This window comes from Capra hircus, chromosome 5, assembly GCF_001704415.2.
Source record: "Capra hircus breed San Clemente chromosome 5, ASM170441v1, whole genome shotgun sequence".
In the NCBI taxonomy this organism is placed as follows: Eukaryota; Metazoa; Chordata; class Mammalia; order Artiodactyla; family Bovidae; genus Capra; species Capra hircus.
Window position 1 is genome coordinate 99,542,396 of NC_030812.1, and position 72,089 is coordinate 99,614,484.

Here is a 72,089-nt window from a genome sequence, read left to right on the forward strand (position 1 = left end):
CAGGTGGTCTGGTATTCCCATCTCTTTCATAATTTTCCAGTTTATTGTGATCCACACAATCAAAGGCTTTGGCATAGTCAATAAAGCAGAAATAGATGTTTTTCTGGAACTCTCTTGCTTTTTCGATGAACCAGCGAATGTTGGCAATTTGATCTCTGGTTCCTCTGCCTTTTCTAAAACCAGCTTGAACATCAGGAAGTTCACGGTTCACGTATTGCTGAAGCCTAGCTTGGAGAATTTTAAGCAATCCTTTACTAGCATTTGAGATGAGTGCAATTGTGCTGTAGTTTGAGCATTCTTTAGCACTGCCTTTCTTTGGGATTGGAATGAAAACTGACCTTTTCCAGTCCTGTGGCCACAGCTGAGTTTTCCAAATTTGCTGGCATATTGAGTGCAGCACTTTCACAGCATCATATTCCAGGATTTGAAACAGCTCAACTGGAATTCCATCACCTCCACTAGCTTTGTTCGTAGTGATGCTTTCTAAGGCCCACTTGACTTCACATTCCAAGATGTCTGGCTCTAGGTGAGTGATCACACCATCGTGATTATCCGGGTCGTCTTCAAGGATATTCTGTATGGTTCTTCTGTGTATTCTTGCCATCTCTTCTTAATATCTTCTGCTTCTGTTAGGTCCATGCTATTTCTGTCCTTTATTGAGCCCATCTTTGCATGAAATGTTCCCTTGGTATCTCTAATTTTCTTGAAGAGATCTCTAGTCTTTCCCATTCTGTTATTTTCCTCTTTATCTTTGCATTGATCGCTGAAGAAGGCTTTCTTATCTCTCCTTGTTATTCTTTGGAACTCTGCATTCAGATGCTTATGATCTAATTCTCATGTTTAACTGGTTTTATTGCTCACCATCCCTTTAATATTTCTTTTAGATTCTTACAATTTTTTCCTTCATTTTAAGGCAGTAGGATATGCATAATACAAAGTTTGCCATTTTAATGACTTTTAAGTGTGCAACTCGGTGGCATTAAGAATATTTGTAGTGTTAGTTTAACCATCACCACTATCTGTTTCAAGAAATTTTTTTAAATCATTGCAAACAATAAAGTCTACTCCTTAAGGAATGACTCACCAGCGCCCCCTGTCTCAGTTCCTTGTAATTTCTGTTCTACTTTCTGTGTCAATTTGCCTAGTCTAAATGGATGAATTTAACTGAGATGACCATTATATCTACTACTGTGGGCAGGAATCCCTTAGAAGAAATGGAGTAGCCATCATAGTCAACAAAAGAGTCCAAAATGCAGTACTTGGATGCAATCTCAAAAACTACAGAAGGATCTTCATTCATTTCCAAGGCAAACCATTCAATATCATGGTAATCCAAGTCTATGCCAGACCAGTAATCCTGAAGAAGCTGAAGTCGAACAGTTCTATGAAAACCTACAAGACCTTCTAGCAGTAACACCCAAAAAAGATGTTCTTTTCATCATAGGGGACTGGAATGCAAAAGTAGGATGTCAAGAAACACCTGAAGTAACAGGCAAATTTGGCCTTGGAGTACAGAATGAAACAGGGCAAAGGCTAATAGAGTTCTGCCAAGAGAACTCACTGATCATAGTAAACACCCTCTTCCAACACAAGAGAAGACTCTACACATGGACAGCGCCAGATGGTCGACACCAAAATAACTGATTATATTCTTTGCAACCAAAGATGGAGAAGCTCTATAGAGTCAGTAAAAACAAGACTGAGAGCTCACTGTGGCTCAGATCATGAATTCCTTATTGCCAAACTCAGACTGAAATTGAAGAAAGTGGAGAAAACTACTAGATCATTTAGGTATGACCTAAATCAAATCCCTTATACTATACAGTGGAAGTGAGAAATAGATTTAATGGACTAGATCTCATAGACAGAGTGCCTGATAAATTATGGATGTAGGTTCGTGACATTGTACAAGAGACAAGAATCAAGACCATCCCCAAGAAAAAGAAATGAAAAAAAGTGAAATGGCTGTCTGAGGAGGCCTTACAAATAGCTGTGAAAAGAAGGGAAGTTTAAAGCAAAGGAGAAAAGAAAAGATATACCTAATTGAATGCAGAGTGCCAAAGAATAGCAAAGAGAGATAAGAAAGCCTTCCTCAATGATCAGTGCAAAGAAATAGAGGAAAGCAATAGAATGGGAAAGACTAGAGATCTCTTCAAGAAAATTAGAGCTATCAAGGGAATATTTCATGCAAAGATGGGCTTGATAAAGGACGGAAATGGTCTGGACCTAACAGAAGCAGAAGATATTAAGAAGATGTGGCAAGAATACACAGAAGAATTGTACAAAAAGATCTTCACAACCCAGATAATCACAATGGTGTGATCACTCACCTAGAGCCAGACATCCTGGAATGTGAAGTCAAGTGGGCCTTAGGAAGCATCACTACAAACAAAACTAGTGGAGGTGATGGAATTCCAGTTGAGCTGTTTCAAATTCTGAAAGATGATGCTGTGAAAGTGCTGCACTCAATATGCCAGCAAATTTGGAAAACTCAGCTGTGGCCACAGGACTGGAAAAGGTCAGTTTTCATTCCAATCCCAAAGAAAGGCAACGCCAAAGAATGCTCAAACTACCTCACCATTGCACTTATCTCACACACTAGTAAAGGATTGCTTAAAATTCTCCAAGCTAGGCTTCAACAATATGTGAACCGTGAACTTCCTGATGTTCAAGCTGGTTTTAGAAAAGGCAGAGGAACCAGAGATCAAATTGCCAACATCCGCTGGATCATGGAAAAAGCAAGAGTGTTCCAGTAAAACACCTATTTCTGCTTTATTGACTATGCCAAAGCCTTTGATTGTGTGGATTACAATAAACTGGAAAATTCTGAAAGAGATGGGAATACCAGACCACCTGACCTGCCTCTTGAGAAACCTATATGCAGGTCAGGAGGCAACAGTTAGAACTGGACATGAAACAACAGACTGGTTCCAAATAGGAAAAGGAGTATGTCAAGGCTGTGTATCATCACCCTACTTATTTAACTTCTATGCAGAGTACATCATGAGAAATGCTGGGCTGGAGGAAACACATTTGGAATCAAGATTGCCAGGAGAAATATCAATAACCTCAGATATGCAGATGACACCACCCTTATGGCAGAAAGTGAGGAAGAACTAAAGAGCCTCTTGATGAAAGTGAAAGAGGAGAGCGAAAAGGTTGGCTTAAAGCTCAGCATTCAGAAAATGAAGATCATGGCATCCGGTCCCATCACTTCATGGCAAAATGATGGGGAAACAGTGGAAACAGTGGCTGACTTTATTTATGGGGGCTCCAAAATCACTGCAGATGGTGTCTGCAGCCATGAAATTAAAAGACGCTTACTCCTTGGAAGGAAAGTTCTGACCAACCTAGAAAGCATATTAAAAAGCAGAGACATTACTTTGCCAACAAAGGTCCGTCTAGTCCAGGCTATGGTTTTTCCAGTGGTCATGTATGGATGTGAGAGTTGGACTGTGAAGAAAGCTAAGTGCCGAATAATTGATGCTTTTGAACTGTGGTGTTGAAGAAGACTCTTGAGAGACCCTTGGACTGAAAGGAGATCCAACCAGTCCATCCTAAAGGAGATCAGTCCCGGGTGTTCATCAGAAGGACAGATGTTGAAGCTGAAACTCCAATACTTTGACCATCTGATGCGAAGAACTGACTCATTTGAAAAGACCCTGATGCTGGGAAAAATTGAGGGTGGAAGGAGAAGGGGACGACAGTGGTGAGATGGTTGGGTGGCATCACCAACTCAATGGACTTGGGTTTGGGTGAACTCCGGGAGTTGGTAATGGACAGGGAGGCCTAACGTTCTGTGGTTCATGGGGTCACAAAGAGTCAGATGCTACTGAGCAACTGCAATACTTTACAGGAGCTTCCCCAGTGTCTTAGCAGTAAAGAATCTTGTCTGCAATGCGAGAGACCAAGGAGATGTGGGTTCCATTCCTGGGTCCATAAGATCCCCTGGAGGAGGAAATGGCAACCCACTCTAGTATTCTTGTCTGGAAATTCCCATGGAGAAGAATCTGATGGGCTACAGTCCTTGGGGTCACAAAAAGTTGGACACAACTAAGCACACACAAGTACTTCATATGATGTGGAGTCACACTACATTGTCCATTTATGTCTGAGTTTGAGCAAACTGTGGGAGATAGTGGAGAACAGAGGGGCCTGGCATGCCACGGTGCAGGGGGTCCCAAAGAGTCAGATCTGACTTAGCAACTAAACAACACCATGTTTAGCTTATACCACTTAGCTTGATACTTTCAAGGTTCATCCATGTTACAGAATGTGTCACAACTTTATTCATTTTTAAGGCTAAATCATATTCCATTGTAAATCATATTCCATTGTTTTACTTTAGTATTTGGTCAAACAAAATCTGTATTCGACTTTATTAAGTTTTAAATTTACTTGATTTCTATTTTTATTGAGGTAACGTTGTTTTATAACAGTGTGTAAGTTGCATGTGCACAACATTATCGTTTGAATTCTACATACACAATTGCATGCTCACCACCAGAAGCCTAGTTTCCCTCCATCACTGTGCAGTGGCAGTCTTTTTGGCTTGAAGACTATCATGTCTGACAAAGTATGGTTACACCCACCCTCTTTTGGCCGTCATTTGGAGTATTATCTTCCATTCCTTCACTTTGAGCCTGTGTCCATCTTTAGAGCAGAGATGAGTCTCCTAGGGGCAGCATAGACCTGTATCTTGTTTTTTAATCTACTTCACCACTGTCTGTCTTTTCATTGGTGAGCTCCATCCATTTACATTTAGACTGATTGTTGATAAATGAAGATTTAGTGCTGCCATTTATCTTTTGTTTTCTAGTTGCTCTGTATCTCCATTGTTTCTTTTTCCTTGTGCTTGTTTCCATTTGCCATTTTAGCCTGGTGGTTTTCTGTGATGTATCTCTTCACTTCCTGCTTTTTTATGTTTTGTGTTTCTGCTCTTGGTTTCTTTTGTGTGTGCATGTGGTTATCATTGTGGTTTGTTTAAATGTCTCATAGATAAAATAGTCCTTTTTTTCTGCTGCTAGCATCTTAAAGCATCTTATCTTCATTTTTCTATACAGGTCCCATCATTTTATTCTTCCCCTTTAAGGTTTTTGTTATCACAAATTATCCTTTTTTTTGTTGTCAAATCGTCACTAAATTGAAGTAGCTATATTTATTTTTAATGTTTTATTATCTTTTACCTTTTATCTTTTCATGTGACCTAGCACATGTGATCTAGCAATTCTAACTCCTAACTTTTTACCTGAGATGTGGAAACATATGTCCACACAAAATCTTGTACACAAACCTTCATGGGTGTGTGTTAGTTATGCAGTCATGTCGGACTCTTTGCAACCCCATGGACTGTAGCCCGACAGGCTCCTCTGTCCATGGGATTTCCCAGGCAAGAATACTGGGGTAGGTTGCCATTTCCTTCTCCAGGGGATCTTCCCAACCCAAGGATTGAACTCTGGTCTCCTACATTGCAGTCAGATGTTTCACAGTCTGAGCTACTAGGGAACATGATTTTTGTTAATAATAGTCCAAAAGTGGATAACCCAAATGTCTACCAATTGGGTACACAAAATGTAGCATATACATACAATAGAATACTATTTGGCAATAATGATAATAGATGAAGTACTGAATGAAGTACAACACTGATAAAACTTGAAAGTTTTATTCAAATGAAAAAAGCCAGTCATGAAAGATGCTGCAGAGTGTGATTACATTTATATAAAATGTCCAAAATCAGCACACCCACAGATACAGTAAATAGATTATTGGTTTTGTAGGACTGAAGGTGAGGTATGTATGAAGAGGGAAGACAGAAGGACAGCTAACGGATACGGAGTTTCTTTGGTGAGCAATCAAAATGTTCTAAGATAAGGTGTGATATGCTTGGTCAACTCTATGAATATACTAAAAACCACTGAATTGTATACTTTAAGTGGGTGAATTTTAAGTTATATAAATTACATCTCAATAAGACTTAAAAAAAAAATAAGGGAAGATGGGATTACAGAAAGTACCATCATATTTTTTTAATTAATTTTTTTGCTCTTTATTTATTTATTTATTTATTTATTTTTACTTTACAATACTGTATTGGTTTTGCCATACACTGACATGAATCCACCATGGGTGTACATGAGTTCCCAATACTGAACCCCCCTCCCACCACTCTCCCCATATCATCTCTCTGGGTCATCCCAGTGCACCAGCCCCAAGCATCCTGTATCCTGTATTAAGACTTCAGTGGTTCTATTATTATCTGCAATTTTTTTCCTCCAAAGGGATTACTTCTGATTAACAATTGCTTAATGATGGACATAGAAATTCAGATGCAGATTTATTGATTTTCACTTGCCTTTTTCTTCCATAATTACTCTGATTCCACAGGTCAGTCAATTAGTGTAACAGTTCTGCCTGCAGCTAAGTTTTTGTTGTTGTTGTTGTTGTTGTTCAGTCACTAATTGGTGTCCGACTCTTAGAGACCCCACTGACTGCAGCATGCCAGGCTTCCCTGTCCGTCATCATCTCCCAGAGTTTGCTCAAATTCATGTCCATTGAGTCAATGATGCTTTCTCACTGTCCCATCCTCTGTCACCCCCTTCTCCTTTTGCCTTCAACCTTTCCCAGCATCCGGGTCTTTTCCAATGAGTTAGCTCTTTGCATCTGGTGGCCAAAGTACAAGCAGCTAAGTATAGTTCATTTGAAAAATAATTGAAAGTGTACGCCATAAATATGTGTGGTCACACTCATGGTCCTTCATCAAGGTACCTAGCCTCTCTTTAATAAATTGGCTCTACTTCTGTTGACTGATTTACATCTAGAAACTGTTCAAAGAATTGAGACTGCCAATCAAAGCTTCTGATGACCATTTTGTTTTTTCCCCGGTTTTATATTAACGTGTGTGTGCTGTCACTTCAGTCATGTCCAACTCTTTACGACCACATGGACTATAGCCCACTAGGCTCCTTCATCTATGGAATTCTCCAGGCAAGAATACTGCAGTGGGTGGTCATGCCCTCCTCCAGGGCATCTTCCTGACTTGGGCATCAAATCCGTGTCTCTTGGGTCTCCTGAATTGACAGGTGGGACATTTACACTAGACCACCTAACCTGCCTCTTGAGAAATCTGTATGCAGGTCAGGAAGCAACAGTTAGAACTGGACATAGAACAACAGATTGGTTCCAAATAGGAAAAGGAGTACGTCAAGGCTGTTTATTGTCACCCTGCTTATTTAACTTCTATGCAGAGTACATCATGAGAAAACACTGGACTGGAAGAAACATAAGCTGGAATCAAGATTGCCGAGAGAAATATCAATAACCTCAGATATGTAGATGACACCATCCTTATGGCAGAAAGTGAAGAGGAGCTAAAAAGCGTCCTGATGAAAGTGAAAGAGGAGAGTGAAAAAGTTGGCTTAAAGCTCAACATTCAGAAAATGAAGATCATGGCATCTGGTCCCATCACTTCATGGGAAATAGATGGGGAAACAGTAGAAACAGTGTCAGACTTTATTTTTTTGGACTCCAAAATCACTGCAGATGGTGACTGCAGCCATGAAATTAAAAGACGCTTACTCCTTGGAAGAAAAGTTATGACCAATCCAGATAGTATATTCAAAAGCAGAGACATTACTTCGCTGACTAAGGTCCACCTAGTCAAGGCTATGGTTTTTCCTGTGGTCATGTATGGATGTGAGAGTTGGACTGTGAAGAAGGCTGAGCGCCGAGGAATTGATGCTTTTGAACTGTGGTGTTGGAGAAGACTCTTGAGAGTCCCTTGGACTGCAAGGAGATCCAACCAGTCCATTCTGAAGGAGATCAACCCTGGGATTTCTTTGGAAGGAACGATGCTAAAGCTGAAGCTGCAGTACTTTGGCCACCTCATGCAAAGAGTTGACTCATTGGAAAAGACTCTGATGCTGGGAGGGATTGGGTGCTGGAGGAGAAGGGGACGACAGAGGATGAGATGGCTGGATGGCATCACTGACTCGATGGACATGAGTTTGGGTTAACTCTGGGAGTTGGTGATGGACAGGGAGGCCTGGTGTGCTGTGATTCATGGGGTTGCAAAGAGTCGGACATGACTGAGCGACTGAAATGAACTGAACTGAACTGTACATGTGTCCCCCATCCTGACCCCCCTCCCATCGCCCTCCCCATTCCATCCCTCAGGGTTGTCCCAGTGCACTGGCTTTGAATTCCCTGTTTCATGCATCGAACTTGGACTGGTGATCTATTTCACATATGGTAATATACATGTTTCAATGCTAATCTCTCAAATCATCCCACCCTCACCCTCTCCCACAGAGTCCAAAAGTCTGTTCTTTATATCAGTGTCTCTTTTGCTGTCTTGTATATAAGGTCATCATTAACATCTTTCTAAATTCCATATATATGCAATAATATACTGTATTGGTGTTTTTCTTTCTGACTTACCTCACTCTGCATAATAGGCTCCAGTTTCATCCACCTCATTAGAAATGATTCAAATGCAGTCTTTTTAATAGCTGAGTAATATTCCATTGTGTATATGTGCCACAGGTTTCTTATCCATTCGTCTGCCAATGGACATCTGGGTTGCTTCCATATCCTGGCTATCATAAACAGTGCTGCGATGAACATTGGAGTACATGTGTCTCTTTCAATTCTGGTTTCCTCAGTGTGTATGTCCAGCAGTAGGATTGCTGGGTCATATGGCAGTTCTATTTCCAGTTTTTTAAGGAATCTCCACACTGTTCTCCATAGTGGCTGTACTAGTTTGCATTCCCACAAACAGGGTAGGAGGGTTCCCTTTTCTCCACATTCTCTCCAGCATTTATTGTTTGTAGACTTTTGGATAGCAGCCATTCTGACTGGTGTGAGATGGTACCTCACTGTGGTTTTGATTTGCATTTCTCTGATAATGAGTGATGTTGAGCATCTTTTCATGTGTTTGTTAGCCATCTGTATGTGTTCTTTGGAGAAATGTCTATTTAGTTCTTTGGCCCATTTTTTGATTGGGTCGTTTATTTTTCTGGTATTGAGTTGCATGAGCTGCTTGTATATTTTTGAGATTTTTTTGTCAGTTGCTTCATTTGCTATTATTTTCTCCCATTCTGAAGGCTGACTTTTCACCTTGCTTATAGTTTCTTTTGTTGTGCAAAATGTTTTAAGTTTAATTAGGTCTCATTTATTTTTGCTTTTATTTCCATTACCCTGGGAGGTGGATCATAGAGGATCCTGCTGTGATTTATGCCAGTGTTTTGCCTATGTTTTCCTCTAGGAATTTTATAGTTTCTAGTCTTACATTTAGATCTTTAATCCATTTTGAGTTTATTTTTGTGTATGGAACCACATCTTTATCCATTCATTTGTCTTTGGACATTTAAGTTGTTTCCATGTCCTGGTTATTGTAAATAGTGCTGCAATGAACAATCAGATGCATGTGTTCTTTTGAATTGTGGTTTTCTCTGGGTATATGCCCAGGAGTGGAACTTTGGGGTCATATGGTAGTTCTATTTTCAGTTTTTTAAGGAACCTCCATACCGTTCTTCACAGTAGATATACCAATTTACATTCCCACCAATCATGTAAGAAGGTTCCATTTTCTCCACACCTTTTCCAACATTTATTGTTTGAGATTTTTTTATGAAGGCCATTCTGACTGGTATGAGATGATACTTCATATACATTATGCCTTATATACATTACCAAAGCAAGAAAGTTGTATTATTAGATGTCCAGATATTGGTTATGTGATAAAGAATATAACTGTGTACCCCAATGTTCATTGTGGCACTATTTACAATAGGTAGGACATGGAAGCAACCTAGATGTCCATCAACAGATGAATGGATAAAGAAGTTATGGTACATGCAATGGAATATTACTCAACCATAAAAAGGGACAAATTTGAGTCCGTTCTAGTGAGGTGGATGCACCTAGAGCCTGTTATACAGAGTGAAGAAAGTCAGAACAAATATTGCATATTAATGCATAATTATGGAATCTAGAAAGATGATGCTGATGAACCCATTTGCAGGGTAGGAACAGAGACACAGACATAGAGAACAAACTTGGAGATATAGCAAGGGAAGGAAAGGGTGGAATGAATTGAAAGAGTAGTATTCAGACATACACATTACCATATGTAAAATACATAGCTAGCTGGAATTTGCTGTATAACACAGGAAGCTCAAGCTAGTGCTCTGTAACAACCTAGAGGGATGGGATGGGATGGGGCAGTGGAAAGGAGGTTCAAGAGGGAGGGGATATATGTATACTTCTGGCTGATTCACATTGTCATACGGCAGAAACCAACACAACATTGTAATGTAATTATCTTCCAATTAAACATTTTTTTAAAAAATTTTAAAGATTAAAAAAAGAATGTGAATGCATAAATGTACACATGTGAATTTGGGGATGATGGCAATATTCTTTTCTGGATCTGAAAGACAATTATTTGAACGTGGTCATGCTATGAAATGTATGGCACTGAACGATAACACTTGGGTACTGTGTGTACTTTTTTGTAAGCATTTACACTTCAGAAGTTGGCTTAAAACTTAACATTCAGAAAACTAAGATCATGGCATCCAGTCCCATCCCTTCATGGCAAATAGATGGGGAAACTATGGAAACAGTGGCCGATTTTTTTTTTTTTTTTTGAGCTCCAAAATCACTGCAGTTGGTGACTGCAGCCATGAAATTAAAAGATGTTTGCTCCTTGGAAGAAATGCTATGACCAACCTAGACAGCATATATAAAAGCAGAGACATTACTTTTCCAGCAAAGGTCTATCTAGTCAAAGCTATGGTTTTTCCAGTAGTCATGATAGATGTGAGAGTTGGACTATAAGAAAGCTGAGAACTGAAGAATTGATGCTTTTGAATTGCGGTGTTGGAAAAAACTCTTGAGAGTCCCTTGGACTGCAAGGAGATCTAACCAGTCCGTCCTAAAGGAAATCAGTCCTGAATATTCTTTGGAAGGACTGATGCTGAAGCTGAAACTCCAATACTTTGGCCACCTGATGCAAAGAGCCGACTCATTTGAAAAGACCCTGATGCTGGGAAAGATCAAAGGCAGGAGGAGAAGGAAATGACAGAGGATGAGATGGTTGGATGGCATCACCAACTCAATGGACATGAGTTTGAGCAAGCTCTGGGAGTTGGCGATGGACAGAGAAGCCTGATGTGCTGCAGTCCATGGGGTAGCAGAGTCAGACATGACTGAGCAACTGAACTGAATTGAACATTAAAAAAAAAAAACCAAGTGCCTTAAGGAAATCTACTAATGAAACTAGAGAAATAATTTTAAGTGACCTAAAAATTTAGGAGGGGAGGCTGGGACTATTTCAGTCTAAAAGCATCTTTTCTCCTCTACAATTTTAATTTCACTGCATTCTCCTCTCTTAAGTTAAGCAGCAGCTAGAATCACCACTAAGTGATTCACAAGTAAGGCTTCAAGCTGTGTAGGAATCCTCATAAGGAAAATTCATGCAAGTCTGTCATGTCTCTGTGTCAAAGGAGAGTTCTGGTTTTTGTTTTTCCCAGAGAACTCCAAAGTAAAGATTAAGTATTAATGTATTCTAGAATATTGTAATGTATTATTACAATATTACATTTACTACAATGTATTGTAATTATTAATGTATTCTAGAATAATGTAATCTATTTTTGCCTGGAAAAATCCCATCGATGGAGGAGCCTGGTGGGCTGCAGTCCATGGGGTTGCTAAGAGTCAACACGACTGAGTGACTTCACTTTCACTTTTCACTTTCATGCATTGGAGAAGGAAATGGCAACCCACTCCAATGTTCTTGCCTGGAGAATCCCAGGGACAGGGGAGCCTGGTAGGCTGCCGTCTATGGGGTCACACAGAGTTGGACACAACTGAAGCAACTTAGCAGCAGCAGCAACAGTATTCTAGAGGCTTGGCTTTCTGTTAACTGTGACAACAGGGGTGAAGAGAGAACGCTTCTTTCTGTATGGCTTGTCTCTCAGGCTTCCAAAGATCTGAAGAGGAGTGTTGCTGGTAGGCTTTTCCAGAAGCAGATATGGAGACAAAGTTGAAGGTGTAAAAGATTTATTAGGGATTAATACCTGGTGGTTCAGAAGTAAAGAATCTGCCTGCAATGCAGGAGACACAGGTTCAGTCCCTGGGTCAGGAAGATCCCTGGAGGACGGCATGACAACCCACTCCAGTATTCTTGTCTAGAGAATCCCGTGGACAGAAGGGCCTGGTGGGCTACAGTCCATAGTGTCACACAGAATCAGACATGACTGAAGCGGCCGAGCATACATGCATGTGATACCTCTGAAAGGAAACAGAGGGGCAAGGGTGTGGAAGAACAGGACGGAATAAAGGAAGAAACTGAACTGTGATGCAGCCCCTCCCCCAAAGTCTCAGCCATCTGGGTAATTAAGGCTAGAGGAAATGTTGACCATCAGAGTATCATAATAATGAATTGTTCTAACAAAGGCTTTGTAATTCATAGGAAGGAAAGTGAATTAGAGAAACCACAAGATCACAATACATTTACTGGTAGGAGAAAAGTACTCTTCACCCCATCAGATTTGTAATTAAAGACAAGAGCTGCCTCATTCATTTCTCTACACCCAAAACCGTGTCGACGCTGAAAATATCTGTGAATCAATGAATACTTCAAATTTGAATGTGATGCAAGTAAGAAACGTCAGCTGGTCTCCCAGGAGGAGAGAATTATATATTGATCCACCCATCTTGACTGATTAATCAGAAATGGATTTTTTCAACCTTTCAAACCCACTTTTATTTCCTTTTTTCTCCTCACATACAGAATTTTTCCACACACTGAATTTCTTGCAGCTATAAAGTCATTTGATGTTGGTCAGTACCATTTTATCCCTTAAAACTTTTTTGGCATCAAAATATGACAGTTAACCAGTGTTAAATCTATAAAATATTTACATAGCGCAGCACAATAAGCTTTAGACACTTGGCAATTAAGCCACATAAAAACTGGACAAGACCCCCAACCTACATGTTCATAATCAGGTGTTCACAGTCCCTATCTGGTGACTGTACATGGTTCAAAAGGCAGCAGAGGCAACAGGTAGTTAGTTACTTTGAAGGACATGGACCACTATTATCTGGAAGCACACTATGTTATCCCAGTCATGTACCACTCCACCCTTCTCCAAGGCGGTCTCATAATTCTGGAATGGCAGGTGCGGTTGATACAAAATGAAGACAGACAACACAACATTTACTCCATGGAGACATCCTAACTCCTACTATGCATGCATTGTGATCTTGAATGTAACTCGTCCTGAAAACTTGTCATAGTCATTCTGGGTTTTTAGTTTGGGTGATCCATCAACCTTACACTCAGTCATTACTTCTTTTACATCACCATCACTACCAAAGCTGAGCTGGACGCAACTAGTGGCTGCAGGTTGATCCCATGCAGTTTTTTCCACACTATGGAAAATATTTTAAATCTATCTTTTCATTGGGAGGATAAGTTGATAGAACTGCTGTGCTTTCACTCTTTGCAATACAGTCTATCCTTGGTTCTCCGTGACGCTTTAATCCAATTATTCTGCTCATTTTCACAAGAATACAAGGGTTTCCTGCTTGGCAGCCGAACGTGGGATAATCCACACCACTGCAGGCTTCAAGTAAGGCAAGAGGAAACTGGCATGCTGTGTATTCTGGACCCTTCTGCTCAGAAAAAGTTTCCATTGGTACAATCTGTGAAATTCTTCTGTTTTTCTAAGCCATATGACTTCAGAAATTTCTTAAGGTCATCAAAGTACCCTTGATAGGATTCTGAATCAGACAGGTTGAATGAAAAATCCAGCCCTGACACTGGTTTTGGAAAAACCCTAAATCCTGGACTACGAATCCGGTGACGATATTTTGGAACCTCATCGTTCAGAGTCTGAAGCATGGCCCACACTGTGAATGAAAAGACTGAAGCCAGGAACCCATAAAGACAAGGTAGAAGAGCAAGATCAAACCCCAATTCTTGGCGCTGCGCCCCAGGAACTCTCTGGTGGTCCGGTTGTAGATAAAGAGCTTCCACTCGGCCAGGCTCTGGTTGAAGGACGTCTTGTCTTTCTTCGTCATGGTGTGGCTGGCCGACCGCGAGGAGAGCGGCGGCCGCCGCGGTGGAAGCGGCGAGGAACGCGCAGGCGCATCCCGGCTCGAGCGACGCAGCCCGGCGACGGCGGCAGAAGGCGCGGCGGCCAGGAAACGTCCTCCCCGCGGTGAGCGCGGAAACCCACTGCGCCGCGCCGGGCCACCGCTCCTGCCGCGAAGCCTGACGTCTCCCAGAAATGGATTTTGAAATGGGTGATGGGCTTTGGGAAAGTGGGCTTCAGGAAGGGCCTAAAACGACACTCGTCAGTTCAGTTAACTAACTCATCTCACAGAGAAGTGATGAAGACTGAACCTGAAGCACGTATATCCAGATTCCCGTGAGAGTTCTATGGCCGCTGGAACCATCCTGATGGCTGGAGTAGGATGACTGATACAGTTTGGCATATAGATTATGAAAGTGAAAGTCGCTCAGAAGGCCCCTGAGGCCTTCCCAAAATAGACCCCCACCCATGTCCTCTACCTGCCTTCTGTCTGGAGAAAAGCTTTGCTGTGCTTAGTCACTCAGTCGTGTCCAATTCTTTGTGACCCAACGGATCACAGCATGTCAGAATCCTCTGTCCAGGGGATTCTCCAGGCAAGAATACTGGAATGGGTTGCCATGCCCTTCTCCAGGGGATCTTCCCAGCCCAGGAATCGAACCCAGATCCCCCGCATTACAGGTGGGTTCTTTACCATCTGAGCCACCAGAGAAGCCCAAGAATACTGGAGTGGGTAGCCTATTCCCTCCCCAAGGGATCTTCCTGAGCCAGGAATCAAACGGGGGTTTCTTCACTGCATTCTTAAAATAAGATCTTCTAAAGTTTCCTTAATACTGAAGTGAACCTGCATTGCAGGCAGATTCTTTACAAGCTGAGCTACCAAACTTTAATCAAAGAATAAATTTAAGCAGAGAGGTGAGGAAATGCAGAAAGGAAATCAGTCAAGCAAGACAAAAATAATACTTTAGCCATTCAATGAAGTCAAAGATCTTTAGTTCTTCCTCAAGAATTATAGACAGCTTTCTGAGCCATGTCTTTTGAGCTGTTGTGCAGATGCTGAAACTCCCTCCAGGAGGGAGAAAAATGTATGCTGCCCATAATCACATGCTTCCCAGGTGGCCCAGTGGTAAAAGAATCTGCCTGTCAGTGCAGGAAATGCAAGACACTTGGGTTCAATCCCTGTGTTGAGAAGATCCCCTGGAGTATGAAATAGCAACCCGCTCCAGTATTCTGGCCTGGAAAATTTCACAGACAGAGGAACCTGGTAAGATATAGTCCATACGGTCCCAAAAAGTCTGACATGACTGAGCACCACCACACCACCCCAGATTGGTTGGAATCAGAAGCCTGATGATGCTGATTTCCAGTGATCTCACTACCAACCGATCAGAAGAATGTCCAAACTGATCACGACCTGCTGCTTGAACCAATACTATAAAACCCCTAGTGGGGCACACAGTTTTAAGGGCATTAGTCCACAGTGGCCCCCTTTGACTTGGCAATAAACCTATTTCTACTTCACCCAAAACCCTGTCTCTGAGATTCAATGTCATTGCACAGAGGCTCAATTTCAGCATCAACATCTATAATTTGTGACAGCAATACAAGACACAAATGAAATTACCTTCATGGCCTGTTTCAGAAATATCTAAATCATATCTTCTCTGTAGAAATTAAATACCTGTCATGTTATGAATTGCTGTGTGTACATAAATTCTGCTCAGGTCTAATATCTGTCTAGTTCTCTCCATCGTCCCTCCCACTCCTATTGGTACCAAAAGAGTGGGTGCGGTCCGGCTGCTCGCTGCTCAAGAGTCAATAAACACGCCAGGTTAGTAGAAGGAAAGTTTGCTTTATTTCAGATGCCAGCAACTAGGGTGGGGAAGGGTGGTGGACATCTGTCCAAAGGCCTGCTGCAGCTGCTAAGTCACTTCAGTTGTGTCCGACTCTGTGTGACCCCATAGATGGCAGCCCTCCAGGCTCCCCCGTCCCTGCAATTCTTCAGGCAAGAACACTGGATTGGGTTGCCATTTCCTTCTCCAATGCATGAAAGTGAAAAGTGAAAGGGAAGTCGCTCAGTCATGTCTGACTCTTCGCCACCCCCATGGACTGCAGCCTACCAGGCTCCTCCATCCATGGGATTACTCCCCCACTTGACCACTGGCAACCAGTGGGGCAAGAGCTTTTATAGACAGAAGGAGGGGGGCTACATGCAGAAATAGCACAATCAGTTCTGACAGTCATCTTCCAAGTTCCAGGGTCATTTGTTCCCATTTCTTTGCAGCCAATTCTCAGAACTATGGCAGCTCATGTCCTGGGTACAGTCGGGTCATCATATAGTTAACTTCACCTGGTGTTTTAGTATCTCTAAGACAGCTCACAGGATATGGCTCAGAATATTATGTACAGCCCTTGAGAAAGAACTAAAGGTCCTTGGTTGGGGGGGGAACAAGGACCATACTGTCCTGCTCCATTTCACCATGACAAGATTATATCTAATTAGGTGTCAATAATAATGACTTTATATTGATCTCCTCTAATTCTTTACACTGTGGCCACAGGTTTCCTGTGGCAAACCTTGTTTTCCAACTTCCATGCTCTGGTTCCTCCTTTGAAAAAAAATTTTTTTTCACTTTTGGGACTTGCCTGGTAGTCCGGTGGCTAAGACTCCACTGCACACCCTGTGAAGGGGGCCTGGGTCTGATCCCCAGTGAAGGAACTGGATCCCACATGCCTCAACTAAAGATCCCTTCATGCCACAACGACATTCCTGTACAGCCAAATAAATATTTTTTAAAAACATTAAACTCTTTTAATACTATTTATAAAGCCCTATTTTCCTAAGTGCCTGTTTAGCAATCCAGTCTCATTTTTTACCATGATCTCTCAATTCATCCACACTTCATGCTCCACTGAACCCAACTGTCAGATTGATAGTTGATTTACAATACTATATGCTTCAGGTGTACAACATGGAGATTGAATATTTTTATAAACTACAGATTTTAGTCCATTTAAAGTTATTGTAAAAATTTGCTATGCCCTTATGCTGTATGTACAAGGCTTTCTTGGTGGCTCAGTGGGTAAAGAATTCACCTGCAATGTAAGAGACAAAGGAGATGTGGGTTTGATCCCTGGGTTGGGAAGATCCCCTGGAGGAGGGCATGGCATCTCACTCCAGTATTCTTGCCTGGAGAATTCTATGGACAGAGGAGCCTGGTGGGCTACAGTCCATAGGGTTACAAACAGTCAGACATGGCTGAAGGAACTTAGCACACAGGCCCGCAATGTATCGTATTTATTTTACCCATAGTAGTTTGTACCTCTTAATCCCTCCCTATCCACATTCATAGCTACTATTTGTTCTCTGTATTTGTGCATCTGTTTCTGTTTTATTTATCCATTTTTATATTTTAGATTCCACATATATGTGAAGTGTACTTACTTTTTCTTTCTCTGACATTTCATTGTGGTAATCAATAGAGGAGCTAGAGGGTGAGCTGGCCAAGTATCGGTGAGGTTGAGGGCATTGGGTGAAGCATATGATATGGAGAAATAGAACAATAACCGGGAGCAAGTATCGCTGTAACAAACTTTAGCGAGTTTGTGATTGTGCTGAGCAACAAGTCTCCTGAGGCCAAACTGAGCCCAGATGTCAAAGGTGTACCTCCTAAAGGGGGTTTTGTTAGGATGAAAACTTTGAGTCCATTCATTAACATTGCTGTCACCTCTCCCCTCTTTCACTCTCAGCCTGAAATTATAGTCCTTGAGAAGTTAATAGCTTCTGGTTCAGCTCCTGCTTCCAGGAGCAACAGGTGAAATTATGTCTGGAATCTTGCAAACCTCCAGAGGCTGGTTGATGTACTCATTAAGCCTAAGACTTCCGGAAAGTTCTGAACTGTGAAACTGGACTGTCTCCCTTGGACTGTCAACAAAACCAAGTCTCCTGGAAGTTAAGATCATTGCCTGGCCCAAGAGGCTGAATAAGTTAGGAAAGTTTTTCAAAAATTACTCAGGCAAGTTAAGGCAAACAAGTAGCCTTGCAGGCTCACTGATGTAAGAAACTGAGCTCAGTTAAGAGCAGTAAAAATAAAATTCAAACTACAGACTTACCAGAATGTTTTATTCTTAAAAGCCTTCATAATAGGCTTTTTCTTAATTTTTTTTAAAAAAACTTTATTGAAGTGTAATACAATGTTGTGTTAATTTCTGCTATATAGCAGAGTGATTCAGATATATATATAAATATTCAGACATATATATATATATGATTCAGATATATATATATCTGCATGTGTGTTTTAATGGGCTTTTAAAAAGATAACTTTAGACTTATAAAAAACTGTGAAAATAATAGAGTTCTCATATGCCCTTTACCCAGCTTCTCCTAGTGTTAACATCTTTTATAATCACAAAATATTCATCAAAAGGAAGAAATTATGGTACATAACATGGTACTTAATAGTGTTAGTACAATACTATTTACTGAATGCAGAACTCATTCAAATTTCACCAGATTATCCATCGTCTCTCTACTTCAGGATCCAATGCGAGACAGCATATTATATGTAGTTTTGGCCTATCTCTTTGCTGCTATTAGTTTCTTCCAATTTGTAATGGTTCCCCTGTTCTTCCTTGTCTTTATGACTTCACACTTTTGAAGGGTGCTTGTTAATTAATTTGTAGCTTGTGCCTCAGTGTGGGCTTCTCTGATGATTTCTCACTAAGAAGGGATGATACTCCACTGGGAAGGAGTCAAAGCCAATGCGCCTGCTGGTTGCATCCTCAGATACGTTCTCCTTTCCTTCTTGACACTCAGCCACCTAAGCAGAGGCCTCATTTCCTGATTCCCTTAATGCTTGTGCTCAGTCATGTCTGACTCTTTTGCGACCCCATGGATTGTAGCCCTCCAGGCTCCTCTGTTCATGAAATTTCCCAGGCAAAAATATTAATACTGGAGCAGATTGCCATTTTCTACTCCAAGGGATCTTCCTGACCCAGGGATCAAACCCATGACTCTCACATCTCCTGCACTGGCAGGGAGATTCTTTACCACCAGCACCACCTGGGGAATGCTTAAGTACAGCCAGAAGACTGAGTACTTGACAATGCGTTTGTTAGTCACTCAGTCATGTCAGACTCTGCAACCCCATGGACTATAGCCCATGGCCCTTGCATGGAATTCTCCAGGCAAGAATACTGGAGTGGGTTGCCATTTCCTCCTCTGGGGATCTTCAGGGATCAAACCCAGATCTTCTGCATTGCAGGCAGTTTCTTTACCATCTGAGCCACCAGGGAAGCCTGAGTGAAAATGCAAATACAATTTTGACCTTGTTTTCTTAATCAGAAATTACGTGCCCTGTACTTCGTTATTTTCCCTTCCTATACATTGGACCATGAACACAGCAATGACCTACCTTTGCACTTTGAGCCAGCTTTGATGAACAGAAATGAACTAGGGCACCTTTTCTCAACATGGTTCCCAGAGAATTTCCTCCAGAAAATTATTTGAATGACCATTTTCTCAGTTCTCCCAAGGAGATAGGACATAGATAGGACAACTTTAGCTGCAAAGGAAATAATTAATCACCCAAAGTGAATGCAATGAGCATTAATTCTCTCCCAGAACAAATTGAGAGGAGATGGTGGAATTCTAAGGTGGAGGGAACCTAAGTCTTCAAATTACCTAGAGAGTCCAGACATGCCAGATTAATATCATAAAGAGAAATAATATAAAATAGATAACTAATGAGAACTTACTGTGTAGCACAGGGTACTCTACCTAATGCTCTGTGGTGACTTGAATGGAAAGGAAGTCTAACAGGGAGGAGTCCAGGATAGTTAACTCACTTTGCTGTACAGTAGAAACGAACAAAATATTGTTAGTTTAGCAACTATACCTCAAAAAAAATCAATTGGAAAAAAAAGAGAAATAAGACTTCTATCTTAATTAATTCCTGTATCTATGTTTATCTTTGTAGCATTTATTCTCACTAATAAACATCCCTTCTTAGTTCTTTCAGGGAGAACATATTTCATTGCATTGTAGTATATTGGGTTAGGGCAGACTGACCCAATATTAGCTCATAAATGGACATTTTGGATATTTAGATATTTTTACCCTTAATCAAAAACTGATAAATTTTACTTATTTAGTTTTTGAGACGTCAGTGCTCTAATAGGGAGAGGAATCCTACACGTCTGAGGCAAGGTCCTGGAATGTAAGACATCTAACAAGCACAACACAAGAGTCAGAAACAACTGAGCAAAATACAAGCAGTAACCACATCTGAGAAAACACCATACTTGCCTGTGGTTTTCGTCCTAGCCTGCAATACAGTTCAGAAAACTCAACTTCTCAAAAATACAAGAAACATGTCTAAAATCATATAGATAGGAAATTTCCTGGTGGTCCAGTGGCTAAGACTGCACTCTTTCACTGCCTAGAGTGTGACTTCAATCCTTGGTGTGGGAACTAAGATCCCATGGGACAAAAAAAAAAAATTTTTAATCACATATGCAACAGCCACCTAATTTTACCTTGGATGTCTGAGACACAACTACTCTATTTTCACTTTCAAATCCATTCACTTCCTCAGTGGACAATACAGATGTACAGTGCAGGTCTGGAAAACCACAAAACAGACATTTCCTGATATGACAATTTATGTCTTAGTCTTCCTCTTCTAAGAAGGCTAGGGTAGGTAAACTTAGACCCACCCAGCAATTAATGCTCCAATATTTTATCCTATTTGAAATGGCACAGATAGTGAATTCTCCCTGTTTAACTTAGTTTACTTTCAAGTTACCAAAATCTGGAGACGATTTTTGAGACATTCCCAAAACAGTTATTTCTGTAGGATTTGCCTCAGAGTTCTTTTTCCTCTCCTTGACTCTTAGAGATCATGTGCGTTCCAGCTCATTTACATCTCAAAGGCACAAGAGAAACACCGATTCCTTCTAGGAATTTAGCTTAGATAGTGAAGTCGCTCAGTCATGTCCGACTCTGCGACCTCGGGGACTTTAGGCCACCAGACTCCTCCGTCCATGGGATTTCCCAGGCAAGAATACTGAAGTGGGTTGCCATTTCCTTCTCCAGGGAATCTTCCTGACCAAGGGATCAAACCTGGGTCTCCGCATTGCAGGCAGATGCTTTAACCTCTGAGCCAAATTTAGCTTAACTAATGACAAAAGTCTCACTGAGATACAACAGCAGAGCCATTAAAAGCCATTGTTCTCCAGATCTCTGGGCAACTCCCATTAATCAAGGATGGCCACACAACACACACAATTGTGGATTCATGCCCCACCCCCCACCAGCAACCTCCACCCCGGGATTTCCCCATAACTTTTAGGATCACTCCTGGAACATTTGGGCCCCACATGTTAATGGACAGTCACCCTGGGATTATGTTAACACAAGTTCATGTGCCCAACACACAGTGAGGCCAGATAAGCTGAAACGTGGGAGTTTGGAGCAGAGATAGGTTTATTGCAGGGCTGTGCAAGGAAACCCAGGTGGCCTCATGCCCTAAAAGGTCTCAAGCTTCTCAATGACTTTTGGCAGAGAATTTTTAAAAGGGCAGGTGAGGGAGTGGGGTTGCAGGGTCTGTGATGAGCTTGTACACAGTTCTCTGATGGGCTGTTGGTGAGACAGCAGGTGGTGTCACAGGGGTGAACTTGACCAGTCCATAGGCTCCAGGCAGCCTGGGGCTCTGTGCTTATGACCATCAGGTCATTAACATCTTCTGTTTGGCGGATGAGGTGGTGTGGTGATTCCACACTGAGAATGCAACTCAGGAAATTTGCATCAAATACTATAATCCAGATACTTCAGAGAGGAGTGAAAGCTGAGGATGCAGGGGAAGGCCTGTCCTGGGAAGACAATTACATTCAAAACTTTGGGGCACCACATACTAGAGGACGGCTCCCACAACATTCCATCCCTGTCCTATATTTCCCTACATCTCTGTGCTCACAGAGTTTTCTGGGTCTCCTAGCTGCCCTGCCAGTTGTTGGCCTGCACCCCAGAGGCTACAAGGCCTACACTTTCCCAGCATTAAGACCAATGAAAGAGCCCAGAGTCAACAGCGGAGACATTAGCGGTTTAGTGGACGGGAGTGGAGCTTATGTGTCTGAAGCAAGGTCCTGGAGCGACACCCTATGGCGAGTGGCAGACATGGCAGGCAGGACATAGTGGCAGTCTTTGCTCAAAATCTGATACATTTTAAGTAAAATGGGTATTGACTCTGAATCTAACCTGTCCCCTAATGTCACAGCAGGCAGACTGAAAACAGAGGGCAGACAGACTGAAAACCACAATTACAGAAAACTAACCAATCTAATCACATGGACCACAGCCTTGTCTAACTCAATGAAACTATGAGCCATGCCCTGTGGGGCCACCCAAGACAGATGGGTCATGGTGGAGAGTTCTGACAGAATGCAGTCCACTGGAGAAGGGAATGGCAATCCACTTCAGTATTCTTGCCTTGAGAACCTCATGAACAATATGAAAAAGCAAAAAGATAGGACACTGAAAGATGAACTCTCTAGGTCGGTAGGTGCCCAATATGCTACTGGAGATCAGTGGAGTAATAACTCCAGAAGTATGAAGTGACAGAGCCAAAGCAAAAACAACACCCAGTTGTGGATGTGACTGGTGATGGAAGCAAGGTCCCATGCTGTAAAGAGCAATACTACACAGGAACCTGGAATATAGGTCCATGAATCAATGCAAATTGGGAGTGGGTCACACAGGAGATGGCAAGACTGAACATCGACATTTTAGGAATCAGCGAACTAAAATGGACTGGAATGGGTGAATTTAACTCAGATGACCATTGTATCTACTACTGTGGGCAAGAATCCCTTAGAAGAAATGGAGTAGCCATCATGGTCAACAAAAGAGTCCGAAATGCAGTACTTGGATGCAATCTCAAAAACGACAGAATGATCTCTGTTCATTTCCAGAGCAAACCATTCAATATCACAGTAATCCAAGTCTATGCCCCAACCAATAATGCTGAAGAAGCTGAAGTTGAACGGTTCTATGAAGACCTATAAGACATTCTAGAACTAACACCCAAAAAAGATGTCCTTTTCATTATAGGGGACTGGAATGCAAAAGTAGGAAGTCAAGAAACACCTGGAGTAACAGGCAAATTTGGCCTTGGAGTAAGGAATGAAACAGGGCAAAGGCTAATAGAGTTTTACCAAGAGAACTCACTGGTCATAGCAAACACCCTCTTCCAACAACACAAAAGAAGACCCTACACATGGACATCACCAGATGGTCAATAGCAAAATCAGATTGATTATATTCTTTGCAGCCAAAGATGGAGAAGCTCTATATAGTCAGCAAAAACAAGACCAGGAGCTGACTATGGCTCAGATCATGAGCTCCTTATTGCCAAATTCAGACTTAAATTGAAGAAAGTAGGGAAAACCACTAGACAGTGAAAGTGAGAAATAGATTTAAGGGACTAGATCTGATAGACAGACTGCCTGATGAACTATGGGTGGAGGTTTGTGACATTGTACAGGAGACAGGGATCAAGACTATCCCCAAGAAAAAGAAATGCAAAAAGGCAAAATAGTTGTCTGAGGAGGCCTTACAAATAGCTGTGAAAAGAAGAGAAGCAAAAAGCAAAGGAGGAAAGGAAAGATATACCCATTTGAATGCAGAGTAATGGGGTCGCAAAGAGTCTGACACTACTGAGCAACTGAACTGTACTGAATGTCACAGCAAACTCAAGAGAGTAAATTATTTCTCTTGTGCTCAGTCGCTAGGTCATAGACTCTTTGCAGCCCCATGGACCATAGCCCGACAGACTCCTCTGTCCATGAGATTTCCCAGGCAAGAATACTAAAGTGGGTTGCCATTTCCTCCTCCAGATCTTCCTGATCAAACCCAAGTCTCTTGTGTCTCCTGCATTGGCAGATGGGTTCTTTACTGCTAGTGCCATCTGGGAAGCCCTAATAAAGCTCAGAAAACAGCAAAAAACTGTGAGAAGCTAGAAAAACTTAAAGCTTGGTAACTATTCAACAGGCAGATCTATGCTATGGCAGCAAATAGCCTCAGGCTTAGTGACTTAAAACCATAAAAAAAAGGATTTCTCACTCACACTACATATCCTGTTGGGGCCAGTGTGAGAAAAGCAGGAGAGACTCCATCTTGAAGCTGATCATCCATCTTAAAAACAGAATGCAAACTGGGCCTGAACCCTGCCCATGAATGAGGAAACCGTTGCTAATGAAAACCAGGTCTCCTGGAGACTCCCTTCCCTAGAGATCGCAAACAGATATTGTAGTTGAGGTCAGGCTGCCCCTGTGAGATTAACCATGGAGCCATCCCCCTTGATGTGTAATTATTGTTCCCCCCCTTAACATTAATTGTTTGTTCTCCTAGCACCTACTTTTTGTGAAACTTAGTCATATACAACAAAAAGTTTGCTAACATGTAACCAGTCACATAGCTGGGGGGTATAAAACTGGGCCTCTCAGAAACATTAGGGTCCTTGTTGGGAACTGATTCCCCTTGGACCCGCTGGCATAATAAACTGTACACCACTGTCTTGAGTGTCCTCCGGGGTGTGTTTTGCAACTCTGGATTCCACAACATTTTGACAACCATCAGGGTGAGAAGAGTATGAAGCTTTACCCTGAATAGTCATTCAAGCGCCTGGGCTGACAGATGTTCTATAATCAGTTGATATTGACAGATCAAGAGCAGGCCTCAGATTTTGCTGCAGTCAGGTAAATAAGTACCAAAGGGTCTCACCAGCAGTGCACTTATCTTTTCTTGGGTTAAAACCTAGGAGTGGGCAGGACTTCCCTGGTGGTCCAGTAGCTAAGACTCCACACTCCCAATGCAAGCGGCCCAGGTTTGACCCCAGTCAGGGAACTAGATCTGCATGCCACAACTAAGAATCAGTGCAGCCAAAGAAACATTTTTAAAAAACAAAAACAAAAAAAACTAGATGTGGGATGGCTGAATCATATATGTAAATTTCAAGGGTTTGTTTACATTTTTAAGAAACTATCAAATGGTTTTGCAAAGTGGTTGTATTATTGTACATTCTCAGCAACAGTGTATGAGCATTCCAGTCATTCCACATCCTTGCTAATATTTGGAATAGTCAAACTTTAAATTACACATTCTAATAGGTAAAGAGTGATCTCTCATTAAGATTTAGATTTGCATTTCTCTAACAACTAATGGTACACAGCTTCTTTTCTTCTGTTTAACTGCTATTGGTCAGTCTTCTTTGGTGAAACGTCTGGTTCAAGTCTAATTCAAGTTTGCCCATTTTTAGAATTGTACTATTTATTTTCTTACTATTGAATTTTGAGTTCTTTGCATATATAAATATGTCTTTCACCCGATATGTGATTAGCAAATGTTGTCATTTAGTTGCTAAGTCATGTCCAACTCTTCTGCAACCCCATGGACTGAAGCCTCTAGGCTCCTCTGTCCATGGAATTCTCCAGGCAAGACTACTGGAGTGGGCTGCCAGTCCCTTCTCAGTGGGACTTCCCAACTAAATGATCCAACCTGTGTCTCCTGCTGCTCCTGCCTGCCCTGGCAGGCAAATTCTTTACTGCTGAGCCACCAAATTAAATATTATCCAGCCATAACTGTTTGGCTGAATAATAGCGGCTGGACAAGGGATCAGCTACCCACTCCAGTTTTCTGGCCTGGAGAATTCCATGGACAGAGGAAACTGGCAGGCTACAGTCTATGGGATCACAAAGAGTCAGACATGACTGAGCGACTAGCGCTTTCACATTCACAGAAGTATTAGCTAATGTTTGGTGATAATCATGTTGCAATATGTAAATGTGCCAGGTCAACATGTCGTACACCTTAAATTTACACAATGTATTATGCTATTTACATCTCAATAAAAATTACACTAAAAAAGTGGTGGGGGCTTCCCTGCTGACTCAGTGGTAAAGAATCTGCCTTCCAGTGAAGGAGACATGAGCTCAGTCCCGGGTCTGGGAAGATCCCACATGTCACAGAGTAACTAAACCTGTGCATCACAACTATTACGCCTGGGCTCTAGAACCCAGGAGCCACAACTATTGAGCTTCTTTGTGTTCTGCAGCGAGAGAAGCCTCTGCAATGAGAAATCTGCACACCACAACCGGAGAGTAGCCCCCACTCTCTGAAAATAGAGAAAAACCCATGCAGCAACAAAGACACAGCACAGCCAAAAAAAAAAAAACAAACAAATACACTTATTTTTTTGTGGAAGGAAATATAATCAGAAATCTCAGTAACAATGGGGTTTCACAGAAAAGAGACAGTAAATGATAATGCCAATATTTTGTAGTAACTAAAAATGGAAAGGAACTTTTAAAATTGCATAGAAATTTAAATTTTTTAAATAAAATGAACACTGATATGCATTATACAGGATTCATATTTATGCAAGTTTATGTCCTTTATTCACAGGATAATCTCTTTAGAAGCAGAAGCCCACAGGTTAATCATTTCAGTTCAGTTCAGTCCCTCAGTCATGTCCGATTCTTTTGCGACCCCATAGACTGCAGTATTCCAGTCCTCCCTGTCCATCACCACTCCCAGAGTTTATTCAAACCTATGTCCATTGAGTCAGTGATGCCATCCAATCATCTCATTCTCTGTCATCCCCTTCTCCTCCCGCCTTCAATCTTTCCCAGCATCAGGGTCTTTTCCAGTGAGTCAGTTCTTTACATTAGCTGGCCAAAGTATTGGACTTTCAGCTTTAACATCAGTCCTTCCAATGAATATTCAGGACTGATTGGCTTAAGGATGAATTGGTTGGATCTCCTTGCAGTCCAAGGGACTCTCAAGAGTCTTCTCCAACATCACAGTGCAAAAGCATCAATTCTTCAGCGCTAGCTTTCTTTATAGTTCAACTCTCTCATCCATACACGACTACTGGAAAAACCATAGCCTTTACTAGACGGACCTTTGTTGGCAAAGTAATATCTCTGCTTTTTAATATGCTTTCTAGGTTGGTAACAGCTTTCTTTCCATGGAATAAGTATCTTTTAATTTCATGGCTGCAGTCACCATCTGCAGTGATTTTGGAGCCCCCCAAAATAAAGTCTGGCACTGTTTCCACTGTTTCCCCATCTATTTGCCATGAAGTAATGAGACCAGATGCCATGATTTTAGTTTTCTCAATGTTGAGCTTTAAGTCAAGTTTTTCCGCTCTCCTCTCACTTTCATCAAGAGGATCTTTAGTTCTTCCTCACTTTCTGCCATAAGGGTGGTGTCATCTGCATATCTGAGGTTACTGATATTTCTCCTGGCAATCTTGATTCCAATTGTGCTTCTTCCAGCCCAGCGTTTCTCATGATGTGCTCCGCATAGAAGTTAAATAAGCAGGGTGACAATATACAGCCTTGATGTACTCCTTTTCCTATTTGGAACCAGTCTGTTGTTCCATGTCCAGTTCTAACTGTTGCCTCCTGACCTGCATATAGGTTTCTCAAGAGGCAGGTCAGATGGTCTGGTATTCCCATCTCTTTCAGAATTTTCCACAGTTATTGTAATCCACACAGTCAAAGGCTTTGGCATAGTCAATAAAGCAGAAATAGATGTTTTTCTGGAACTCTCTTGCTTTTTCCGTGATCCAACAGATGTTGGAAATTTGATTTCTGGTTCCTCCGATTTTTCTAAAACCAGCTTGAACATCTGGAAGTTCATGGTTCACATACTGTTGAAGCCTGGCTTGGAGAATTTTGAACATTACTTTGCCAGCCTGTGAAATGAGTGCAATTGTACAGTAGTTTGGACATTCATTGGCCATTGCTTTTCTTTGGGATTGGAATGAAAACTGACTCTTTCCAGTCCTGTGGCCACTGCTGAGTTTTCCAAATTTGCTGGCATATTGAGTGCAGCACTTTCACAGCATCATCTTCCAGGACTTGAAATAGCGCAACTGGAATTTCATCACCTCCACTATCTTTGTTCATAGTGATGCTTCCTAAGGCCCACTTGACTTCACATTCCAGGATGTCTGGCTCTAGGTGAGTGATCACACCATTGTGATTATCTGGGTTGTGAAGATCTTTTCGTACAATTCTTCTGTGTATTCTTGCCGCCTCTTCTTAATATCTTCTTCTTCTGTTAGGTCCAGACCATTTCTGTCCTTTATCAAGCCCATCTTAGCATGAAATGTTCCCTTGGTATCTCTAATTTTCTTGAAGAGATCTCTAGTCTTTCCCATTCTATTGCTTTCCTCTATCTCTTTGCACTGATCACTGAGGAAGGCTTTCTTATCTCTCTTTGCTATTCTTTGGAACTCTGCATTCAAATGGGTATATCTTTCCTTTTCTCCTTTGCTTTTCACTTCTCTTCTTTTCACAGCTATTTGTAAGGCCTCCTCAGACAGCCATTTCACTTTTTTTCATTTCTTTTTCTTGGGGATGGTCTTGATGCCTATCTCCTGTACAATGTCACAAACCTCCATCCATAGTTCATCAGGGACTTTGTCTACCACATCTAGTCCCTTAAATCTATTTCTCACTTTCAGTGTATAATGGTAAGGGATTTGATTTAGATCATACCTGAATGGTCTAGTGGTTTTCCTACTTTCTTCAATTTAAGTCTGAATTTGGGAATAAGGAGTTCATGATCTGAGCCATAGTCCATTCCTGGTCTTGTTTTTGCTAACATCTATTTCTGCATTATTGACTATGCCAAAGCCTTTGACTGTGTGGATTACAATAAACTGTGGAAAATTCTGAAAGAGATGGGAATACTAGACCACCTAACCTGCCTCTTGAGAAACCTATATGCAGGTCAGGAAGCAACAGTTAGAACTGGACATGGAACAACAGACTGGTTCCAAATAGGAAAAGGAGTACATCAAGGCTGTATATTCTCCCCCTGCTTCTTTAACTTCTATGCAGAGTACATCATGAGAATCGCTGGGCTGGAAGAAGCACAAGCTGGAATCAAGATTGCCAGGAGAAATATCAGTAACCTCAGATATGCAGATGACACCACCCTTATGGCAGAAAGTGAAGAGGAACTAAAAAGCCTCTTGATGAAAGTGGAAGTGGAGAGTGAAAAATTTGGCTTAAAGCTCAACATTCAGAAAACGAAGATCATGGCATCTGGTCCCATCACTTCATGGCAAATAAATGGGGAAACAGTGGAAACAGCGCCAGACTTTATTTTGGAGTGCTCCAAAATCACTACCGATGTTAACTCCAGCCATGAAATTAAGAGACACTTACTCCTTAGAAGAAAAGTTATGACCAACCTAGGTAGCATATTCGAAAGCAGAGACATTACTTTGCCAACAAAGGTCCATCTAGTCAAGGCTATGGTTTTTCCTGTGGTCATGTATGGATGTGAGAGTTGGACTATGAAGAGGGCTGAGTGCCGAAGAACTGATGCTTTTGAACTGTGATGTTGGAGAAGACTCTTGAGAGTCCCTTGGACTGCAAGGAGATCCAACCAATCCATTCTGAAGGAGATCAGCCCTAGGATTTCTTTGGAGGGAATGATTCTAAAGCTGAAACTCCAGTACTTTGGCCACCTCATGCAAAAATTTGACTCATTGGAAAAGACTCTGATGCTCGTAGGGATTGGGGGCAGGAGGAGAAAGGTACGACAGAGGATGAGATGGCTGGATGGCATCACTGACTCAATGGACGTGAGTCTGAGTGAACTCAGGGAGTTGGTGATGGAAAGGGAGGCCTGGTGTGCTGCGATTCAGGGGGTTGCAAAGGGTCAGACACGACTGAGTGACTGAAGTGACTGACTGACTGACTGTTCATGGAGTTCTCAAGGCAAGAATACTTGGTTTTCAGACAGTTACTAAATATCAGATCAGACCCAGTGCAGAGCACTGGGGTAGAGAGAAAACACCACATGCAACAGGAACAGAGTTATCAGAAAGAATATGAGTTAATATGTGCCAAAGGAAGTTTTAGTAGAGAAACTTTAATTTCCTACCAACCCCTCAGTGTGATTGACATTCCTACAGTTTCTTGCATTAACCATTTGAGATACTACACTAAATTGGACCCATAACTCTTCGTCTCTAACAGTGAAGAACATCTCAGCTTAGTCAGTGGACGCAAACCTGGAAGGAACAGGAAGAGAGATTCAATTGTTCCAATTTAAAGGTTTAATTTAATTTCATTTAATTGAAAGTCTTGATTAACTGGTGATGGTTTAAAGTGATGTTCAGGACTCGGCCATGAAGTGTTCCTCCAAAGGGCAGGGCCTGCACATTGAGGCATTAGGAAGGCATAGGACAGAAATAAAGGCTCTGAGCGGGCTAGGAAAACACATGCCAACAATCAGAAAGGGAACTGTGCTGATAACTACTAAAACAAACTTTAGCAGCTTCATAATTACGCCTCAAGAGAGGCCTCCTCTGAAAATATACTTGAGCTGAAAACAGATGCAAAAGAGTTGGTCCTTCCCACAGGGCCTGTGACTTCCATTGTTTCAATTTTTTTACTCATTTTTTTTTCCTTTACTTTCTGACAAAACTTACAGTCATTAAGAAGTTTCTGTCCTGTGAGTGTGCACCTGTCTGGAAGATTCCTTACCTCTAGAGGGAGGCAACTGAGAGGCCTGGGGAGGGATGTGAGTGGGAATTCCCACTGTTCCTTCAAGTTTCAACATGCCTGAAGTTTCACATTGCTGCCTCGAGGTGGATGCTGAATGAAGTCAGAATTTCAGAGAATACAAGTTCAAGGCTAAAAACTTTGAAACACCAAGCGAAAGCCATGAACTCATACAATAAATCCAGTCAAACAATGGTCAATTCAATAAAGATAAAAAAAAGCAAGCAAGCATTTTTTAGACTAAATGGTTCAGCTTTACTGATTGACAAATTAACTTCAATGAAAAAGAATATTCCAGGTACTATTTCTGCTGAACCATTCTGAAAGCAGAAATGATTATAAAATAATTTTCTTTCTCTTTGAATAAGAACAAAAACTATTACTTGAGATAACCCACTTTCTCCCAACCCCTCAAAATATAAAATTGAGGGAAACCCTATTGGTTGAGATTGTTAATCTGTTAAGCCCAAAACTAGTAAAAACTCTGTAGACAAAAGCAGGCCCAAGGGAAACCTTCTAGGCATTGTTACTGGGCATGAAATAAATTTCACAGCATAACAATATACAATTGTTATTTATTGTTATTGTTGTCATATAGATGTTTATCTCAGTGATGAAACAGGAACTCCTGGTTGATATTATACATGCTCAAAGGCCAAATGGCTAAAATATAACCTTTGAAAAAGCTAACTTTTATGAAAGAAGTATCTTTGGAAAAATATCCATTTCCGTTATGAGAGAGCTGTTAGGACACAGCAAAATAACTGGCATCTTGAAAAATGAATGAGGAAAACTGAAAGGAGAGAGAAAAAGCTCACCCGCTTCACAACTTGCCCTGAGTCTATGAAACAGCTTGTGTAAAAAGGAACAACAGATCATTCCATTGTGGGGATTTCAGAACATCACTCCCACGTCCAGTGACATTAAACCACTCTTATATTTTAGGATGTGAAAAAAATTCTGAAAAAAAAACAATTCTTCTATGAAGGGAATTTTGCTTCGGAAGGTAGTGGCCTTCATTATTTCAATGAAAGAAAAATAGAAAAACAGAGAATTGTTGTGAAGCCAGTTCTTCAGGTTCAAACTTGACTTCTAAGTATGTCAAGTTAAGTAATGGAATTACCAAGGAATTCACACCCTTAGCTTCTTGGTAAAACTCTGTCGTGTGATCCAGTCAAGCATCCTTATTGTTGTTCAGTCACCCAGTCGTGTCTGACTCTGAGACTCCATGCACTACAGCACGCCAGGCCTCTCATAAAAATTAAAATATATATTAACTATGTATATATATAATTAACATATATATATATTTAATTTTTGTTGGGGTGTAATTTACAATGCTCTGTTAGTTTCAGATATCCATTAAAGTGAATCTGTCATGCATGTACATATATCCACTCTTTTTTGGCTTCTTTTCCCATATAGCCCATTACAGAGTATTGTATAGAGATCCCTGTGCTAAACAGTGGGTCTTTACTTGTTATCTAATTTATAACAAAATATATTAAATAAGATGTTTTTAATAGAAAACACATAAGCCAGATTTTTATATCAATCTGTTGACAAAAATGTGACCAGAGCCTCACAGCAACCTAACCCTGTGTGTTATCACTAGGAGAGCAGTTCAGTGGTCTCCAGTTCCATGTTCCCAGTGATATCATATGATATAAGGACCCTGAATAGTGAGAATGACCTGTGTACACATGTACAGATGTTCTATCACCAAATATAGAGTGAGACGAAAGTTTAATGTGAATTTCTGCATTATAATTTAACATTACTGAACAAATACGTCGAGTTATCCAGGTGGCACTCAATGCTGGAGACATAAGAGACAAGGGTTCAATCCCTGGGTCAGCAAGATCCCTTAGAGGAGGATATGGTAACCACTCCAGTATTCTTGTCTGGAGAATCCCAGGGACAGAGGAACCTAGCAGGTTACGGGTCACTCCATAGAGTCACACAGAGTTGGACATGACTGAAGCAACTTAGCACGCATGCAGACAAATACATCACAGCATTTCATAGTAAGTACCCGGAACTCCTAAAGTAATTGAGAAATGATTTGACAGCCAGCTAGAGCCACAAGAGGGCACCATTACTCCAGGAAAGAAATTATACAGACATGAAATTTATTTACCTTATTTGCTGTTTATTCTCTCCTCGTCATTTACTTTATTTTGTTCAATTACACAGCATTCATAGTTCTTAACACATCAGTTGGTACAAGGCAGTCATTCAGTAATTTCATTGGACTCAAAATTATATGAAATTTAGCTAGGGAACTTTCTGGCAGTCCCCCCTGGAGGAGGAAATGTCAACCTACTCTAGTATTCTTTCTGGGAATATCCCATGAACAGGCTCCTCTGTCCATGCGTTTGCAACAAGTCGGGCACAACTGAAGCAACTGAACACATTCCTGGTGGTCCAGTGGTTAGGACTCTGCACTTCCACTGTTGAGGGTCAGAGTTTGATCCCTGGTGTGGAAACTAAGGTTTCACAAGCTGTGTGACATGGTCAAAAAAAAAAGAGGAAGAAATTTAGGTAAAAGTGTGGATTCAGTATACTCACAGATAAATGAGTGAGTGAAAGTCTCTCAGTCTTGTCCGACTCTTTGCGACCCCATGGACTGTAGCCTGCCAGGGTCCTCTGTCCACTGAATTCTCCTGGCCAGAATACAAGAGTGGGTAGCCATTCCCTTCTCCAGGGGATCAGATGACAATCAGTGATATGATGATAATGACACAGACACACCCAGAAATGCTGTTTAGTTAAATGTCTGGGTATCCCAAGATGCAGTCAAATTGACACATCAAATTAACCATCACATTCTGTCTATCCTCAGATTGAAACAATACTAGTATTTAGATTCCCCTTGCTTACGACAGTAATAACATCCTAGCAAGTCTCTCTGCTTCTCTTTGTCTCCCTTCAGGTTATTCTGAGTGAATTTTTTTGAAACTTGAGTCAGATTGTGTCAGTCTTTTGCTCAAAACTCTATAATCATTCTCCATTTCAGTCTGACCAAAAAAAAAAAAAAAAAGTCTTTACAATGACCTTCAGTCTCCACCTATTCCAAACACCTTATTTCTCCCTCTTCCCTTCTTCCCTTCCCCCACTATACTCCTCTTCTGTGACCTTCTTTGGTTATCATCCACATTCTGCTTTTAAGTGAAAGTGTTATTCACTCAGTTGTGTCCAACTCTTTGTGACCCCATGGACTGTAGCCCGCAAGGCTTCTCTGTCCATGGGATTCTCTGCTGCTGCTGCATCGCTCCAGTCTTGTCCAACTCTGTGCGACCCCATAGACGGCAGCCCACCAGGCTCCCCCGTCCCGGGGATTCTCCAGGCAAGAACACTGGAGTGGGTTGCCATTTCCTTCTCCAATGTATGAAAGTGAAGTCGCTCAGTCGTGTCCGACCCTCAGCGACGCCATGGACTGCAGCCTACCAGGCTCCTCCATCCATGGGATTGGCCAGGCGAGAGTACTGGAGTGGGGTGCCATTGCCGTTTCCAATGGGATTCTCTAGGCAAGAATATTGAAGCGGGTTGCCATTTCCTCCTCCAGCGGATCTTCTCAACCCAGAGATGGAACTCACGTCTCCTGCATCTCCCGTGTCGGCAGACAGATTCTTTACCTCAAAGCCACCACTTTTTCTTCAATTGAGAAAAAGAAAATATTTACTGGTGCAGCAATTTCTGAGTATCAGTTATTTCCGATGACTATTATTTGGAGTAGGCTACCATACCACTTCCTGGTGGCTCAAAGGTTAAAGCATCTGCCTGAAATGTGGGAGACCGGAGTTTGATCCCTGGGTAGGGAAGATCCCCTGGAGAAGGAAAATGGCAACCCACTCCAGTACTCTTGCCTGGAGAATCCTCTGGAGGGAGAAGCCTAGTAGGCTACAGTTCATGGGGTCACAAAGAGTCAGACACGACTGAGCGACTTCACTTTCGCTTTCTTTTTTCACCATACCACTGCAGCCACAGTTGCCACCATGGCCAACTCCAAGTAAAGCTCCAGCAATCAAGAAGTTGGAGGCACTTGCCCTTGTGCACTTTCAATTGAGAAGACCCAACAGAGGGGGAAGCCCAGTCCCTTCCCAGTCCACCTGCCTTCTCCCTTTAAAGATTTATGTGAAGGATTGGTTTATTACTGAAAAATAAGAAATGACCTGAGGATCCAGCAGCTAAAACGCCAAGCCCCCAGTGCAGTGGGCCTGGATCCCTGGTCAGGAAACGAGACCCCACACACTGCAATGAAGATCGAAGAACCTACATGCTGCAACTAAGACCTGGTGCAGTCAAATAAATAAACATTTTTAAATGAAAAAAAGAAGAAGAAGAAGAAGAAATGAACTGTACAAAGGAATTTCTTGGCCAGAAAAATAAATAAAAAACTGAAAAACTACATCTCCTGCATTTTGGGTAGATTCTTTACCACTGAGCCACCAGGGAAACCAAAAATGTCTGGACATTACTGCATATCCTCAATGGGAAGCAAGCCAAATTACCACCAGTTTATAGCCACTAGGCTATCAGTTATTTGATTAATTGAAACCTGAAGTTATCCAACCTGTATTAAAGATTTTTAAAAAGCCAAATTCTTGATATTATTTTGTTTATTCTTTCAATAAAAAGAATGCTGGGGTTTCTCCGGTAGCTCAGTGGTAAAGAATCCGCTTGTCAATGCAGGAGACATGGGTTCGACCCCTGATCCGGGAAGATCCCACATACTTAATAGCAACTAAGCCCATGTGCCACAACTACTGAGCCTGTGCTCTAGAACCCGGGAGCTGCAACTACTGAAGCCCAATCACCCTGGAAAATGCTCCACAAGAGAAGCCACCACATGAGAAGCCGGTGCACTAACAACTAGAGAATACCCTGCTCACTGCAACTAGATAGAAGTTGCAGCGAAGACCCAGCACAGCCAAAAATAAACAAATGTCAAAGCTTAAAAAAATTACCTATGATGAACACCTATGATGTCTTAAGTGTTCCCTGCCCGTGGAATACAGTGATGAACAAACCACTTAATTCTTTGTCCTCATAGATCTTATAGTCTAATGGAGACGGTGAAGTTGCTCTTCACCACCTGAAGTTGGTGGGAAAGCTTGCCAAGTTGTTCTGGAAAAGCTTGACACATTCCCTACAATGTGGTGATAACTTATACAGACAATTTGTACCTTCTGAAAGCAAGAGGCTGATGGAGCTGTATATACCAGCCAGAGAAAGTGCTGCATGACGTAGTGTGCCTTGAAAGAAAAAGAGTGAGACGACCCCTGCTTTCCTTGACTTCACATGAAGGAACTCAAGAGTGTAAACAAGAACAAAGGAGCTACCTGGCTGCTCAGACAGCTTCAAGGGAGGGAATTTCTTACCCTGAACTGTGGGTGTAAAATTACAAATGGGGGATTTATTTCTTTGAGGCAGTACCAGGTGGTAGAGACAAAAACTGAAACATGCCTCCAAGAAAATGTGCCCAAACTGCACATTTCACCACTAGCAGGCAGAGGAATCAATAAGCCTCAGCCAATGCTCCCTCACCAGGAATCATGGGCCAAAAGCATACCATGACTTCTCTCCTCTCTGTGCCCTGAAACAGAGAGACCAAATGCAGAAGCTGAAAGGAGGGGGATATTTCGAAGAGGGAAGTTATTCAAAGAGCAGAACAGAGATTTCCTTGGTGATCCAGTGGCTAAGGTTCTGCCCTCCCAATGCAGGTGGCCCACGTTGGATCCCTGTGCAGGGAACTAGATCTCACATGCTGCAACTAAAGATCCTGAATGCTATGAAAATCAGAGTTCTCGAGGGCCACAACTAAGACCTGTTACAACCAAATGTGTGTGTGTGTGTGTGTGTGTGTGTGTGTGTGTGTTAGTTGCTCATTCATGTCTGATTCTTTGTGATCCCATGGAATTTAACCCACCAGGCTCCTCTGTCCATGGAATTCTTTGGGCAAGAAAACTGAATGCGTTGCTATTTCCTTCTCCAGGGGATCTTCTCAATCCAGGGAGCAAACCTGGATCTCCCACCTTGTGGGCAGATTCCTTGCCATCTGAGCCACCAGGGAAGCTATATGTATATAAATATATATATTTTAAAAAGAAAGGGCAGAATACATTCTCCTTTCTTGGCTGCAGACTCCTCAGGCCATGGCCCATGCCTGTGGCTCAGCAGGTTAGAAGATCCATTGGAGAAAGAGGAAAATAAATGTAAGATATATAAAATCAGCTTTAAGATGGGTTAGACAAGTTTCACAACTTGCCTAGTGAAAGTGACCTGAAAACCAAAGGATCTGCCAAGATATTAAAATATCTGCTACTCAGCAGAAAAGAGAATTTTAACACAGCATGGTAGAGGACATTGTTTGGAAATAATGAAGTCATATCTTAATACACACACGCTCTGAGTTGACTGTTCTGTCACCCAGTTGGCAAGTTAATAGTGATTCAAGTTATTCTATGTAAATGCACAATACCTCTCTCCATTTACAAAAAGATAGTCTGAACAAGCTACTAGCAAACACCTCAAAATTCCGATGGGTTAAACAAGCTTTTGTGTTGATTGGTGAGAGCGTGTGTGCTAAGTCGCTTCAGTCCTGTCCAACTCTGTGTGACTCTGTGGGCTGTTGCCTGCCAGGCTCCTCTGTCCATGGGATTTTCCAGGTATTGATTTGAGGGCCTATTTATTTCTATGAGAAAATATATATTCTAAATAACTTAAAGATTACTTTTTTTTTTAAAGCTAATGTTTTGGAGGCATGAACAGTTATAAATGGGTAACTCCTTATATCTGCGCTAACTTATGATGGTCATTTCCACTCTCCTTAAAAACTCTGAACTATTAATGTTAAACAGCAGTTATTATAAAAGTTCTTTATTTTAAAATGATAAAATTAACAAGGAAGTTGATAGTAGGTACACTAAAAGTGAAATATCTATAAATAACATTAATACAATCATTCATAAAAATTTAAATAACATGCTTATACACATTCATAAAATTTGAAAAATAAAAATGCAATAGAAATTAATTATATCATAATTCTAATCTTTGTAGTATACCTTTGTTAGACAAAATGTTCTTTAAAAATAAAATATTTTGACACTTAATTTCCATTTAGATCTTTTAAGATGAATTCTATTTAGGAATTATTCACATCTTACAAAGATAAATTAACAGCAGAATATCAATTTTTTCACCTCAAAATTTCATAAGGGAGAAAAGTTCCAAAATCTCATTCAACAAAATTCATGAAAAATGATATTTGATATAGGAAGACGGTTTCACGGTTATTCAAGAATGTGAATTAAAAAGGATTAAAGAAAAGTGAAGTAGCCGAAAATATCTTATTCTCTACTCTCCCATAAGGAAGAGGAAGTGTTTGTCTCAGAAGAAAAAATTGCAATATGACTGTCACAAGAGTCATGTTTCACCTGCTCTATTGAGTAATTAATGTTCCTATATTGTCGTGCCCTGTGTTACGTTTTAACAATAAGGCTTTGATATTAAATTACAGTAAAAATAATTGACTTGAGACAAAATTTCAGGTTTGTTGATTTATTTATTGCTGCAGATATTTGGATTTTATTTTTTAAATGTTAATGATAAAGGGTTGTAAGTTCAACATTATAAAGCCAAGTATACACTATAATGAAATGAACTACATGAATTAGCAATATGCACAGTTCAGTTCAGTTCAATTGCTCAGTCGTGTCCAACTCTTTGTGACCCCATGGACTGCAGTACACCAGACTTCCCTGTGCATCACAAACTCCCAGAGTTTATTCAAACTCATGTCCATTGAGTCGGTGATGCCATCCAACCATCTCATCCTCTGTCATCCCCTTCTCCTCCTGCCCTCAATCTTTCCCAGCATCAGGGTCTTTTCAAATGAGTCAGTTCTTCACATCAGGTGGACAGAGTATTGGTGTTTCAGCTTCAACATCAGTCCTTCCAATGAATATTCAAGACTGATTTGCCACATGCACCATATAACTTATTCTTTGATCTTCTGATCAAAGATTCTTCTGATCTTCAGAATTCATATATGTTTATCGATTTATATCTTACAGGTTTTCTATTTGAATACAGTTTAAAACAGGCTTCCCTGATGGTTCAGCTGGTAAAGAATCTACAATGCCGGAGACCTGGGTTCAATCCCTGGGTTGGGAAGATCCCCTGGAGAAGGGAATGGCTGCCCACTCCAGTATTGTGGCCTGGAGAATTCCACAGATTGTATAGTCCCTGGGGTCACAAAGAATCAGACACAACTGAGTGACTTTCCCTTACACTTTTCACAGTTAAAAGCAAAGCTATAATAAAAAGCACTATGTTTGGTGTTTTAAAATATTTATTTATTTATTTGACTGTGTGAGGTCTTAGCTGCAGCCCATGGGCTTAGTCGCCCCACAGCATATGGAATCTTACTTCCACTGCCAGGGATCAAACCTGTGTCTCCTGAACTGGAAAGCAGATTCTCAACCACTGGACCATCAGGGAAGTTCCCAGCACCAGGTTTTATAATTGGGATGAGCTTTCTCAATAGGCAGAGAGAAGGAATGTAACTGATTCATCTTTTACTTTCTTATATGTGTATAGGAAAATCACTTTATATTGACACGTTACAATATTAAAATCAGCATTAAACTATGCATTGTAATCCCTAATTTTCATAGTAGATAGTCAAGATTTAAATATTTACAAGAATTGCATTGATATAGATTTATGGTACTCCATTTCAGTTCAGTTCAGTCACTCAGTCGTGTCTGACTCTTTGCAAGCCCATGGACTGCAGCATGCCAGGTTTCCCTGTCCAGCACCAACTCCTGGAGCTTACTCAAATTCATGTCCATCAAGTTGGTGACGCCATCCAACCACCTCATCTTCATAATCAGTCCTGAATATTCACTGGAACGACTGATACCTGATGTGAAGAACTGATTCACTGGAAAAGACCCTGATGCTGGGAAGGATTGAAGGCAGGAGGAGAAGGGGATGACAGAAGATGAGATGGTACTCCAAATAAACATCAAATTTGGGTTGCAGGCTAAGAGAGCTTATGTCATACTGCTTATGTCAGCTTCAGGAAAATGTGGTAGATTTCCAAAATCTAGCCCCTGCTCATCACAACTAGAGAAAGACCATCCTCAGCCACAAAGACCCAGTGCAGCCAAAAATAAATAAATATCTTTTTTTATTCTCTCAAAGTATGTAAAAAAAATCATCAACAGTGATTGGCTTTAAAAGTATGGACTAAGGATAGATAGAAGTCTTTCACTTGTCACATTTTTCTCATATTATTGAACATAAAAATACTATTTTTATAACTTAGAGAAAAGTGGTAAAACAAAAGGGATAAAATCATATTCATATTTTAGTTGATGAAAACAGGACTATTAATCATTAATATACAGCTAATTGTATATTCATTAAATTATTAACATAACTGTTCATTCATATTGATTCCTACTGATTAATAATAATAAATAATGGGCTGTAGTTAGTGTGATTCACTATATAATAATTCACATATCTCATCCACTAGACAGTCTCTGTCTAGTGGTTCAAAGCCATTTGCTGATAGTATACATTAAAAATGTGTATGTTTATAAAATAAATGTGTAAAAGTTGTAAGCATTCTGTAATCTATATAACTGTTAAATGGAAAATGTGGAGGGAATTGACCAATACATTCAAACAATAAAAAGTCCCTTTGAGAACAGGGATATTTTCTAACACATGGGAAGTCTGTGAGTCATCGGGTGTGGGGATTACCAGGTTTTGTACATATATATTTGTATAACAAATGTGAATTTAAATCAACTGAGACCAGTTAATCTTATCCTTAAGTAACAGAATATGACTATATCCAACTAATCTTCCAGAAACACACTGTATTCCAACATTTAATTGAAATTATTTCTTCCAACATTCAAAGTCATTTTTCCCATTGAGAGAAATAGGCTATAATATTAATATAAAACAAAACTCACAAATAATTTAGAACAGTAGAATTAAACTTCCTACTGAGGCTCCTCCAGAACCTCAGAAGCTATGTTATGATGTAAGAAACTGAGATGAGTTTCAAAGTGCATAGTCATACTACACGAGGCTGTTCATCTGAGTTGAACCTGTAAAATAGCCTAGTGGTCATCACTTGATAAAAGGCATATATAATCCAAAGTTAATAGACTGTTTAAGAGCTTCAAATGAAAGAGGAAGAAGAAAACACATAAAAGGTGAAAAAATTCACATGGCTAAGGTATAAATACATATACTACATGCCCAGCTCTGTGTCAAATGTGTCTCCTTTTCAGTTCAGTCCTGTCCGACTCTTTGCAACCCATAGAATGTAGCCTGCCAGGCTCCTCCATCCACGGAATTTTCCAAGCTAGAATACTGGAGTGGGTTGCCGTTTCCTTCTCCAGGGAATCTTCCCGAACCAGGAATCGAACCCAGGTCTCCCTCACTAAAGGCAGACTCTTTACCAGGTGAGCCAGCAGGGAAGCCCTCTTTTCAGTTAACAAATGTGTAATAGTAAATAAGCAGAGACATTACTTTGCCAACAAAGGTCCATCTAGTCAAGGCTATGGTTTTTCCAGTGGTCATGTATGGATGTGAGAGTTGGACTGTGAAGAAAGCTGAGCATCGAAGAATTGATGCTTTTGAACTGTGGTGTTGGAGAAGACTCCTGAGAGTCCCTTGGACTGCAAGGAGATCCAGCCAGTCCATTCTAAAGGAGATCAGCCCTGGGTGTTCTTTGGAAGGAATGATGCTAAAGCTGAAACTCCAATACTTTGGCCACCTCATGAGAAGAGTTGACTCTTTGGAAAAGACTCTGATGCTGGGAGGGATTGGGGGCAGAAGGAGAAGGGGACGACAGAGGATGAGATGGCTGGATGGCATCACCGACTCGATGGACGTGAGTTTGAGAGAACTCCAGGAGTTGGTGGTGGACAGGGAGGCCTGGCGTGCTGCGATTCATGGGGTGGCAAAGAGTCGGACACGACTGAGCAACTGAACCGAACTGAACTGAAAGACCAAAGTGGTTTGGAAATGCACAGGTTAGCCCCACAGATGTCAAGGAAAAATTTAAGGATAAGTGAGGTCTGGAAGAAAGTACAGCAATTTATCCACCAAAATATTAATAAAACAATAATTTTTAAGCCCATCATATCTCCACAAGTTCTGTCTGTTTTGTTGATGTTTAAAATGTCTTCATTTCCCCATTTCGTTGTTTCCTGGAGTGAGGAGACTGACTGTTACCCAGTAAAATCCCTTGTCCTCCTTATGCAACAAAGGAAATCTTGACATAAACACACAGCCACAGAACAAGTTAATTTTCTTATGTCTTAGGGTTGAGCTTCCAAAAACACAGATCAAGTATTCCTCCTTCATTTTCTTTTGGCTCTTATCAACAAAACACCCTTGGACTCAGAAAGGAGACTCACTAAGGACAGAGACAGGGAGGAGGAGAGGAGGAAGAAGAAAGAGACAGTGAGGAGGAGAGGAAAGGAAGAAAGAGAAAAGGAGGAAGAATGAATTCATCCACATCACCAGCATCACAAAGCACAGGTAAGATTTGCAACTATTCCTTTTCCTTCAATCTTCCCTGGTGGCTCAGTGGTAAAGAATCTGCCTGCCAATGCAGGAGTCACAGGAGACGTGGGTTCGATCTCAGGGTTGGGAAGACTGGAGGAGGAATGGCAACCCACTCCAGTATTCTTGCCTGGAAAATCCCATGGAGAGAGGAGCCTGGTGGGCTATGGTCCATGGGGTCACAAAGAGTAGGAGACGACTGAGCATGCATGCACTTTTCTCTCATAGATTTTTCATGGCAGAGGTGATAACATTCTGGGGACAGGACAATAAATTTAGGGATGAGTGAGGTCTGGAAAAAAGTGGAGAAATTTTGTCCATCAGAATAAAACAATATTTTTAAAGCCCTTCATATCTCTCCAAGGTCAGTTTGTTTTGTTGATACTTAAAATGTCATCATTTCTCCATTTTGTTGTCTCCTGGAGTGAGGAGACTGGCTTGTTGTCCAGTAAATGCCAGTAGAGTAAGAGAGGAGAGACAGAGACAGAGAGTGAAAGAAGGCATGGTTAGAAGGCTAGATGTTCTTCTGGAAAGACTGCAGGAGATTGAGTTCAGGGAGAGCTACCAGACTACTACCTTTTCCATAGTTCATTGTGTCCCATTGGGCAAGTCTCTGCAAGTCGGAATTCACTCTCTTTGTGTGTAAATATGTGTGCCTGGAGGGAAGAGGAGGGGAATTGCTAGGTCATCAAAGTTTTATCAGATTGAGTTACAAAGCACCTGGAAAAGGAGACCCTGAAAGGAGGAGAGCAGTAGAGAGACAAGAAAAACTGGAAAGAGTAAGGAGGAGAAAGGGAGAGGGAAGGAGGGAAAATCTGGGAGAGGTCGAAGGGAAAAAATTGCACATCTGTCTGAGTCCTTGATTCCGACTCTTAAAAATGCCCATGAGCTCCTTCAGTGCTTCTTTAAGTGTGGTCCCCAGGCCAACAGCATTCTCAGCTCCTGGAAACTTGTGGATTCCATACCAGCTCTACTGAATTTTTAATTCTGTAGGTGAGAGCCCATGATCTGTGTTTTAGCCAACCCTTCCAATGATCCTGATGCTTTCTGAAGTGTAAGAATTAGTCAGTATAGGTAATACAAGTGGAAGGAAGTAAACAGGGTCAAATATGAATTTCTTCTATCTCTTTCGTAGCTTTTTAGGGAAGATTGATCCCATGTATGTCTTTCTTTCTACAGAGAGAAGATGCTTTTCTTCCCAGCTATTCTCATGGGCCATTGCTGGCACCTCCATCCTGCTCCTGAGTGCCTGTTTTATCACCAGATGTGTTGGTGAGTTCTGAAGTTCACATTCAAGCTGCATGGTGAACATTAGGAGTGAATTCTTCCTTGTTGACTGTGGGTTCTCTTCTCCCACAAAGGGTATTTCCATTTCCCTGGTGACTCAGATGGTAAAGAATCTGCCTGTGATGCAGATGTGGGTACTATCCCTGAGTGAGGAAGATCCTCTGGAGAGGGAACTGGCAACCCACTTCAGTATTCTTGCCTGGGAAATCCCATGGACAGAGGAGCCTGGCAGGTTATAGACCACGGGGTTGCAAAGAGTCAGACATGATTGAGTGACTATGCTTTCCCCCATATTTATCTCCAGGTTACTCCTCAAGCCAGAAACCCCAACCAGCATAAAACTGGTACTAAGTTTCAGTGACCTGTGAAACATTCTTCATGGTACACACTTTTTATTTCCTTAGTGGCCCTGAGTCCACCCTCTCTGTAATCTTGTCATTAGTGTAAACCTCTCTGAGATCCTAGCCAGAGGAACAGGAAGTCACTTCTTGGAAAGAAGGGCTGGGAGGTTAGACTTGGCAAAAGAGAGAGTCTTAGGCATTTTGTATTGTTTTTGTGGAGCCTTCCCTGATGGCTCAGTGGTAAAGAATCTGCTGGCAATGCAGAAGACATGGGTTGGATCCCTGCATCAGGAAGATCCTCTGGAGAGGGAATGGCTATCCATCTCAGTATTCTTGCCTGAAGACTCCCATGGACAGAGGAGCCTGGCAGGCCGCAGTCCATGGGGTTGCAAAAAGCTGGACATGACTTAGCAACTAAACAACAGCAACAAGAGAGAGTCCAAACACATTTATTATATACATATTTAACTCACTGTTGAGTTTATTTTTCCAGATTATGCACACACTACTAGGAATACATCCAGGTAAAATATCCAAGCTGGTAAATTGAATTTGGCAATTTATATGATCAGTGGTCATTCCAATAATTCATTCATTTAACATTACTGAAACCAGTCTTCTACATTATCATCATGTTATTAACAAAGTTCATTCAATAAATAGGTAATTCATTTTCATCTTAGGCTAGGACTTATTGCTTAGGACTTACCAAGCATTTTGCACCATTAGTAAGACAGCTATATTGAGATACATAATTCCTACAAGTAAATTCATATGGATGTCTTTCTTTAGCAAGAAACTGGCTGAGAAGAATATTTTGTTTGTGGAATCAAGGAAAACATTAGCATTTCAAAAATATTTGTCTTTTTAAATGCATTCTACTGTGTAGGTGAGGAAAAAAGTTTTCTTCTACTCTACTGTCTCAGCTAGGGCTTTGTTACAAGAAAAAAAAACATACAAATGTATTTAATGCGAGTTTTACATGACATCACATCTATTTTTTTTGGGGGGGGGGGTCTTTGAACCTGAAATAAAGTATATTTATTTTCTTTTTTTTAATTTATTAATTTATTTTTTTTTAATTTTAAAATCTTTAATTCTTACATGCGTTCCCAAACATGAACCCCCCTCCCACCTCCCTCCCCATAACATCTCTCTGGGTCATCCCCATGCACCAGCTCCAAGCATGCTGTATCCTGCATCAGACATAGACTGGCGATTCAATTCTTACATGATAGCATACATGTTAGAATGTCATTCTCCCAAATCATCCCACCCTCTCCCTCCCTCTGAGTCCAAAAGTCCATTATACACATCTGTGTCTCTTTCCCTGTCTTGCATACAGGGTCGTCATTGCCATCTTCCTAAATTCCATATATATGTGTTAGTATACTGTATTGGTGTTTTTCTTTCTGGCTTACTTCACTCTGTATAATCGGCTCCAGTTTCATCCATCTCATCAGAACTGATTCAAATGAATTCTTTTTTACGGCTGAGTAATACTCCATTGTGTATATGTACCACAGCTTTCTTATCCATTCATCTGCTGATGGACATCTAGGTTGTTTCCATGTCCTAGCTATTATAAACAGTGCTGCGATGAACATTGGGGTACATGTGTCTCTTTCAATTCTGGTTTCCTCGGTGTGTATGCCCAGCAGTGGGATTGCTGGGTCATAAGGTAGTTCTATTTGCAATTTTTTAAGGAATCTCCACACTGTTCTCCATAGTGGCTGTACTAGTTTGCATTCCCACAAACAGTGTAGGAGGGTTCCCTTTCCTCCACACCCTCTCCAGCATTTATTGCTTGCAGATTTTTGGATCGCAGCCATTCTGACTGGTGTGAAGTGGTACCTCATTGTGGTTTTGATTTGCATTTCTCTAATAATGAGTGATGTTGAGCATCTTTTCATGTGTTTGTTAGCCATCCGTATGTCTTCTTTGGAGAAATGTCTATTTAGTTCTTTGGCCCATTTTTTGATTGGGTCATTTATTTTTCTGGAATTGAGCTGCAGAAGTTGTTTGTATATTTTTGAGATTAGTTGTTTGTCAGTTGCTTCATTTGCTATTATTTTCTCCCATTCAGAAGGCTGTCTTTTCACCTTGCTTATATTTTCCTTTGTTGTGCAGAAGCTTTTAATTTTAATTAGGTCCCATTTGTTTATTTTTGCTTTTATTTCCAGAATTCTGGGAGGTGGATCATAGAGGATCCTGCTGTGATTTATGTCTGAGAGTGTTTTGCCTATGTTCTCCTCTAGGAGTTTTATTGTTTCTGGTCTTACATTTAGATCTTTAATCCATTTTGAGTTTATTTTTGTGTGCGGTGTTAGAAAGTGATCTAGTTTCATCCTTTTACAAGTGGTTGACCAGTTTTCCCAGCACCACTTGTTAAAGAGATTGTCTTTACTCCATTGTATATTCTTGCCTCCTTTGTCAAAGATAAGGTGTCCATATGTGTGTGGATTTATCTCTGGGCTTTCTATTTTGTTCCATTGATCTATATGTCTGTCTTTGTGCCAGTACCATACTGTCTTGATGACTGTGGCTTTGTAGTAGAGCCTGAAGTCAGGCAAGTTGATTCCTCCAGTTCCATTCTTCTTTCTCAAGATTGCTTTGGCTATTCGAGGTTTTTTGTATTTCCATACAAATCTTGGAATTATTTGTTCTAGTTCTGTGAAAAATGTTGCTGGTAGCTTGATAGGGATTGCATTGAATTTGTAAATTGCTTTGGGTAGTATACTCATTTTCACTATATTGATTCTTCCGATCCATGAACATGGTATATTTCTCCATCTATTAGTGTCTTTTTAAATGCATTCTACTGTGTAGGTGAGGAAAAAAGTTTTCTTCTACTCTACTGTCTCAGCTAGGGCTTTGTTACAAGAAAAAAAAAACATACAAATGTATTTAATGTGAGTTTTACATGACATCACATCTATTTTTTTGGGGGGGGGTGGTCTTTGAACCTGAAATAAAGTATATTTATTTTCTTAAATCAGGAAAAGCATGAAATGTGAATTCTGTCTTCCTTGACTAAGCAAACTTCAGTTCCTATCCATGCTGAAGTAAAAGTAGATAGTAAAGAAATATCATAACTACTGGTATTTTTATAACTATGAAAAAATTTTAATGTATTTGTAAAAAATTTTAATTGGAGGATGATTGCTTTACAATGTTATATTGGTTTCTGCCATATGATAATATGAATCAGCCATAAATATATATATGTCCCCTCCCTCTGGAGCCTCCCTCCCACCCCATCTCACCCCTCTAGATTATCACAGAGCACTGAGTTGAACTCCCTGCATCATACAACAAATTCCCACTAGCAACCTATTTTATATATGGTAATGTATCTTTTCTCGATTCGTCCCACCCTCTCTCTCTTGGACTGCGCCCTCAAGCCTGTTCTCTATGTCTGCATCTCTATTCCTGCCGTGCAAATAGGTTCATCAGTGTCAGATAAAATGCACTTGTATTAAGGTTAATGAATATTAGCTGTGCCCCTTTCCCTTACAGTGACATATGGCATCTTTCAACTATGTGATGAGAAAAAGTTCCAGCCACCTGGGGATTCCATGGAACTCTCCTGCTATAATGATGGATCAGGTATGTGTGCTGTGCTTAGTCACTCAGTCTTATTTGACTCTTTGCGACCCTATGTAGTCCACCAGGCTCTTCTGTCCATGGGGATTCTCCAGAATACTGGTCAGAGTTTCCATGCCCTCCTCCAGGGGATCTTCCCAACCCAGAGATCAAACCCTGACCTCCCACATTGCAGGTAGATTATTTACCATCTGAGCCACCAGGGAAGCCTGATGGGTCAGGTATAACAGACCTCAAACTTGAACATCTAAATTTACTTGGCAACATTTTCTGGCTTTAGACTGATTTGGGGATAAGTAAAATAATCAAGTTGGGTCCTGTTTTCCAAAGCAAAATGCAAAATCTTTCCTGTAATGTCAGAGAATAATGAGAAGTTGGTAAGAAGACAAGAATAAAACTTTGGAAGTACAATTCGTGTTCAAGCAGGAAACTTTGGGAACATTATAGCAAATCTTTAGAATAAATGTGAGGAATGTGGCTGAAGAGTCAATCTAGAAGTTGAAGGTGTTATTCCCAGAAGTGTACTTTTTATTTTCATCCATCACCTGCTTCCAAACTGAGGTGAAGGAGGAAAAAAATTGTCGGGAGCCGCGTTAGGCGTTATTGACAAAATAGAGGCGTGGCTCCAATCCCCTCTCCTTGTCCCACAGGCACGGACCCAGGATGAAGGAGCTAGGCCTTGTGATTCTGACTTGTTTTTTCCTCTCCTTGGCTGAGTTGACTGAAAAGAATATTATGGTGCTTATTGTTCTTGAGAGGAGCATGAGAAGGCACAAAGCCTTCTGTAGCTGTGCTCAGAGAATAATTCATAAAGTTAATCATTGACATTCATTCAAGGACCTTTACAAAAGAGTGTTCCAGAATGAGCACATAGGCCACAGCTTGAGGCCATGGGAGGGATTGCTATCTGAAATCTATTTGTGAGGGAAATGTTTATGGCAAAGGAGGGCTTTGGAATAATTAAAATAGTTAGAAGCTAAAGATTTAAGGAATGTTGTAATGTTAGCATATTTTACTATAGCTTATAGAGATTAGGAATTTTGGAGATATTAGTGGTTAGAAGCCTTTTTAGAGAAAGTGAGCTCCAAATACTAGGGGCAAACAGGATTTAAAAAGATAAGAAATAAACTGAGGAATGTGGTATGCAGCCCAGACATTACCATGAGTTACAATGTATTCACAAGGACACATGAGAAGAAGTAGATAAGAGAATCGTTGAGGCAGGAACTCCTTTTGAGGGGCAACAATGATTTATGGAGACAACAAATCTGGGTTAAGGGGAACTGAAAATGTCAAACCTCTGACCTAATGCTTTTGTAAAAATATAAAAGAGAATCTTAAGCTTGAAATAAATATGCAGTCCAAGAAAACTGAGAGGCTGCATCGTTTCTCACCGACACCACCCATCCCTTCAGGCTGATTCCCTGGCTGCTGGAGCTGGACTCTGGCAAAAATGTCGGAAGGAAATTTGAAAATATCTCAGAAATATGCTCCCTATACTCTTCCATTGTCCTGGTCCAAGTCTTAGCAAAATGCTACTCGACGATAGAAAGTGACTTCCTTCTCTGAGACATAATTTCCTCACCATTAAATCAAGAGGGATTGGACTATTTATTTTTAATAAACTTCATAGTCTGAAATTCTATAATTCTAAGAACTGTAGGACAACTAGTTTGGAGATTCTGTTGAGGGTACATTGTTTGGAAAACATGAGACAGTTGCTTAGTGGTCACTCAGATAAAATACATAATTTTTCTCTGAACTTGGAAGTCTATGAACAGATAATAGGGTCCAATGTCAATAGCATAACTAAGGAAGATTGTATATATCAGGGGTTCCCAATCTCTTTGGGGATAAGTAAAGTAATTGAGTTGAGTCCTGTTTTTCAAAAGTAAAATGCAAAATCTTGCCTGTCAGAGAATGATGAGAATTTGATAAGAGGACAATAATAAAACTTTAGAAGTGCAATCAGCATTCAAACAGGAAACCTTGGGGAAATTACAGCAAACCTTTAGAATAAATATGTACCAGTCCAAAGACCGATGCCTCCTGTCAGATCAACAGTGGCATTAGATTAGAAATAAAGTGTACAATATAAATGTAATGCACTTGAATCATCCTGAAACCAGCTCCCCCACTTAGTCCGCGAAAAAATTGTCTTCCGCAAAACCTGTCCCTGGTGCCAAAAGGTTGGAGACTGCTTTTATATGGTTGTGTTATTATTTATTGGCACTGACATCTAGAAAGTAAGGATTATATCTTTAAAGACAAGAACATTGCTGTTTGTGTTTGTTTACTGAGAAATTACCTAAAGTCTTGGATGGTAAGATGTGGAGCATGAACAAGGGGTTCCAAGGCTTCTGACTCAAAGTGAAGAACTTATCGGCTCAGAGGAAGGTTTCTATTATCTTACTTGGTTCATGTGGGACTCTCACAGAAACTTCTCTCCTTTCAGGTTCAGTCAAGAATTGCTGTCCACTGAACTGGGTCCATTTTCAATCCAGCTGCTACTTCTTTTCTGCTGACACCATGTCCTGGGCAGCAAGTCTAAAAAACTGCTCGAGCATGGGTGCTCACCTGGTGATTATCAACACGCAGGAGGAGCAGGTAGTTGAGGACAGCATTTTCCAGTGTAGTGAAACACCCTTCATAGGACCCATCTCCCTTTAGCCCATACATGCTTGTGTATAGTATTTGACCTACAATTTCCATGTGTCACATGAATTTACTGAAATACATGCTGTTCTTACCTTTTCTGTAAATCATTACCAACTTTATTTTCTTTACTAGAAGAAATTAGGATAAAAAGAAATTTTCATGTTTAATTCCTTTATTAGTAAGGCAGGAAAAAAAGAGGGTTGGGACTTCATGTTATTTATAATTTAGTAACTTGTAATTATTATTACTTAAAGGATGATGCTATGAAAGTGCTGCATTCAATATGCCAGCAAATTTGGAAAACTCAGCAGTGGCCACAGGACTGGAAAAGGTCAGTTTTCATTCCAGTCCCAAAGAAAGGCAATGCCAAAGAATGCTCAAACTATTGCACAATTGCACTCATCTCACACTCTAGTAAAGTAATGCTCAAAATTCTCCAAGGCAGGCTTCAACAATACATGAACCATGAACTTCCAGATGTTCAAGCTGGATTTAGAAAAGGCAGAGGAACCAGAGATCAAATTGCCAACATCCACTGGATCATGGAAAAAGCAAGAGAGTTCCAGAAAAAACATCTATTTCTGCTTTATTGACTATGCCAAAGCCTTTGACTGTGTGGATTACAATAAACTGTGGAAAATTCTGAAAGAGATGGGAATACCAGAACACCTGACTTGCCTCTTGAGAAACCTGTATGCAAGTCAGGAAACAACAGTTAGAACTGGACATGGGAAAATAGCCTGATTCCAAATAGGGAAAGGAGTACATCAAGGCTGTATACTGTCACCCTGCTTATTTAACTTCTATGCAGAGAACATCATGAGAAACGCTGGGCTGGAAGAAACACAAGCTGGAATCAAGATTGCTGGGAGAAATATCAATAACCTCAGATATGCAGATGACACCACCCTTATGGAAGAAAGTGAAGAGGAACTAAAAAGCCTCTTGATGAAAGTGAAAGAGGAGAGTGAAAAAGTTGGCTTAAAGCTCAACATTCAGAAAACGAAGATCATGGCATCTGGTCCCATCACTTCATGGGAAATAGATGGGGAAACAGTGGAAACAGTATCAGACCTTATTTTGGGGGGCTCCAAAATCACTGCAGATGGTGATTGCAGCCATGAAATTAAAAGACGCTTACTCCTTACAAGAAAAGTTATGACCAACCTAGATAGTATATTCAAAAGCAGAGACATTACTTTGCCAACAAAGTTCCATCTAGTCAAGGCTATGGTTTTTCCTGTGGTCATGTATGGATGTGAGAGTTGGACTGTGAAGAAGGCTGAGCATCGAAGAATTGATGCTTTTGAACTGTGGTGTTGGAGAAGACTCTTGAGAGTCCCTTGGACTGCAAGGAGATCCAATCTGTCCATTCTGAAGGAGAACAACCCTGGGATTTCTTTGGAAGGAATGATGCTAAAGCTGAAGCTCCAGTACTTTGGCCACCTCATGCGAAGAGTTGACTCATTGGAAAAGACTCTGATGCTTGGGATTGGGGGCAGGAGGAGAAGGGGGTGACCAAGGATGAGATGGCTGGATGGCATCACCGACTCTATGGACATGAGTCTGAGTGAACTCCGGGAGTTGGTGATGGACAGGGAGGCCTGGCGTGCTGCAATTCATGGGGTCGCAAAGAGTCGGACACGATTGAATGACTGAACTGAACTGAACTGAAGGGTACATATGGGGACCTCATTTTAGAATGACCAGTGTTTTTAGAAACATGCGAAAGAGGGTAAGCAGAAATTGTCCATTATATTTAAGCTATAATTTATTTTGTTTTGTGCTACCCATAACTGTAGGTAAACTTTGCATGAGTTATTGTGAACCTCCTTCTCTGTCAAAAGTTCCTTTTCACTGGTGTAATTTTATGTTATCTGTGCTTTGCCAAAATAAATCCTCTATAATCTTATCATTTCAGGCCCATTCTTCTATCATCTCCAGTCCAAATCCTACTTCTTTCTTAATAACAATTACCTTCAACGTTTGTTTGGAATTGGAATAACTGATCTCATTTGCTGTGTGTGTATCTTCCATAGGAATTCCTTTACCATGCAAAACCTAGAAAGAAAGAGTTTTATATTGGACTGACGGACCAGGTGGTTGAGGGTCACTGGCAATGGGTAGATGGTACACCTCTCACAAAGTCTCTGAGGTAATTTCCTTCTTGTAGTAGAACTATTTGTTGTTGTTTAGTTACTCAGTTGTGTCCAACTCTTTTGAGACCCCATGGGCTGTAGCCTGCCAGGCTCCTCTTTTCATGGGATTTTCCAAGCAAGAATACTGGAGCAAGTTTCCATTTCCTTCTTCAGGAGATCTTCCTGACCTGGGGGATCGAACTTGTGTCTCCTTCATTGGCAGGTGGAGCCACCTGGGAAGCCCAGTAGAATTATAACACTAGCCCAAATTGTAAAGTTAGACCACTGTTGAGGAGAGTCCTCAGAACCTCCTTCTGGTCCAAGAGATATATTCATGTCCATTCTTGGTGATATTACATGCAAAAATAAAAAGAGCTGATATATAAGACAGAAAAGAGAAGCATAAGGATCTGCTGCCTCCACCTACTAGAATTACCTCAGGAATAAAGAGGAAATAATAAATGAAATGAGAAAAGGCTTAAAACTGAACACTAATTCAAGGGAAATGCAAGGGAGACAAAGAGTGGAATTTGGAGTCTTATGCCCCCAAACTGTAGTCAATGAGACAAAAACAATGATTTGGGAAAGACAACAGATTCTTTTCTTAGAGCTTTGAATTTTAAAAAATTAATTATTTTTGGTTACACTGGGTCTTCATTGCTTTGTGAGGGCTTTCTCTAGTTGCGGGGGCTACTCTTCATTTCAGTGCATGGAATTCTCATTGCGGTGGCTTCTCTTGTTAAGGAGCACAGGCTCCAGACTGCGTGGACTTGGGTAGCTGCAGCCCACAGGCTGAGAAGTTGTGGCTCTTGAGCTCTAGAGGGCTTGGGCTCAGTAGTTGTGGTGCACAGGCTTAGCTGCTCCGTGGCATGCAGGATCTTCCCAGATCATGGGCTGAACCTGCGTCCCCTGCATTGGTAAGTGAATTCTTATCCACCATGCCACAAGGGAAGTCTGAGACAACAGATTCCTATAGACTAAAAGTAGGATGTTCTGACCCTTGAAAACATTGTTCTGTGGCCCCAGTGAAGTATGCACCTCAGTGAATACAAACTCTATAGGATAAGTGGCGCTAAACATGATGTGAGCCATGTTTGTGAAGGAAACAAATCCATCAGGATATCCCTCTTTCCCCTAACATCTCCATTTTAAGTCTAAAGCCATGAGCGACCACAGCAAAATAGAAAGTCAGAAAGGTCGAGTTTAACTTCACTATTCACAAACTCTATGACTTAGAGAAATGATTTAGCTCTTCTGAGATTCTTTCGCTTCGTCAGCAAAGTGGGGATTATAATACCTGTCTCGTAAAATTGTTGGAAAGTCAAACACGAATGTGTTTTGCCTAATTTATAGGGCTTCCCAGGTGGCACTAATGATAAAGAACCAACTTGCCCAATGCAGGAGAGGTAAGAGACGTAGCTTCAGTCCCTGGGTTGGGAAGATACCCTGCAGCAGGAAATGGCAACCCACTCCAGTATTCTTGCCTGGAGAATCCCATGGACAGAGAAGCCTGGTGGGCTACATACAGTCCATAAGGTCATAAAGAGTCAGACATGAATAAAGTGACTTAGCATGCACGCATACGTCACCTTGCCTCATGTAACTCTCCCCTGTTGCTCTCTTTCAGCTTCTGGGATGCAGGGGAGCCCAACAACCTGGCTGCTGTGGAGGACTGCGCCACCATAAGGGACTCCTCAAATCCAAGGCAAAACTGGAACGATATGACCTGTTTCTTCAGTATGTTTCGGGTTTGCGAAATGCCAGAGAGAAAGATTTGAGAAAAGAAAAATCTTCAAGACACGAGGCACAACCCTAAAATGCATAAATGAGAAAGAACAAGTGATAATCATAACCACACAACTCCAACATGAGAAAAGCATGCATTGCACTTCTTTAGGACTTCATAAATGTTTGTTGCTTTGATATAAATAAAAAATAAGTCATTTTGAAGGTTATAATTCATGGTTATCGACTGAAGTGCATTTTTGTCTACATCAGTCTTGGGATTTCTCAGAATTTACCAACCTTCTCTAGCAATGCTGCGAGAAGGGCTATTCCTTTCTCTTTTTGGTACAATGCTTCATTTATGAGTATTTATGTGAAAATACAGGGACACAAACAAGCACCAAATCCAGCAAAGAAGAGAATTTTGGAAAGTGTCTTAAACAGTTTAAATTCAGGCTCTGTGTCATGTCTCCTTTCTAGTTCCTGAAAAATCTGTCTTCTCGATTTCATTCTGTTTTTTACCCCTTACCCAAGCATATCGCTTCACTGTGTTCTCCTCTATAATGAGCAGCAAACTTTTCAAGTCACAAACTTATTCCTGATTAAAAGACTGGTTTGGACTTTCCAGTCAAAGGCATTTACTTCGCCTACTTATTAATAGAAAGGCCATGCTAACCTTCAGCTCCAAAGAGACTGTCATCCAAGGACTTCCTTGCTGGTCCAGTGGCCGGGACGTCACCTTCCAATGCAGAGGATGCATGTTCAACCCCTGGTCAGGGAGCCGGAATCCCATATGCCTCATGGCCAACCAACCAAGACATAAAAAGCAGGAGCAATCTAAATTATTCTAAGAGAACAATCAATTTCACACTTTCCTGTCTCAAGCCTGTTCATTTATTGCATAATAATCTATCAGTGGTCTTCCCTGGTAGCTCAGCTGATAAAGAATCCAGCAAGAGACCCCAGTTCCATTCCTGGGTTGGGAAGTTCCCTGGAGAAGGGATAGGCTACCCACTCCAGTATTCTTGGGCTTCCCTGGTAGCTCAGATGGTAAAAAATCCACCTGCAAATGCAGGAGATCTGGGTTTGATCCCTGGGTTGGGAAGATCCCCTGGAGAAGGGCATGGCAACCCACTCCAATATTCTTGCCTGAAGAATCCCCATGGACAGAGGGGCCTGGTGGACCACAGTCCATGGGGTCATAAAGAGTCATACACGACTGAACAACTAAGCACAGCACAGTCTATCAATACTGATTCGGTTATTTAAGAATATGTAAATAACACAGCAGCTTTTATAAGCATGTTTCTTGCACACAGCACCATAAATAGACCCTCAAAATCATACATTGGAATTAGTGTATAATCATTGAATGGGAAAATTCAACTGAATAAATGAATATAATATATTAGCTTTCTTTACAAATGTTGATTTCTCATAGGCGTGACAATCTGTGTTTTTGAAATCAATATGCCTTTAAAACAAAAGTCATTCAACCTGAAAGTAATTCAGTAAATATATCTCAACTTTCTAATTTCTTTTTTCATATCACAAACATCAAATGAGGAAACATTTTAAAATATGTGGAAATGTTTTTGTTCATTGCTTTTATACTTTAGATGGCTATAATTATCTTAAATTTTATTTTTATATTGAAAGACACATAAAAATATTAATGCATATATTTCACTATTTACAATTTAAGTTATGCAACTAACTCTGCCTTCAAAGTTTGGCAAAAAAAGAATTGTTTAGATTTTATTAGAGTAAAGCTCATTAGAACCTAAATTGTTTATCAGAAAAATCCTTCTTTGAGAAGCAGATCATCCAATTGAAACTGTTTTAAATATAATATTTTATAAATGGGGTTATATAAATACTTAGGCACCAGAAAACCCAAAAAGTAGCAAAAAATAAAGAATAATCAGCCATTCATATTCCCAAGACCATGTTCTCCAATTAAACCACTGTTATAATTTGAATACTATTACCACTTGGGCTTCTAATTTTTAAAAAAATAAAAATCACTTTACTACATCTTTTTAAAATGTTATTTATTATTAAAATTTTTTCAGAGCAACAATTGTATAGAGATGAAAGCTATAAAAAGAATTGAATTCCAAGTTGGTATAGGTTAAGATCAATAGGAATCATACAGCAGACAATGTATTCTTTTAAAGTATGAAATTTAATTTTACTTAAATTTACCAAATAAAAAAATTGAAGTGAAATTAAAGAATTCTTGAAATTCAATAATTTTATAGGCCTTATGCTGCCCCTGCTTAGTTGCTTCAGTTTTGTCTGACTCCATGCAACCCTGGACTGAAGCCTGCCAGGCTCCTCTGTGCATGGGATTCTCTAGGCAAGAGTACTGGAGTGGATTGCCATGCCCTCCTCCAGGTTAGAGGCCTTATAGATAACCACAAAAAATTTTTTCCTAAAGGGTCCCTAAACAGAAAAATAATAAGGAATCATGCAAAATGTTCTTCTTGCTCTTTGTTTTTTAAACTAGAGGATAATTGCTTTACGATGTTGTGTTAGTTTCTGCTATACAATAACCTGAATCAGTTATATGTATATCTTCCCTCTTGAGCCTCCCTCCCACTCCCACAGCCATCCCACTCCTCTAGGTTGTCACAAGAGTACCCAGCTGAAAGACTGTTTTATACATCAGTGTCTCTTGCTGTCTCGCATACAGGGTTATTGTTACCATCTTTCTAAATTCCATATATATGTGTTACGGGGAGGGAGGAGGGAGGGGGGGTTCAGGATGGGGAACACGTGTATACTTGTGGCGGATTCATGTTGATGTATGGCAAAACCAATACAATATTGTAAAGTAATTAACCTCCAATTAAAATAAATAAATTTATATTTTTTAAAAAAAGAGTATCCAGCTGAGCTCCCTGTGCTACCCAGCAGCTTCCTACTAGATATCCACTTTACACATGGTAGTATAGATATGTCAATGCAAATCTCACAATTCATCCCACCTTCTCCTTCCCCCTGCTGTGTCTACAAGTTCCTTCTCTATGTCTGCATCTCTATTCCTGCCCTGCAAATAGCTTCATCAGTACCATCCTTCTAGATTCCATATATATGCATTAAGGTACAATATTTGTGTTTTTCTTTCTGACTTACTTCTCTCCTCTTGCTCTTTTGTTTCTTCCTCTTCCCAACCTGCTGTCCTTTACCTTTCTCAACAATATAGCCCCTAAATCATTTGTTGGGTGGGACATACTTAGGGAGATTTTTACATGTGCGCATGTGGATGCATGCAGGGAGACATAACCATATATGGATATACGCATAAGAAATCAGTAATCATATTTACGCTGAAGGGGTATTTAGAGGTTCAGAGTGGAAGAGAGCGTCACCTTATATTTTAATGTTTTTTACTGTTTGCCTTATTAACACATATAATTACTTTTTCAAAGATAAAAAATGTTTGTTATTTTTTAAGACTTTGTTGATGTGGACCTTTTTTTTAAGTCTTATTGAATTTGTTACACATTGCTTCTGTTTCACGGTTTGGTTTTTTGGCCATGAGTCATGGGAGACCTTATCTCCCCAAGCAGGGATCAAACTGGCACCTCCTGCATTGGAAGGTGAAGTCTTAACCGATGGATTGCCAGGGAAGTCTCCAAAAAGTGCTTAGGTTTTTTTAACGTTTCAGACTTCTAGGACATTCTATTACAATGTTCTTAAGAAATTAGCATTTATTTTTATGAAATTACTATTACCTGTTTTAAAGAAATTGTGAAGACTATGTATAAAAGGTGCCATGAGAGTTGAGAATTGGCTGAAAGGGACCAGGGGTGGAAACAGGGAGATCACCAGAAGGCCATTGTAATAATCCAGGTAAACCGATGTTTACTTGGTCTGGTGGAAGCCATGGAGAGAATGAAAATTGATCTGAATTGGGAGAAAAAGATTAAGGTATCGATGTAGACATAGATGTATAAAATCACAGAGAGGTCACATTTTATTGACTACTGAATATTTAAATACAGTTTTATACAAATGGAGAATGGATAATATTAACTATATAAAGTCTATTTCAACAAGTTTTATAGATTAATGCTATGTAATTTATGGCAAACACAAAGTCCCTTGATGCTATTTCAGTTAAAAGCATCAGCTTTAAACACAGACACATAAACACATACAGTCAATCATACACTAATATTCTGAACTTAGAAAACCACTAATTTAAGAATAAATACTGTTTTTTTACTATAGTAGTAAGGAAGATGAAAATGTTAGTTGCTCAGTCATGTCCGACTCTTCGTGGCCCCATGGACTGAAGCCCACCAGACTCCTCTGTCCATGAAATTTTCCAGGCAAGAATACTGGAGTGGGTAGCCATTCCCTTCTCCAGGGAATCTTCCTGACCCAGGGATCGAATACAGGTCCTCTGCATTGCAGGCAGATTCTTTACCATCTGAGCCACCAAGGAATGTAGCTAAAAAGATGTCGCTTGAAATTTTTTAGCTTGGATCCAGGAAACATCAGCAAAATAAAATGTTTTAGAAACACCTCCATATTTTGTTGATGTTGGACATGACTGCTTCACAATTAAAGCTACATACATCACAAAAGCACAACTTTATGTTGTTAAAGTCGTGACTTTTCTTGCTAGTTCGAACTGTAGCTTTATAGCTCTAAATAAACATGCTAACAATGGCAGCCCACTCCAGCACTCTTACCTGGAAAATCCCATGGACAGAAGAGCCTGGTAGGCTGCAGTCCATGGGGTCACAAAGAGTCAGACACGACTGAGTGACTTCACTTTCACTTTTCACTTTCATGCATTGGAGAAGGAAATGGCAACCCACTCCAGTGTTCTTGCCTGGAGAATCCCAGGGACGGGGGAGCCTGGTGGGCTGCCGTCTATGGGGTCGCACAGAGTCGGACACGACTGAAGCGACTTAGCAGCAGCAGCAGCAGCAGCAGCAACAATTTACATAAATGGATTAAAAATACGATTTTCTTCTGATTCTAATTAAAAATGCAGAAACACTAATACAGTGTTACATCAATAATTAAGAACTATTATCTGTCTGTTAGCCAAGAGGCCACAGCACCACCAGTAACTTTTCTGTAATACCAAAGGGAATACATTCCACCTACTATGAAAGCTAGTTCTGGGCCACAGTCTTGTTTACATCAAAAACTAACCCTGTGAAGGTGAGCTCTTTGGTTTCCCAAAACTTTTGTTTCCTTAGTTATAGAATTAAAAGAGTGTGCTTAAGATGGCCTGTAAGGGACTTTTCCACTCAAAAAGAAATTGTCAGCTTGAGACTCCTCACTGTGGTGAGATTTTTAAAGTGGAGTAAATTTTTTAAAAGGTAAATGGATATTTTTTTTCTTGCTGGAAAGTGAAATTCACTCAGTCATGTGTGACTCTTTATAACCCCAGGCTCCTCTGTCCTTAGGATTCTCCAGGCAAGAATCCAGGCAAGAGTGGGTAGCCATTCCCTTCTCCAGGAGATCTTCCCAACCCAGGGATAGAACCCAGGTCTACTGCATTGCAGGCAGATTCTTTACCATCTGAGCCACCAGGGAAGCCCAAGAATACAGGAGTAGGTACCCTATCCCTTCTCCAGCAGATCTTCCGAACCCAGCAATCCAACCAGGGTCTCCTGCACTGCAAGCAGATTCTTTACCACCTGAGCTACCAGGGAATCTCTTTCTTCCTGGGCAATACCATAATTCTAACTATTCTATACTGTTCTTCAGAAAATATTTTGCTCATGGAATTTCAATATAATGACTGATACTATTAAAAAACCTGAAAACAAAGCACCAGACAATAAAAATGCTGCTTAAAACCTTTAGAGTTTGCGATATTTGGGTTAAAAAAAGATGCACCACTACCAATTGAAATATCCCACCTTTGAACTTTAAGTGCTAAGAATCATCAGAGCAGATGAAATGGTGACTTAAAAGATTTCACCATTCAAGCTATTAAATATGTAATCAATACACACCAGTTGAAAAGTAACTGCCCTGCCTGAAATACTATCAAGAAAACAAAGTTAATGAAATTGATTCTCACAGAAAAATATGATTCTTTCCACCAAAACACAACACAAAAAATACATTATCTTGAATGAATGAAACGAAAAAATAAATAAATAAGGCCATCATGACTGAAAATGTTCTATGACGGAAAACGTTTTCTCTGTTCCCACAATACATGTATGTTCTGTTTAGTCGCATTGTTTCTTATTTTCTGTCCTCATCACAGGGCCCCCTTCGTAGGTTTTTAGTTGAATGCAGTTCCAGTTATCTTGCAAATCCAACTTGTCTTATAGTCACAAGGAAAATCACTCCAGGCCCATTTGTCTTTGTCGTTAACAAGAACAACACATTTTTCTTTCTGATCATTGTTGGATTCACGCTTGTGCCAGAATCTGAAATGAAAAAATATATATACACATGTGTGTACATGTTGTGTGTGTATAGTAGAGGTCAGAGGACAAGGCAGAGAAAATGCCCTTAGTGAAACATTTACAGTTGCACTGTCCAACAAAATCAGAGCAATCGACTAGCATAGAGGTTCCTGAACAGACCGTGCTCTGTTCTGAGCAGGCATTCTTATTCTGGTATTGTTGCTGTTTAGTTGCTAAGTCATGTCTGACTCTTTTGCTACCCAATGGACTGTAGCCCGCATCTTCTCTGTCCATGGGACTTCCCAGGCAGGAATACTGGAGTGGGTTGCCGTTTCCTTTTCCAGGGGATCTTCACAACCTAGGGATTGAACCTGCATCTCCTGAATTGATAGGTGGATTCTTTACCACTGGGTAACCAGGGAAGCCTTACAGTGATATAACCCACCCCAAAATGAATTTGGCTTGCTGTCTTCTTCCTACCTTTGCCTATAAAGCTATTTTACCCTAGTTGGTATACTCACACCATCTGTGGGTTAAATGGTTTCTTGTCCACCCAATGCCACTGGCCGTCAAGGTTCTCATTCCTAAGTCCCAGGAAATATGAAAATCGTCTATCCAAAAATTGAGTGATAAAGTTCTGCGTAAAAATGTGAATTTCTATAAGTATATTTGCATTTATCAGTTGATAACTGTTATTTTAGGAAAAGAGGAAAGAGGTCAAATAAACTACTAGTTAAACACAAAAGCATTGGTTATATGTGTTCAGATCCTGCCTCTGACATTTATGGTGTGATGTTAATAAGTGCTTTAATGTCACCAAACCCCAGTTTTCTCAACTCCAAAAGGGACAACTCCACTACTTCAGAGGGTCACTGTGAAGATTAAATGAGATCAGCTTGCAAATTACTTAGCATATTTCTTAATGGGATTGGATTTTTAGGAAATTTTATTTTTTAAATTACCTTCATTAATTGATTGCATATTTCATTAAATTACACTTATTTCAAAGAGATCCTGAACCTATAGCTGCAAAGCCATGGAAACAAAGTCCTCCAGGAAACCATGTTAACCAAGAATGGAGTAGAATCTGAGTCTGGGTATATAATATATGGAAATATATTGCATGAGGAAATAAATTTCAGCTCAGAAATGACTTTACCTTGAGATTTCTTTTTTTAGAATAACAAACATACATCTGAATTATCCGTCCTATTCTTTATCCTGAAAAGATATTTCAGTCCTAATTAACCATTCATTGATTAACTTAATCATCACTTAAGTGGGCCTAACACTGCACAGACATTGGAGATACAAACATGGATAAAGCGTGGCTGTAGCCCTCTGGAAAGGAGGAGTCATTGGAAAAGCTGGAGTAGTGAACACTGAACTAAGTGCCCTGGTCATAAAATGCACAAAATTCCATGAAAGCATCTCCAGGTTAGAACAAAAAGGATGGAGTGGGGAAGGTGGTCAGGGTAGTTTTCTTGAGAAAATATCACATGAGTCAGATCTGGGAAGACCAGAAGATGTTGGCCATGTGAAGAAAAATGCAAGAGGAAGAAAGTCTTTCCAGGCGGATGGGGGAGAGGAAGCAAAGGCACAGAGGTAGAGCAGAGCTGAGAAATTCCTCTCTCTGCGAAGAGATTCAAACCAGCAGAGAAACTGACATGAGCCTCTCAGCATACCTGCTCAGCCCCTGTGCTGATGGTGGCCAGGTGACCTCCCATCCCAGAGCAGTGGCTTTCACTCTGAGCCCACGTCTTGTTGTCATTAAAAGGAAAATAGCAGTTGGACCGGAAGGCTCTCCAGCCCACAGGACAGCAATTCCAGGTGCCCCCTCATGTGAAAATCGAAAGGAAAATTAGGTCCAAGGGAGCATGCCATACATAACAAATCATACAGTTATTTTACTACCTAATATCCAATTAACATTTAAGAGAATAATACCAAGATTACCACAGTCATTCTGTTCCCCCTATTAAAAAAAAGATCCTGAAAATTACATTTTTAAATAGCTCCTAAACAAAAGTATCTGAATCACATAATGACCATGAGAAAATTACCAGGTTTTCTCTTAGAAGACATGATCACTTTTCAACATCCCTGCAGTTATTTACAACCGTGTTGAAAGAGTTCCTATAACAAAGCTTTTGGCAGGACGTTTTACCTGAAGGAAGTAATGAACCTGCTAAGATGCTCATGTAATGAGCCTTCACAGAATAAAAGAGATAAAGACACTTTGGCAAAGTTTACATATTCTAGGAGGGAGCAGTCCTTATATATCTGAATTAAAAGAAAATGTTATGCTTTGGATGCCAAAAATGGCTCATAAATGTTTTGTTCGTATTCTCTGATTAGTTATTCAACTGCTCACAATCATGAAAATAATTCTATCTCAATTTACTGATGTCTGCTCTTGTGCCAGATTCTCATATTGTGTTCTTTTCATCTCTCTCTTTATATAATAATGTAGAAATGATATGCTTTAAATCAGGCTATGAATTTGAATGGAAATAAGGAAGGAATTTCTTCTACTCTCTGTACCTTTCAGTTCCGGTTTCTCTCTGACGCATGTCACCTTTGGGTGCTGCTTTGGGAGCCTGAAGAACCCCGTTCCTTTCTTACAGGATAGAAAGTTGTGGTGAGTCACTGTGAAGGAGGGAAAAAAAATCTTAGTTTCCTTTTCCTATATAACCACTTACTTTGGGGGCATACTGCACTAAGTAAATTTTCTTTTACCATAATAGTTAAGGTCCCCACCTTCTCTGTTCTTCCTATGCAGTTCCTTTGTTTCAGCTCAGGTGAATTGGTTGAAAAGAATTGTTGAAAATCAATATTTGCATTATTATGCATGTGTGTTAAGACATTTCAGTTGTCTGACTCTTTGGGACCCTGTGGACTGAAGCCCACCAGGCTCCTCTGTCTATGGTATTCTCCAGGCAAGAATACTGGAGTGGATTGCCATGCCCTCCTCCAGGGGATCTTCCTGACCCAGGATCTTCCTGAACCCGCATTTCTTATGTCTCCTGCATTGGCAGGTGTGTTCTTTACCACTAGGGTCACCTGGGAAGCCCTTAGTGTCCATTTTATGCTTTATGGGTGTAGTTTTGCAAACCTTAATGTCCATGTGCTTTTAAACATGTTTTTCTATCAATATTTGTGCTTAGAGTAGAGATTTTGGTGACCACTGGTATTCTTCTGCAAAGTCCTACAAGTCTTACACACTTATCTTTTCTGTATTTTCACTTTGAAATATAACCAAGTCTAACAAAGTGAAAAACATAAATGTACAGTTTATCAAATTATTATAAAGTGAACATTCCAACAACCCAGCTCAAAAACGCAACATTACCAAAGCCTCAGGTGACCTTCACAGCCCAAACACGAATCCCTCACTTTCTCTTAAAGGTAATCATGCCATGGCTTTTAAAGCAATCACTTTGTGCTTTGCTTCATAATTCTACCACTTCATAATCTATCACAAAACCATATAGATCAGGTTTGCCTGCTTCTGAACTTTATATAAGTGAAATCATACTTTGGGTTCTGTCTTCGGCTCAGGGTTTTCTGAAATTTATCTATGTTGTTTCGTGCAAACATAACTCATCAGTTCTCATTACTGAAGAGTGATCCATTATCTTAATGAACTAAAATGTATTTATCTTTTCTTCTTCTGGTAGATAATTGCCTTGTTTCCAGTGTTTGGCTAGTACGAGCTCTGCACCTCTGAGCATTTTTGACCATGTACCCTTAGAGCACGCAAGCATGCGTTTCTGTAAGGCCCATGCACATGTGTGCAACTGCTGGTAATAGGTTATACCTATAGCCAACTATGGTTGGGGCAACCTTTTTCAAAACGATTATACTGCTGTATGCAGTATAATCTGTATGCAGGTAAATAAGCAACAGTTAGAATCGGACATGGAACAACAGGCTGGTTCAAATAGGGAAAGGAGTACCTCAAGGCTGTATACTGTCACCCTGCTTACTTAACTTATATGCAGAGTACATCACGAGAAATGCCAGGCTGGATGAAGCACAAGCTGGAATCAAGATGGCCAGGAGAAATATCAATAGCCTCAGATACGTAGAAGATATGACCCTTATGGTAGAAAGTGAAAGGAACTAAAGAATCTCATGATGAAAGTGAAAGAGGAGCATGAAAAAGCTGGCTTAAAACTTAACATTCAAAAAGCAAAGATCATGGCATCTGGTCCCATCACTTCATGGCAAATAGATAGGGAAACAATGGAAACAATGAGAGACTTTATTTTGGGGGGCTCCCATATCACTGCAGATGGTGACTGCAGCCCTGAAATTAAAAGACACTTGCTCCTTGGAAGAAAAGCTATGACCAACTTAGACAGCATATTAAAAAGCAGAGACATTACTTTGCCAACAAAGGTTTGTCTAATCAAAGTTATGATTTTCCCAGTACTCATGCATGGATGTGAGAGTTGAACTATAAAGAAAGCTGAGCACTGAAGAATTGATGCTTTTGAACTGTGGTGTTGGAGAAAACTCTCGAGAGTCCCCTGGACTGCAAGGAGATCAAAGAGTCAATCCTAAAGGGAATCAGTCCTGAATATTCATTGGAAAGACTGATGCTGAAACTGAAGCACCAATACTTTGGCCACCTGATGGGAAGAACTGACTCCTTGGAAAAGACCCTGATGCTGGCAAAGATTGAAGGCAGGAGGAGAAGGGGACGACAGAGGATGAGATGGTTGGATGGCATCACCAACTCGATGCACATGAGTTTGAACAAGCTCTGGAAGTTGGTGATGGACAAGGAAGCCTGGTGTGCTGCAGGCCATGGGGTCACAAAGAGCTGGACACAACTGAGCCACAGAACTGAGTACTACTGTACACTCTCACCAGCAGAAATTCACTGAAGGTCTAGTTGCTCTGCAGTATCATCAATACTTGCTACTGCCAGACTTTAATTATTACCATCCACAAGGTTTTTAGTGGTATCTCATTGTGAGTTGAATTTGCATTTCTCTGAAAATTAATGAAGTTAGAAATATTTCATATGTTTATCAGACATTTCATTTTTTTCTTTTCTATTGTGCCTGTTCAGGACTTAGCCCATTTTTCTGTTGTCAGTATTTTTCCTATTGATTTGGAACAATGGTTTAAATATTCTCTATCTAATCCTTTATTAATTATATGCATTAAAACATATTTTCCTATGTTTTCTGTTATTTTTGTTGGACAGTAATTCTTACTTTAATGTAGTATACTTTGGTGATAGTCTCTTTAATGGCTAGCACATTTTGTGACATGTTTAAGAAATCATTCTCTGTCTCAAGGTCACGAATATATTCTCCATATTTTCTTCTAAAACATTAATTTGCTTTCATATTTTAATCAATTCTCCACTTTAGGTTGGTTTTTGAACATGATATGAGGCAGGAGAACAATTTCATTTTTGAATATGGATAATCAATCCTCTCTACTACAGTAATTGAACAAAACTGTCCTCTCCCTATAACCCTGCAATATCCCCTCTGTTCACTTTTTAATTAATTTTCATTGGAGGATAGTTGACTTATTCCCTTCAGTTTTTTTTTTTTTTAATTCCCTTCAGTTTTATTTTGTTTGTTGTTCTTTAGTCGCTCAGTCCTGTCCAACTCTTTATGACCTGATGGACTGTATGTAGCCAGCCAGGCTGCTCTGTCCATGGGATTCTCCAGGCAAGAATACTGGAGTGGGTAGCCTGTTTTATATAGAGTTCATAAATACAGATCTGTAACAAAGCTCTCAACATTCTTTCTCTATTTGTTTATTCTTGCACCTATACTATATTACTTTATTTATAATAACTTTATACAATGCCTTGATGTCAGAAAGAAGTCTTCCAGCTGTTCTTCTTTTCACAGCCAGACTACAGTCCATCTGAAATTTGAGGGGTTTTTTCTGGTTATTCTTTTCTAGAAAGATGCGGTCCTTGTTATCCTGGTCCAAAGTGAAGAATGATTTACTGCAGTCTCCAACCTTCCCATGTATAGGAACGGGTCTAAGTTCCATCGTTCATTTCCTGGCTCAAGGCTGCATCATCAAAAAACAGAAGGTCAAGTATGTAGCTCTGAATATTAAATCCAAGCCCTGAGGCCTTTCTGGATTGGTATGTTGGAGAAGGTCATGCTAACAAAAGGTGTAGGGCAACTTTCTGAAAGTTTTTCGAGTGAATGATTCAAGGAGCATTCCACTTTGCTAATAACTTACCCACACAATTTGCAATAAAACAGGCACTTAGAAGTGACATGAAAAAAATAGCAATGGTCCAAGGGATCAGCTGGGAATGCTGGCCTCTTTCTACTAAAACCAAAAGAAAGATGAATAGGTTATCTTCTCAGCCAGGAAAACTAAGAGAGCTAATGCCACCAAAGAGAAAGCTTAGAATGAGATCATCCAAAATATTTTAGACCTGGAAGAGAGCTTAAAGATTTCCCCTGAATAAATCAACTTTAAAGTTCATTGATAAATAAATTAATTAATTAAATATATTTATTTGCAAATAAAATGTATTTCTTCAGGGTTCTTTGGGGGAATTAGGAACATGCTTTTTATTAAGCAGACTAAAAACCCCAAGATCTTTAAAAATTGATAATTGTAGTACATAAAAACCAAAGCTCCTTTATAAACAAATGTTAAAACACAAAGAATACATGGAAGAAAAATCTTGTCACAATGCTAATATCCAGGCTGTATAAAGAATTTCTAAAACCAATTTGAAAACTGAGCAAAAATTTGAGCAGAAAATTTGCTGAAAATTTAATTTGCTGAAATTATTTCAAAAATCCATTAAACAAACTAACAAACAGCATGCTCAGTCAGAGACATGTAAACCAAAATATTATGGCATGTTTTGTCATATATCAAATTTTTAAAACTAAATTGAGAATACGTAGTGTGGCAAGGCCTACAGGAAATAAACACTCAGTGAGGAAATAAATGCCACTACTGAACTATAAACTGGAAAGCCTCTTAGACAGATAAAGTTAGGAACACTTATCAATTTTTAAATGCATTACATTTGCCGCAATTTAAATTCTAGAGCTCAAGCCTATAGAAGCAATTAAACTTATTTCTATAAAATGATATTCACTGCAATAAGTTTGGAAATAGAAAAAAAGAAACCTTGAAACCTAATACTTGTATGCATATCATCAAAAGCACAAACACTAAATTATGGTGAATTCCTATGATGAAATTCTACAGAGCAATTAAAATAATCATGTATACATGTATGTATTAACAGAAAGAAGTTTTCAAAACATATTGGTACATAAAAATGTGATTTTCAGTACCATTGTACGTCATGACCCCATGTGATGAGATGAAATGAAACATTAATTTCAAAATTATATATTTCTGCATTCATTCTATATATTTCTCAAAAGTGTTTTTTAATGTTCTTACAGTACAAACCCATTTATGTGTCACTTGAGTAGAACTTGAGTATAAAAAGAAATAAAGTCAGAACCTCAGGTTCACTGCTGTCCCAGTCAGGGTGTTTTCTGTATCTCTCTTCTCTTCTTTTCCTTTAAACAATTTTCCCAAATTACTCTCTTTCATCTAATTTTTTTATATACTTGGTGCTCTCTCTTGTCCCAGTATACATTTTATAAAGGAGTTTCTAATACCCCAAATGTTTGAATCTATGTCCCCCTTCTTCACCAAAATAATTTTCACTTTCTTCAACTTCCTCCCCATCACCATCTTCAATCTTCATAACTGCAACTATCATCAATTCATATTTTAAAATCTTAGTCATAATTAAATATGCTTCTTTAAAACTGAAATGAGACAAATACTCACATTTATTTTGCGGTTCTTCTTGTCCCATTGTGTGTTAAATCTCTTGTGGTTCAGCAGTGGAGAGAACCAGCAGCCTCAGCAATGTCTTAAATTTTTTCCCCACAATTTATTCTGTGGATAAAGAAATACATTCAGAAATTCTTGAGACTGAACATTAATCTTGCCTATTCTGCTAAGATTAGAAAGCTCTCGATATTAAAGACAGCTCAAAAGAAGAAGTCTTTCCAAACACAGGGGTTTCCTTTGATTCACTCTAGGATGGAGCAAAGAAAAAGGAAATTGAGAAAGCCACACTCAGAAACAGTAGAAATTTTCGTAAGGTCACTACTCCAGTGTGTCATGTAGAATTTCTTAATTTATTTTACTTGTTCAAGCAAAAACCGTAGCCATGTCCTAAAAGAATCACAACTTCACCTAATCAAAAGAAGAATAAACATTTCCTCAAGTTTCTTTTCCTGGATATTATATTTTCAAAGGTAATTTTGTGCGTGAGCTAAACTCTGCCATGGAAATTTCTCTGAACTAAGTTGCATGCAAGATGGTAAAAAGTAATGTGAACAATGAGCAAAAGTTTTTAATCTGCACAGTGTATATATGTAAAGACAAAACATTTTTGTTGTAGAGTTGAGAAAAAGGTGGTGGAGCTGTTGATTAAATTCCCAGGTATTCCAATGAGAGAAATTAAATCAGCTCTTTGCATCAAGTGGTCAAAGTACTGGAGCTTCAGCTTCAGCATCAGTCTTTCCAATGAATATTCAGGATTGATTTCCTTTAGGATTGACTGTTTTATCTCCTTGCAGTCCAAGGGACTCTCAAGAGTCTTCTCCAAAAAGACAATCTCTTTAACAAGCGGTGCTGGGAAAGCTGGTCAACCACTAGTAAAAGAATGAAACTAGAACACTTTCTAACACCATACAAAAAAAAAAAAAATCAAAATGGATTAAAGATCTAAACACAAGACCAGAAACTATAAAACTCCTAGAGGAAAACATAGGCAAAACACCCTCTGACATAAATCACAGCAGGATCCTCTATGATCTACCTCCCAGAGTAATGGAAATAAAAGCAAAAATAAACAAATGGGACCGAATTAAACTTAAAGCCTTTTGCACAACGAAGGAAACTATAAGCAAGGTGAAAAGACAGCCTTCGGAATGGGAGAAAATAATAGCAAATGAAGCAACTGACAATTAATCTCTAAAATATACAAGCAGCTTCTGCAGCTCAATTCAAGAAAAATAAATGACCCAATCAAAAAATGGGCTGAAGAACTAAACAGACATTTCTCCAAAGACATACAGATGGCTAAGGAACACATGAAAAGATGCTCAACGTCGCTCATTATCAGAGAAATGCAAATCAAAACCACAATGAGGTACCATTTCACGCCAGTCAGAATGGCTGCTATCCAAAAGTCCACAAACAATAAATGCTGGAGAGGGTGTGGAGAAAAGGGAACCCTCCTATCCTGTTGGTGGGAATGCAAACTAGTACAGCCACTATGGAGGACAGTGTGGAGATTCCTTAAAAAACTGGAAATAGAACTGCCTTATGACCCAACAATCCTACTGCTGGGCATACACACTGAGGAAACCAGAACTAAAAGAGACACATGTACCCCAGTGTTCATCGCAGCACTGTTTATAACAGCCAGGACATGGAAGCAACCTAGATGTCCATCAGCAGATGAACAGATAAGAAAGCTGTAGTACATATACTCAATGGAATATTACTCAGCCATTAAAAAGAATACATTTGAATCAGTTCTAATGAGGTGGATGAAACTGGAGCCTATTAAACAGAGTGAAGTCAGAAAGAAAAACACCAATACAGTATGCTGCTGCTAAGCTACTTTAGTCATGTCCGACTCTGTGAGGACCCCATAGACAGTAGCCCACCAGGCTCCTCTGTCCCTGGGATTCTCCAGGTGAGAATACTTGAGTGGGTTGCCATTTCCTTCTCCAATGCATGCATGCATCCATGTTAAGTGGCTTCAGTCGTGTCTGACTCTGTGCAACCCCATGGACTGTAGCCTACCAGGTTCCTTCATCCATGGGATTTTCCAGGCAAGAGTACTGGAGTGGGTTGCCATTGCCTTCTCCACCAATACAGTATACTAATGCATATATATGGAATTTAGGAAGATGGTAACAATGACCCTATATGCGAGACAGCAAAAGAGACACAGAGACAGTCTCACAGAGACAGTAAAGAACAGTCTTTTGGACCCTGTGGGAGAAGGCGAGGGTGAGATGATTTGAGAGAATAGCATTGAAACAATATTATATGTGAAACAGATCACCAGCCCAGGTTCGATACATGAGACAGGGTGCTCAGGGCCGTTGCATGGGGATGACCCTGAGGATGGGATGGGGAGGGAGGTGGAAGGGGGCTTCAGGATGGGGAACATATGTACACCCATGGCTGATTCATGTCAATGTATGGCAAAAACCACTACAATATTGTAAAGTAATTAGCCCCCAATTAAAATAAATTTTTTTTTCAATCTTCTCCAACACCACGGTTCAAAAGCATCAATTCTTCAGCACTCAGCCTTCTTTATGGTACAACTTTCACATCCACACTTGACTACTGGAAAAACGATGGCTTTGACTATATGGACCTTTGTTGGCAAAGTAATGTCTCTGCTTTGGTGGCTGCACAGCATAGGAGTAGCCAAGAGGAGCTACCCCATGTTCAAGGTAAGGAGCAGCGGCTGTGCTTTGCTGGAGCAGCCATGAAGAGATATCCCACGTCCAAGGTAAGAGAAACCCAAGTAAGATGGTAGGCACTGAGAGAGGGTATCAGAGGGCAGACAGACTGAAACCACAGTCACAGACAACTGGCCGATCTGATCACATGGACCACAGCTCGTCTAACTCAATGAAACTAAGCCATGCCATGTCGGACCACCCAAAATGGCCGGGTAATGGTGGAGAGGTCTGACAGAATGTGGCCCACCAGAGAAGGGAATGGCAAACCACTTCAGTATTCTTACATTGAGAACCCCATGAACAGTATGAAAAGGCAAAAAGATAGGACACTGAAAGATGAACTCCACTGGTTGGTAAGTGCTCAGTATGCTACTGGAGATCAGTGGAGAAATAACTGCAGAAAGAATAAATGGACTGAACCAACAACACCCAGTTGTGGAAGTGACTGGTGATAGAAGCAAGGTCCAATACTGTAAAGAGCAATATTGCAAAGGAACCTGGAATGTTAGGTCCATGAATCAACATAAATTGGAGGTGGTCAAACAGGAGATGGCAAGAGTGAACGTGGATATTCTAAGAATCAGCAAACTAAGGTGGACTGGAATGGGTGAATTTAACTCAGATGACCATTATATCTACTACTGTGGGCAAGAATCCCTTAGAAGAAATGGAGTAGCCATCATAGTCAACAAAAGAGTCTGAAATGCAGTACTTGGATGTAATCTCAAAAATGACAGAATGATCTCTGTTCCTTTCTAAGGCAAACCATTCAATATCACAGTAATCCAAGTCTATGCCCTGACCAGTAATGCTGAAGAAGCTGAAGTTGAATGGTTCTATGAAGACCTACAAGACCTTTTTAGAACTAACACCCAAAAAAGATATTCTTTTCATTATAGGGTTCAGTTCAGTTCAGTTGTTCAGTCTTGTCTGACTCTCTGTGACCCCATACATCGCAGCACACCAGGCCTCCCTGTCCATCACCAACTCCTGGAGTTCACTCAAACTCATGTCTATCGAGTCGGTGATACCATCCAGCCATCTCATCCTCTATCATCCCCTTCTCTTCCTGCACTCAATCCCTCCCAGC

General features: G+C 40.3%; 2 protein-coding genes and 1 pseudogene across 2 annotated transcripts; 1 reads left to right on the forward strand and 2 right to left on the reverse strand.

The window, feature by feature from the left end:
- Window positions 12,758–14,144, reverse strand: LOC102183671 (annotated as a pseudogene).
- CLEC4E (C-type lectin domain family 4 member E) lies at window positions 42,006–54,297 on the forward strand. The gene is made up of 6 exons (XM_005680910.3): window positions 42,006–42,281; window positions 43,485–43,577; window positions 47,453–47,542; window positions 49,995–50,146; window positions 52,237–52,352; window positions 53,963–54,297. Exons 1-6 carry the CDS (start codon window positions 42,245–42,247, stop codon window positions 54,111–54,113), a joined length of 639 nt encoding a protein of 212 aa, XP_005680967.2. The 5' UTR covers window positions 42,006–42,244; the 3' UTR covers window positions 54,114–54,297.
- Window positions 59,683–68,507, reverse strand: CLEC4D (C-type lectin domain family 4 member D). Its single transcript, XM_018049114.1, has 6 exons — window positions 68,286–68,507; window positions 66,690–66,782; window positions 63,003–63,107; window positions 62,144–62,295; window positions 60,980–61,095; window positions 59,683–60,479 (listed from the first exon to the last, which is right to left on the reverse strand). The coding sequence occupies exons 1-6, from the start codon at window positions 68,311–68,313 to the stop codon at window positions 60,332–60,334; spliced, it is 642 nt and encodes a 213-aa protein (XP_017904603.1). The 5' UTR covers window positions 68,314–68,507; the 3' UTR covers window positions 59,683–60,331.

Coding starts and splice junctions, on each gene's coding strand:
- CLEC4D (XM_018049114.1), bottom strand. CDS start 68,313: ATGGGACAAGAAGAACCGCAAAATAAAT. Junction 62,296..63,002: donor AGAGAAACCGGAACTGAAAG/GTACAGAGAGTA, acceptor TTTTCACATGAG/GGGGCACCTGGAATTGCTGT. Junction 60,480..60,979: donor CCATTTAACCCACAGATGGT/GTGAGTATACCA, acceptor TTTTCATTTCAG/ATTCTGGCACAAGCGTGAAT.
- CLEC4E (XM_005680910.3), top strand. CDS start 42,245: ATGAATTCATCCACATCACCAGCATCACAAAGCACAG. Junction 42,282..43,484: donor ACCAGCATCACAAAGCACAG/GTAAGATTTGCA, acceptor TTCTTTCTACAG/AGAGAAGATGCTTTTCTTCC. Junction 47,543..49,994: donor CTGCTATAATGATGGATCAG/GTATGTGTGCTG, acceptor CTCTCCTTTCAG/GTTCAGTCAAGAATTGCTGT.